General features: G+C 38.6%; 1 protein-coding gene and 1 long non-coding RNA gene across 2 annotated transcripts; both read left to right on the top strand.

Annotated features, from left to right (window-relative positions):
• Positions 1-5248: 5248 nt before the first annotated feature.
• On the top strand, positions 5249-26209 carry LOC120755461 (uncharacterized). Its single transcript, XM_040070408.2, has 5 exons — positions 5249-5561; positions 9173-9276; positions 15928-16040; positions 23355-23415; positions 24010-26209. The coding sequence occupies exons 1-5, from the start codon at positions 5249-5251 to the stop codon at positions 24100-24102; spliced, it is 684 nt and encodes a 227-aa protein (XP_039926342.1). The 3' UTR covers positions 24103-26209.
• Positions 26210-28115: 1906 nt separating this feature from the next.
• On the top strand, positions 28116-31812 carry LOC120755118 (uncharacterized). Its single transcript, XR_005701635.2, has 3 exons — positions 28116-28139; positions 30347-30424; positions 31698-31812. It is a non-coding gene; the product is annotated as an uncharacterized LOC120755118 (long non-coding RNA).
• Positions 31813-72089: the final 40277 nt, after the last annotated feature.

The following is a 72089-nucleotide window of genomic DNA, read 5'->3' on the forward strand; positions in this document are numbered from 1 at the left end:
CCATAAACATGTTTGAATTCATTAATAAGCACTCAATTTTTTAGAAGATAAAATTTTAATTAAAAATATTAATTTGCTTGGCAGCATGCTTGGATGATTTTCTTCTCTCTTTGCCTGATAAAATGGTTGCAGAGAGAAGACTAAGCTTAAGGTTTTCACAATTAAACTGTAGTTAGTTTTAAAAATATAAATTCCAATTTTTCTAACAAAATATATCATTTTTCCAGGCTAGGATGTTTTAGGGGTAGGATTTGTATGAATAAGTTTTTGTAGAATCGATTAGAAAGAGGAGTGGTTTTCAAAAAAAATATTCACGTGGAAGATTTAATGAGGAGCCTGTTTTTATTAGAGTGTTTGTTTGCCAAGAAGTTTAATATTTAAAGCTAGGCAAAAATTAAAGAAACAGACCCCAGATGCTTGCAAGCCCTGTCCTCTCTGCTGCATTGTTTATTCTCTGTATTCAGTCCAGATAATTTTCAAATTCCAAATTATCCCAATTGGAAATGGTCACAACAGAAGTGGGGTAGGTTTCTGATAGTTTGGTTTTGCCTAAGATTTGTTGATGCTGTTTCTCGACATTTCTGGGGTGGCTGAAGGCCTGTATTTGTACAAAGGCCCCCATTAAGCAGATCACTTATTACTAATTGTAGTAATTGCTTACACAACTCTATTGTTCTTTTTTTGTGACGAGTGTTGTAGTTTGACAAACTCATGGCTGTATCCTTTCTCACTTCCCTGACTCATGGATTGCTCTGGAATGCCTGGATGTTGGTTAGTTTGGAGTTGTGATGTATGGGTGTTTAGGTCTGATTTTGGTTTCGTTTTCATGGGGATTTTTTTGTTTGCTTTGTTTGGTTTGGTTTTTTTTTTTTTTCTGTTTGTTGTTTTTTGAGCTTTTTGTTGTCTTTACTTTTTGACAGTCTGTTAGAGAGTAGAATACAAAAAAAAAAACCAAACCCAAAACCTGGAATGGACAGCAATTTTCTGCAGCAGGAGGAAAGCGAGTAGGTGCATGACTCTGCTTAGACAAAATAGGAAATTTGGATTCCCCTTTCTCTTCCTCACTCCAGCACTGATAGTACTTTTTAAATTACACGTGAGGTTTTGTTCAACACATTGTAGAGCTGCTTAATTGCCAAAACTTGATTCTGCTCTAAGACAAACCCTTGAGTCACTGCTGAGATACTTATCAGGACTAGAACCTTATTGTTTTAGGGTCTGCATACCAAAGTATTTCTCAATAAAGCATTTATGTATATATCTGTGTGCCTGCTCGAGCTTTTCCCTTCAGTTTAGAGAGAGCTGTATCTGAGCATCTACAGGCAGAATGTCTGTGTTGATATATTTCTGTAAGTGATTACAGAATATAGGAAATTTTAGATGTTCTTTTATTTATAAGCATTACAAATGTGAGTTTCATAACTGGACACACAGCCATTTGATCACATCTAATAGCAACTCAGTAAGAGCAATATAACCTTATTTAGTGCCAGCACCATTTTCTTCAGGCACTTTGCCCTTGGGTGATGAGGAAATCTGGCACCTAAACTGTGCACTCTTGTCTCAGGTTCAGGTGCTGTTATTTTGGGTTTGTACAATTAGTATACATACTGTGCACTTACTTTACAAATGTGCTGTCTGTAAATGCATTTTCCTCTACTTGAGTAGAAGCCAGATCTGGGCATCTGTGCCTGTGCTGATTCACACCCTCACAGACAATTTGAATTCGTTAGCCAGCATGTGAGATAGAAGTTGAGATTCCTGTTTTCCTGACCTCTGAATACTCATCTTTTAGTGGATTCTGGCCTCCTGTTAAGTGATTGACTCCGAGTCTTATGTGGCCATTAATCCAGTTGTGATGAATTCCATTGCAAAAAGGTGAATCAATGTTAGGTTGGTTTAATTGTTGTTATTCCCAAAGTAGCTTTGCAATCTCTTCCTCTTGGCTGGCTGGATGTGAGTTCTGCATTAGAAGTTAGACTGTTACATGTAATTTTCTACCACTTTTTAATGAGAGAGGATATGCATGTCTTCAGAGGGTAATGAGAAAGCTGGAGTGGATAGAGTAAGGAACACAGAGAGTGCCCCTTGATGAATTCATGGTGTCTCACTGCATCTGCCTTTGGGGAAAATGCTCTTGTCTTTGTATATAAATTAATTTAAAAACTTCTAAGTTGCTAGTTTCATCAAAGTGCACTTCACAGCCTAGCAAAGAAAAGCTGAATGCAAATCTGTGCTTGATCAACAGGTTATTTTTAGTCAGCGCCTCTCTGGAGAATGAAGCTATGTCTTAAAGAGTAAAACTTTGTGTTCTGGCATTACTTTCCATTGATGGTGAGAGACCAGAGACCATATTTATTCACAGTACTGTGTGACACTAAAAGGAAAAAATCCCTAAAACATCTTTATTAATAAACATACTAATATGTTTATTAACATATTTATGTTTCAAAGTTTTCACTTTTGCTCCATTTAAAAATTAGATGGTCTTTCTAGCAAAGCTCAACAGTGTAAGATGGAATTTTAACTTTATTTGATGATGTATCATCCCCAGTAGTGGTGTTACGGGTTACAGGTGTTACAGCTGCCAACAGACATCAACAGCTTCTCTTATTTTTTTCTAGCCCTCTCATGGAGGCTGTCCATGCACATCCTTTCTCTCTGATAATTCAGTTTTCTATTGTTTTGTGTATGCTAATTACAAGCCTTTTGATAAAATTATTTTTATAGCTGTATTCAAGATGTATTTTTAAAAACAGATCTAAGAAAATTTTATAGAACAGAATTTGGGCTGAGGTTCCACCTTGCCTCTGTTAGACTGGAAAACCATCAGCATTCCTGCTGTTCACCTCATTGTCCAATAGTGACCCACTACTGCTTTAACAAATTCAGCCTCGGGATCTGGATGTTTAATTAGCATGATTGGTGCCTGGTTTTGAAACCTGTGTTTGCTTTAAGGATGTGCACCCTTTCTGTAAGAACCTGCCAGTGAAATTCCTGGCAGCTGTGTGAATCTGGGTTTCAAATGTGCAAAAATCTTGGCATCAGGGATGCATGTGTTGCATGAAGTCATGGGTACACACAGAAATGGAAAGTGCTGCCGGTCTTAGCTAAAGCTTCCCTGTCCTCTTGGTGACCTCAAACTAGCAGTAAGGAAATCCCCCAGTATGGACATGAGAAAGCAAATTATTGCAGTAGTTTTTTCAATTGGGTTTTTCAAAGAAGCGTGCCTCTTTTGTCAGGGAACCACGTGTCTGTGGGGAGCTACAGAGATGGAACTTTTCTAGACAACAGCTTTAAACAAAGTAAGGTGCACATTATTTCACTGACATTTCAGCCTTGCTCCATAACTGAAAATGTTAACTGCTCTTTTGTGTGCACCATTTCCGAACCATAACATGTCCCTCTGCAGCTAAACTCTTTTCAAAAAGCTTTGTTTCTCCTGCTTTCCGTGTGTCGAAGTTCTTGTGCTCCAAACAACTGATATTTTGTTTCTCTGTTGGCTGGATTAATTACTTTCGGAATGGACTATGCTCTTCTGATTGCCACAACATCAGCGAGCTCTTGCCAAATTAATTTTCTGTTTGTAGATGGTCCATTGACTACAGTAGAAAGCCTCAGTCCCCCAGGCAGAAATGCAAGCAGCACATCAACTCCTGTTTTGCTGTGTTGGAACAAGCAAACAGAGAATAAATACATCTGCCATCAGGTTGAATCCAGGCAGTTTTCCAGTTTGTCTCAAAATGATCAACAGACTGAAAACACTTCACTTGCTTCTGTTGGCCTTTTGAATTCACCTATTTAAAGCAGAAAATGGCAAATGCATTTTACATAGCATCAAATGAAACAACACTACTGCTGTCCTTGCCCCAAATAAAAAAATAAATCTTTATTCCTAAGAATAAAGGGAGGCCAGGTGAAGGGATATAATTACCTACTAAAGCACCTTCTGTGCAAAAACTGCCACTCCCTGGAGCTGAGCTCTCATTACCATCCAGCGGAGACAGTCACGTTTGGTTGAAATCATGTAAAATGTTTTGAAGACTTAAATAAATTTCACTTCCCATGGCAGGTAGTTTACATGACTCCCTCATCTTCTGCCTGCTTATGGGCCAACACAATAGCTGTGGTCTATGCTAATCTATTCAAATACTGGAATAAATTCGTGAGTGGAAAAAGTAATATAACCTCTTCATATTTCTAAACCTGTTTTACCATCTACTTTACCTTCTTTTACAATCTTTAATCTCTGCCAAAGTTAGATGTGGCAACAGCTAATGCTGGAGCAGCTCAGCAGCTGCTGCATGTTTTAAGCTTTGCAAGATATCTTTCTCAGAGAGGCTGCTGCTGCTTTTTTACATACATTAGTGCAATTTATTCGATTTGATCATGTGAAGAAAGGTGGTTCCAAACAGCACGGAGCAGCATTTTCTTACAGCCCAGGAAGTGCAAAGAGTTTCCTAAAAATGTTTTTGCGTCGTGACCTAGCTCGAGCTAGAGAAGTTAAAATAGAGAAAATCTGTAGCTGGCAACACCTTCACGAAAACTTGGAATATAACTTTTTTCCCCACCAAAGCTAAAATCTCGCTCACCTTTTAAACGAAAATACCTCTAATACAGTGTAACAGGACTACAACAACTCTGTGGTACTAGCAAGAGAAGAGAGGCCAGAATAGAGCCTGAGCTGCTGCACAGGTTTGCCAGGAAGTTGCCCCACTGCTGAGAAGCAGAGATTTTGCTGGGCTTTATTTTCCTGACTATGCATACACAAAGTCCTGGGAAAGGGACTATGAAATTGAAAATGAAATTTTCCAGTTTCCACACCTGTGAGATGTAAGAGAGATAAAACAGAAATCAAAATCTCCTGGCGTTTCCTCAGCTATGTGGTTTCCTCCAGGCACGTTAAGTGGTGAGATCAGTAAGTGGAACACACAACACAGCTGGTGTCACAGGCACGGGCACCAGTTGGCTTCTGACATGCCCATTCCTGCCCTACATCCATTTCCTTGGTCATCCATATGGGCTATTTCTCCGGTTAGAGCCTAGCTGAAAAGATCACTTGGAAGCAAAGTTGTAGCATCATCAATTACTGTTCATATATTTAAATGCTAGATGAATTAAAATTACTTTGACACTGGAGAGGAGGAAGAGAAAACAATTGAGGTCTCAATTAGGTAGGGAGGCAAAGCCTTTCAAATGCTGTGGGTATTTTTGAGTGGTTTTGATGCTGTCTTCAAGCATGTTCAAAATGGGGGATAAATGGGACAGTCAGGGAGAATTACCGAAGTGTAACTTGCTGTTTGCTTGGTCTGAAGTGCCTGAGCAGGGCAGGGCTGGGCTGCTGTGCCGGTACAGTGGTTCCTTAGTGCTTCAGACAGAGTACACACGTCTGGCACCGCCCATTGTGTGTGTAGCACATCTGGCCAGCTGTTCCAGGTGTGCAAATTGCATCTCCTACTGCAGCTGGGGTTCTGGATGTGTGGAAACTCTTTACAAGTTTCTAGAGCTAGAGAGTCATTTAATGAGTAAAAATGTGGCGAGTGGAAAAGGACGATATAAAGGTAATTCTTGGTGTAGTTCTTTTGTACCTACTGGTTTGGGCACGGATTTGGGTTGGCTTTGCAGTTAGTGGAAAGGACGTACTTCCACTGTCCTGGCCTTGTTTGTGGTTGAGACTGTGATGGAATACTTTTTTAATGTTTACTGGGATTGGAGCACCCTCTGGTAAGACTTCAAATCTGGGGCTGCAAGCGAGTGTGCCTGGCAAGTCCACAGGGAGCAATGTTCTCTTAGCAGGATGAATATTAATGCTGAAAATTTGCAAGCAGGGCAAGATGATAAACTTGTTATTTTGCCTCTTTAAACATCTGCAATTTCAGGAAAATATCGCTGGAAAAAGGCAGACTTAGTGATATAACTTGGTATAAGATTTTAATTCATTAGCTTTATGTTAATGAAAGTCTAATTGAACTTCTGTTGGATTGTTCCATGAGGAAGTAGGTGGTTTTTTTTGGTTTTTTTTGTATAGCAGAGGCTCAAGACAGTGAAATCTCTGATTTAACAGAATCATTGACAAATTACAATTTGAACAGAAATTCAGCCTTTCAGTTGGCTGCCCATGGCCTTGAGGAGAACACTGAGTCGTTGATCTGGAGGAAGGTGCAGTACAGAAGGGTTGTAGTACAGAAGACTTGTTAAATACAGAACAGTGAAGTGGGTGAAGAGCATGGCTGAATTCTAAAACAGTGTCAGAAAGGAATATAAGAGAGAGTGAGAATGTTACTGCTGGATTTCCTCAGTGAGCTCTTTTACAACCAGTTTTATCTGGTTTTCATTACTGACCTTAAACCATAAAACCAGTTTATGCTAATCAAAATGTCCATTTAAAGTCCAGAGAGAATAATCACTGTAGAACTGGATTCAGATATGTGTAGGGAAAATCTGAATGATCTGGATGGGAAGAGCATGAAGAAGAGAAACTCAGAAGTACCGAGTGTTGGGTCGTAAACCCAGTCAGGGGTAACATGGGGCGTGTCTAAGGTTCTCATCAGCTGGAGGTGGCTGAGGAGGGCAGAGTAAAGATAATTTGTGTAGGAGCTGTGGCAAATAGTAGCTGGAATGGGATGTAAAAGTCCCTGTGTTTTCCATGAAGGAGATCAGACTTTCAGTACAGAGAAAACCATATCATTGCCCTGTGACTATTAGTGGTCATTAAGAATTAATTTTCAAAACACAGGAATATTCAGTTCAACTTTGTTTATCAGCAAGTAACAAAGTTAATGCATCCAATATATTTATATATTGCTTAAGCTGTTTGTCTTAATTATTCATTAAAAGATTTTAGGCTTTCTGAGTATGTTTTTCCTGCAGGTGCAATGTTGCTATAATGAATTACCATTTGAATGAATATTTATAATACAACTGTGCCCTCAGTGCTGCAACATATTATATTAGTCATGCTGATTCTCAGAGCTTCTATGTGTATTTTACTAATATACAATGGCGTTATACTTTGTCTTACATTAACAGTTCAAGATAAATGAAGCTGTTTATTCTTTGATGGGAAAACAATCCTCCCCTCTTGTGATTCAGAGGTATTAAGGGTGCAGTCTTCTAGACTAATAAATGGAAATAACCCTTTTTTATGCTGTTCTGAATTGATAGTCAATATTTCAGTATTTCACTTTGTATTGCACGTGCTGCTTGCAGCAGGATCCAGTGCACAGTGGATTAAGTGGTGCTTCCAGGATTGCCCTCAGCTGCCTTCCAGCCTGTTGCACATGCTGGAAATATTCAGGTAGATTTCTGCCCCATTTTTGGTAGGCTTAAGGGCTTAATTATCTGAGGAACTGTAGAGGCCCAACTTTTCTCTGTGTGGCACAACTAATGCCCATATTTGTAAATGTGTGCACAGAAATTAGGACATGATGGAGAAGAGCCATTGTGACCAAAAAAAAAATACCCCAAGAGGATGAGAGCACTTGGATGAGGGACATTGCTTTTGTTTCATCTTAAAGGGCTCTTTTCAGGTGACAGTGGTTGCCTGTGACACACTGTGCTGTCAGAACCAGCCTGTGGCTGAGCTTTATAACCAAAACCTTGAGTATCTCTCTGTGAGAGCACAATTTATGTCTAAGGAGTCAGGCAGGAAGGTTTCTTTTTAAAATGCATTTGTTATATTTTATCTCTACTTGCTTTATTTTTCTTGTACTTTGTTACCTGTGTTCAAGACTGAGCTGCATGATTCCAAAATTCTGCATTCCCTTCTGTGGGGGGCCCACAGAATGCCCTGAGTCATTTAAGAATTTATATTTTTCTTAATTCTGCAATAAGATTTCTTAGATTCAAAAAATAATAATAAATAATAATAAAAAGAAAATAAAAATGCTACCAAGGAAAGAACTGAAAGCTAATCAATGGTGTGTTTACCTGTGTAATCTACAAGATTCAGTGTATTTGAAATGCTTCACTGTCATAGGTAGAACCACAGATAAACCATTTCAGATGCTGGAAGGATAATTTCCCAGCTGCATTTTGTACTCCTTTAAAAAATAAAAGTATCACAATCACCATGTGGTCTAGGTAATGTGATGCCTCCAAAAATAAAAGCTCACAGTTAGTAATTTCCTGTATTGAAATTTGAAACTAAAGATGAAAAACAGAATAAATATACTGCATGTAACTACCTGTCTCTGTCCGAAGGTAAATTATTAGAAAAGATAAAATAAAGCAGTTAAATTTTATAAAAGCAGATGGCTTGAGATTAGGGCACAAATGATAATCTCGAGTCAAGGAAGATGTAGTCTGTAGCAACATTTAGAAAGATCATCTTTATATTTGGATTCTCAGCATTAAAGGTACCCACATACTTTTGGATCAAAATCATAATCCCGTCAATAGACTGGTTCTAAAACATTTATTTTTGTGTTCTGTCCTTGTAAGCAAAGAGTATGAGGATGAGAAACACGAGGGTATCAGTGTGGGTGCCCAAGTGTCTGTCTGCATTTTATCTCATTACTTGGTGATCCCATGTAGCTGCACTGAATGATGGCTCTAAATGTTCACAATTAGCAACACAGGTGGAAGGAAATCTGCCATAAATAATCCCCTAACAATATCAGAGACTGTAATTTTCCAGCTATAAACAGAATTACTCCCATTTGCTGTGTGCTGTGATGAAGAGGAGCAGGAGACAAGCATTTAGTGGTTCAGATGTTGCCTCCCACTCACAGAGCACAGTGGGGATGATGGATCACCTCTGATGCCATTAGCTCTGCCTGAAGTAACAAGCTAATGCAAGGTAAATAAGAAGACCTGGGTTTGATCCAGAAATGCACCAAAAGGCATAAGGTAGCACTTAGGAATCTCTGCTGAAGGCTGCACTCCACAGAATGCGGGGATGGAGCGCCACATCCCCGAACATGCCTGTCAGACGTTCAGGTCTCTTTCTTTAAATAACCCAGAAATATCCTTACGTAATCAACAAAGCCCTCAAATGGAGTTGTAGCTTCCCAGAGAAGTGAAATCTTCATTTCTTCTTTGCTTCATTGTTGCTTCCCAGTGCTCCTGGCATTTCAGAAGCCATGGGGTCAGTAATCAGCGTGTATTATATCTAAATGGGATCTTTAGGGCCACCAGCTATTAACTCTGAAATACTTTCTTATTTTCTCAGCCTTTTGTATGAGCTTGGCACTACAGACCCCAGATCCTTCAAAGGCATCCTGTAAAATGCCTGTCTGCAATTGCTCCACTGAAGCTGGGGGCACTGATTATCCAGTAAGGGTGAATTCTTCCCCAGTGCTCAGAAGCCTTTAAGATTAAGTGGGTGACGTGTAAAAAGAAGTGTGGACTTGGGTCTACCTTCAGATTAATTTCTGGTAGAAGTTCAAGTATCCAGTTCAGAAACATGCCCTGGTCTAGATGCTTTTAAAACACAAAAGAAACTTGATTCCTCATGAGACACATTTTTACATTTTGTTGGTTTTTGACACATCTGTGTCAAAACTACATCTTTTGAAATATCTGTGTTTTATTTCAGACTGTTCTCATGTTCTTCCTTGTTTTGTGTCTTAGCTGCTTTGCTTCATTGTGGGTTTTTCCCATTACATTTAAGCTGGAATATTTTTACTGTACAACTTCCCCATGTCATTTTTTACCAAATTATTGTTACATTTATTTCTTCTTTCATTCTTTTTTCTTGACTGGTATTTTTTTTCCTCTGCTTTTTTCCTTGTGCTTTGACACTGATCTTTTTTTTCTTGCCCTCTCCTCCTCCTTTCCCTCACATCGATTTCTGTCTTCCTTCTTCTATTGCCCTTTGTGCAATGTATCAGATACACATGGGTGCATGTGCTCCTGTTGCTTGTCCCATTTTATCTGCTAGATAATCAGAGAGTAATTAACAAGATGCCAAAGAGCCTGGCAATTCAAAGAACAAAAGCATGAACAGACCATTAAACAAAACCTCTTGCAATAATTTGCAAGATAAATAAGATGTCTTTGTTTATTTGAGTCTAAAAATTTCAAAAAAACACTTGCCAAAGAAGAGTATTTGTGATAGTAAAATATTTCTGAAATGAAACTTACTTCTCCTCCGTAACTTCTACTGTAGACACCTCCCAAGGAAAACCAGCAATTCCATTGATTAAGCATTGCCATCTAATTAATTTTTCTCCTTTCCTGTGCTCAGTTTTGTCCTCTTCAGAGTGGCACTTCTTTCTTCATAATGCTGCTCTAAGCATTTCTGAAAGATGCAGAAGAGTTATAAATAACAATCCATAAACCTTTCACCAGGGAGTCTAAGCATACATCATAAACAGCATGGTAATTCAGCTTTCAGGGAAGATACTAAATTGTGTAATCATTATTAAAGACTGTGCACTCAATAAGTAAATGGCTTCAAGTTTATGGGAGGAAATATCTCATGAAGATGTGGGTAGAGCTCTCCTCTCGGTAGGGAACTCAAGCATATGCACAAAGCACATGCTTTTATTTTTTATCTCTATATCTTTCCTAACTAAATGTCAAATCACAGAGGTACGGCTTGCTTTTAAGATTAGGACTAAAATAGGCTACAGTGTGTACTTTTATGCTGTTATAACAAGGAGATTCAAAATCAGTTGTAAAGTTAATTTTAATGCTGTAGTATTCAAACACAGCTGGTGTTCCTGTACTCAGCCATTTCGATGAATGGATTTCACTCTTCTTCAGTAATAAGCCTTTTAATGTGCTGGGATTTTAGAGTTGGGGAAGCAAATAGAAAGAAAATCAATTTATATTAGCATTTCAGGCTTTTCTGAAGTCTCTTTTGGCACACCAGACAACTCCTACCGATCCTGTACTAACAGCAATCCTGTGGAATGGGATTTCCTGAGTCTCCCTCAAGGTCCCCGAGTCCCCGGCGTGGCTGGTGAGGAAGTGACTGTATGGATTTACACACAGCAAGGGGCTGCTGCTCCACATTGCTCCTTCCATTTGTGCAGCTGCACTCTCCTCCTTTCTCTCCCTTTGTTTTCCAGCTCTCGGGCATGTTGCTTTTGGTTTTCATGCTGCTGCTTTCAGTTCTTTGTGTTGGCTCACATGGAACGTGTGGGCAGCCTTCTGAAGTCCATCTGAGCTGGGGCCAAGCTCCCTGATATCCCGCTGGAGTTTGTATCACCCCATACAGCACTTTCTTTGCGTGCTGCTTTCATTCAGACTAACAAACTGCCTTCGTGGAGTGAGAGGAAGGGAAAAGTCCTGAGCAAAAGCAAAAGAAAATTAATAAGAAAATTAATAAACAAAACAAATTAATTAATGGGAATTAGTCATCAAACATGACTATGATGTTTCTCAAATAGTTAGAGGAAGGTGACAAAGGTTAAACATATGATCCAGACTTTTACATCACTATATTTAGATTGTGCCTTCTGTCACGGTGCTTTTTGTCCATCAGTCATTCCAGGTATTTTGGCTGCTTTGTTGGGGTTTTATTTTTGTGAGTTTGTTGTTTTGTTTTTGTTGGTTATTAGTACGATGCATGTAAAATTACCAATTCCTGCAAAAGGGGACACACAGAGAAATTAAAAACTGTGACTCTTAATCAGCTGGATATGAGAGAACAGGTCTCGGAGGCCAGGATGCTTTGGGCCTTTTTCACAGCTTTCCTGCTTGTGGGAAGGTGGGAGCAGTGGTTTGCATGATACAGCTTTTTTCTCCTTCCCCACCACTTCTGTGATGCTCACTTATCACTGGAATGAGCCTTTCTCTTCCAGCCCTCTGCCCTCCCTTGCTGACACAACCAGCTGTCTGTAATTCCCATGCCAATAGCATATGCTGGTTTTTTTTGTGGTTAAGTGTGCCCTAGAATTAAGGTGATAAAGTCCAACTCACTTTCCTGGGGTAGTGATGGGCAGGGGCATTCTTGAACCTGCTTTGACCACCTCAGTAAACAACACCACAGCACATTTTGGGGCATTATTAAATTTAGTGCTGCCAGGCTGAAACAACTGCCAGAGATAAGTGAAATGAGCAGGAGTGGGTTTGGGTTGATAAGGACTGAGATACCTTGAAAAAGTTGGGATGGAGTTAAAAATACTAACTGCAACAGGCACGACTAAATGAATAGAATAGAATAGAATAGAATAGAATAGAATAGAATAGAATAGAATAGAATAGAATAGAATAGAATAGAATAGAATAGAATAGAATAGGATGAAAAGGAGCATACAAATCAGAACTGGAAATGTGGCTGTAGTCAAGCATAAAGCAATCTTCTCTTGAAGATTGTGGTTGTGTTTATCACAAGGTATGGCTAAAGACCTGGTTGCTTTTCTGATAATGTAAAATCATTTCAGTGTTTTCAGTATACTTAAAATGTTAGGCAATTCACTGTCTTTGTTTAAGAATGTAAGAGAATAATTTGCTGTAAGCAGTATTAATTTTTGCTCAGTTCATCTGTCTTCAGGTAGCTGCTTTCCATGATCAATCTGCCACCTTGCTCAGTGTTTCAACAGACAGGTTTGTTTGTCAGGTGTTACAGCCAAAGCAAATCTGTGCTTTAGAACATATACCACTGTCGGGCTTGCTGTGGGTAACTTTGTGTTAACACTGTGCTTTCCACATGCTGTCCTTTTCCAGCTCTGGCGTGTTCTCTGTGTCTGCAGCCCTCACAGCAACAGGACAGGTACAGTGCTGCCTGTCCTGCCGATCCAGTCGCTGTGCTTGGTGCAGCACTTCTGCGCTGTGGATCTGGTGTATCTCCATTTTTATGGTAGCATTGGCTGCACCTGACAGAAAGGAGAGAGAATGCTGATGCTTGCTATCTCTCCAGTTTGTCTGTTCACACTGCACTGCAGTATTTTAAGTGATTGATCCATGCAGAACACGGTTGATAGGCTGCAGCCAGTTCACTTATGTTTCCTCATGGGTTTGATTGGCAAGGTAGGGAAGTCCTGGCTGCCCAGGGGCTAATAGAAAGATGCAAATGAATAAATTCAAATGTCCCTCTTCCTATGCTCTGTTACATTTTTCTCTTGCCCTCCCACCTTTGGAGTCTCACTCAGTGCATTAAAAAAGCAAACAAACCCAAACTGAATGCCTGAAAGGCACTAGGTTTCTGTGTGTGTGATAGAACACGTGCATGGATATTTTCTTTAATAATGACTTTAGGAAGCTGCATGTGCCTTGGGCTGTGTTTATCTTTCCCACCACCTGTTTAGTGGCAGAACAGTAAACAGAACATCTTTTTGGATTTGGGGCACATGAGCTGTGCACTGTTGCCACAGGGCATCCTGGGCTCATGGAACCACATCGAGGAGAATATGACCCTTGCCATGAACAACCCAACAACTAGTAACACAAGTCTCTGTCCCTGCTGGCATTCAGAAGCCAAGTAACCAGTAGGACTCAAGGCAGGAATAAGGAAATCTATTCATTGAGGGCAGAATTGTGATCCTATATATTTTGGAATGCAGTCCATAAGCCTAATTTTGCAGTATTTTATCATAAACAGTCTTGGGTAAACTAATTAATCTCTGCAAGGATGATTGGGAGGGCTCCTGAGATATATATGTATATATTCTTGCCACATGCTGTTGCCTGGAGATAATGTTCAGGGTCTGCCTTGCTGAACAGATACAGATGGGCATTTTAGGACATCAGCTTATGCCTGGCTTTGACTTTCTGGGAATTATTTATCATTGAAAGTAGAATACTGATGCAAGAGATATAGGCCTGACTTTTCTGGCTCTACTTTGTTTTCAAAACTATAAAACAACTTGAGGGAAATACAGTAAATATGTCTTTTTTCAGAAGTTTACATTGAAAGATAATTCTGTGTTTTCTGAAGCTGCATTCAGTCTGTTGTTGTATCTTTATCAAAATGCAGTAAAATTGACATTTAGCCATCTATGGATTAATTAGCTAAATGAGTAAAACTATATGGGCAGTATTGATTATTTACCTTTGCTATTTATTTCTGTGGTATTTAATAAAATCTGCAGCATAACGGCCTGTGATGAAATGAGCAGTATTGTTTTAAAGCTTTTCATCTTTCTTCTGACCATTGAGAGTCTGAACCTTTTCATTACTGTGTGATAGGATGTGTGTTCACATCAAAGACTGCAAGTAATCACGAGAGCTATAATTATCCTTGGTTTTTTCTGGATTTTTGTGGTTTGGGGGATTCTTGAATCAATTTAAGGGGAAATTATTTCCACTGTGTTGGATACATAGATTTGCAGCTGAATATTGGTGAGAAAAAAAAAAAAAAATCAAGAAGAACTTACTGTTGTTTGCCATCATTTTTATGTTTTGGTAACAGTAAGTGTCAGGTTCAAAACTTCACCCAGAGCACAGAGAAGGAAAAGGCAGTGAGGGTGCTTGATCTAAAAGCTGTAGAAACAACAAACATTGAACCAAACCCAGCATGACAACCCTTGCATGTTTCTGTCATCTAAGGTAATAACCCTCGCTTGCCTGGATCATGTTTAGCAAGTGTCTGGGGAGATAAAACCTGGAGTAGTCTTGGGTGGATGGGAAGGAAGCTCCCAGAGATTGAACATCAGGACACTCATGCTGGAGACAGAGGGAAAGTTTACAGCTAAAAAACCCCTGAAATTAACTGTAGTCAATATGAGAGTTGTTGCTTGCATTTTGGGCTTGAAAGAATGGTTCTGTACCCAGCAATCTGTTGTTTTTAACTACTCTGTTGAGCCTAATAGATTTTAATGCTCCTTTTAAACCTTGCGTCCTTAAACCTCTGAAGTTAAGCAACTTTAATGCTTTGCTATTAAAGGCAGTTTTACATAAAATATTTTGTACTTCTGTAACACAGAATTAAGGAATGCCTTGCAACTGAAAGGATTTGGAGACATGCAGGAAAGTATTTTGAAATGTAAAAATATCAGTAATTTCTTGCACTCACAGTTTTTTACACAGCTGTAAAATTGGGAAGAAGTAGAAGTGCGAGGTCATGAGCTCTCTGTCACGCAGAGCTGGTGACCGTGACTTGGGGAAAAAAATGCAGAATAATAATAATAATTAGCTTGTCACCTAATATGCTATATTTGAATTGTTCAAGATGGTAAGATGATTCATATACTCATTAAAATACATTTTATAAGCAGGTGAAAGGGCAAATGATTTCTGTAAATGGGAATTAATGCACAGAAAAAAGACTGATGTAGAGGAGAATTTAACTGTCTCCTATTCCTTGGAAAATTACTCTATAACTTGTGATAGTTCTTTTAAATCACTAAACTTTTTAAATAGTAGTAAAATATGATATTTCAATCTATTTTTTCTTGTTTTATTATTTACTGATATATCACCATTTGTCTTTGGGTATTTAAACCTTGAGTGGGGGCTGGTAAGGAGCCATAAGTATCTTTATGTGCCTTTTCTCTAAAGGATGACATATATTCTAACATAACCTGAATTTCCATGGGCATTAATAGCTGTGGTGTTGGAAGACTTGTGCTAGTCCAGTACTGTCCTACCTAGCAGGACTTTCTCTGCAGTGAATCTGCATAATTAAATACATGAGATCTGCCCAATAAGGGTAAGTGTAATGAGTTATCAGTCCTGTTAGCACCTATCACTGTTATTGTTACAGGGTACCTTTAGTGTTTTGTTCAATGAATAGATGCGGTCTTAGATCCTGGAAAAGTTATTATGACTTAGAAAAAAAAAAAAGAATTCAAGATCAGTGACTGCACTATTATTCTTTCTCCAAGTACTTCACTTAATTAACTTTAACCTGAGTTTCCAACACATATATTGCTCTGAAATTAAGTCTTTGCATTATTTTTGTGTATTGCAGATCTGGCATGATCCACACACCCCTCTTCACAGATCTCTCCAGATGTTGCTTTTCACTGCTTTGGAGAAACCACTGAACAACTCTGCACTCTCTTTTTGTTCAAGTTGTCCTGTCCTACTTCACAGGGTGCTCTGGAAGCTTATTTATGTGTGATGGAGCAGCAGGACCACAAGCCCTGCGGTAAATGGAGGCAGGCTGACTGGGCAGGACTGAGCATGTGGGAAAGCATCTGCTGCAGGTCAGTTATCTCTGTGTAGCCAATAAATATGGAAGCTGACACTCCACTGTGGTGAAATCTGTTGGGAAACATAGGATGGGCCAGGAGGAACAGAGCCTGAAGGGGGAAAAAAAGAAAAAGTCTTTAATGGGAAGGTTTGAAGGCTAAAGCTGCTCAAACCAAGTCACCCTGTCAATACACAGAACGGCATTTTGTGATCTGGGAGAGGAGCATTCCTTCTGCACTAAGAAAAGGCACATGGCAAAATATATTCTCAACTTAAGACAGGAGGAATGGAAAGAAAACATTAGCATACCACTTGATTATTGAAAGCAGTTGAAGAAGGGCACTGAAAGAGAAACACTATGCATGCTCTCAAAAAATATAAATACCCACAGAGGGTAGAAATAGAGGCCAGTTTTACTTCCTGTGGGAGAATGACTTTATTGGAGAATATCAGTATTATTAGAGAAGGTTATGTGGAGGATATTGATTAGGTGATTCAAGAGTAGCCAAAAATAAACTCTTGTCCCACGCCTTGAGGACAGAACTATGGTTTGCTTCAGAATATAGCACAAGGAGAATTAAAAAAGATAATGGACATATTTTAGTTTCTGTATTGCTGGAAAATAATAGAAAAAGAGACAGTTATTTATACTGAAGAAGCTTCCAAGACAAAACCAAAAATAACACCATAAATAAGAGCTACTAAAGGTTAGAACTGTAGCAATTCCTAGAACTGCTGTGTGGAAAATCCATATCAGGTCAGGTGAAATGGACACGTGACTCTACACCCCAAACCAACCCAGAAAGTCTTCAGCTGTACCCACAGATATATCACAATTTGCTGTGGTGCACTGAGAGAAATAGAAAGATATATTACATCCTGTAGCACTCATTTCAGAAAAAAGCATCCCTTTCTATATCCAGTAAAGAAGAAATGTGGCAATTGTGCAATCTCTTGAGAAACTGCTGCCTTGTTTGTAAGGCAAGCCTTCTATTATAGATACATGTCTAAAATAAGAAGGTACTGTGAAGAAAAAGAATGCAAAATGTATGAGGTTAAATTTGTTCTTGTCAAACACATGGCATGTAAGTAGAAACACGACAAGCAAGAGTACTGATGCTTCTGACTGTCCAGGAACTTCCCCTTAGGGCACAAACACAGCCCTGTGTCATATCTGGAGGGAATCCCTCTCGGGTTCCTGCAGGGAGCAGTGGTGAATGCCAGACTGTAGAACCTGACCATTTGTTTGCTCTCAGCCCTGTGTGTGCTGTGTTGACACCCTGTCCCAGGAGAAGGACAAAGGGGACAGCTGCTCCCCTGCCATGGTCTGGCTGTGCCACGTCTGGGCTTCACGGAGCCTTGGGCTGGGAGAGGGCAGAAATGTTAACTTGGAGAGAGCTGGACACAGCAGGAAGAAGATCAAGGCAGGAGAGCAGGAGACTTCAGAGAGGGTCAGAGGATGATGTTATGCTAGCCAGCCTCAGAAGTGAAGACACTCTGTCCCGTACATCCAGAGAAATGATTTCTCGGTCTGCTAAACTCAGGCAGTGTGAAAGTTACTGAAGTACAACAGAAAACCTGGGAAAAAGTCCTACCCTTCATAGGCACAGTGGGTGTAAGATCTTTGGTTTTGAACCGTGCTCTGTTTTCCCCGAGAGAAATAATTTTTCTCTGTGTGCAGTTACATGCTGTAGTTGGCTGTTTTTGTGCTCAATAAAATCCTTACTGTAGCAACTGCAAGCAGGAGTTGCCTCAAAGAGTGAGCTGGCAGGGAGTCACCCCCTTCCACAGCAAATGCATGGCTGAGGGTCAGCTACGGTCTTTCCCTCTGCTGCTGGGCTTGGAGTTTGCAAATACTAGCTTGGAAACCAACAGGGTTCATTACTTTGGATACTGTTGCAGAGTTCAAGTTTTACCTTACGTCTTTCTTTGGGAATCCAGAACTTTGCGAAATGGTGGCTTGAGGGTTATGTGCATGTCACTTCAGAAGATGGAATAGTTTAATATACGTATAATTTCCAGCTAGGATCTCAGCAAAAAGTCAAAACCTGACATGAGAAATGAAGACCTTGAATTCACTGATAACCTTTCTAATATTTGATGTCTAATTTGCTTTGTGAACCAAGATCATCAGAACCCTCAAAGCTGTCCAAGATTCACTTTTCCTCAGACAAATGATCTTGTTGCTCCAAATCATTAGCAGGCAGATGGCAGGTGATCAAGATTTCATTATCAAAACACCAGTTTTCTTTTGAGGTGAATAGATGACCATATGTTCCTAACACTGGACCTAGGGGAACCTACAACTCTGGCTTGGTTGATTACAAAATATAATAAGAACCTTCTCTTAATTAATATACATTAATTACATTTAATACATGTTAATAAAATTTTGCTAGCATTTTCAAAGATTTGAGGAAAAACTAAATATCAAGTGGATCTTATCTTAAAGGTGATAATTTTGGGATGTCTAAGGAAAACACTGTTGTTTCTGAGTTTTTCCTGTTAAACTTAGATTCCTCTTTTCTACAACAGAGGTAGGATACAAAATATGAAAAAGGTGCTGAATTTTTCATCTGTAAGAGCGCTGGATATTTCAGTTCTGAATTTTGAAACCTTTCCTTACTTTGTAAGAAACTTTAATTTCCTTGTCAGTAAGTTCTCTCTGATAGTGCAATGACTGATTCTAATTTAAATAGTCAAAGTACAAATTTCTGCAGCTTACAGGTGTGTGGCAGAGTTTGGTCTTTGGAAGTTTGGGAAATGGAAATGTGTTTCTTATTTGATTTCTTTTTTAAAGAACTGAAGAATAAGTAATTAAATCCACCTGTGGTAATTATGCCTTTGAAACAAACTGTGGGTAAATCTAACTAGGGAGGAAAAGAAGTCAGTGGTATTGCTTCCCATGAGTTTTGTGACCTTCAGCAGCTGTGCCGAGGAAATGAGCATTCCCTCTGCTGACCAGACAAGAAAGTCTCAGCCATTATAAATTCTGTTACGCAGCAACCACTTAGATAATCAATATGCATATGCAGATGGGTCATAATTTTGCATCTCTTGAGTGGTAGGAGTGTCACTGGGTGCCTGGCAGGGAGTTGGAGTTAAGGAATTAAGACAGAAAACGTCTGTAGAAAATTCATTATCTCTGATTCTCTCATACTAATGAAGTGAAGTTACCAGGCAATAATTGCTGAACAGAAGAAAATGGAAAGAAATTTCAATAGCATTTGTATTTTAAAATTGAAAATGTTATTGGGTTGATTAAAAAGTTGTTTAGTTTCCCTGTTATCTAATCCTTTAAATTTGTATTAGATTTTCTTGTGGTTTTGTGCTTCTCAATGTTTTTATTACTTCCAATGAAAGTTTTCACCTCTTTTAGTATATATAAATTAGGTTAAAAACCTCTCCAAATACTACACCAAATAACCAAATCCCCCAGATATTTCTGAACTAGTGACCAAAAGTCTATGCACAAGAGCAGTGCAATTTGTGCTACCCATCTATGAGCTGGACTAGTGAAAATGTAGTAATAACAACTTACATGGTTTAGCACAAGATGCATCTGCTGCTGGCTCTACAAATCAATGTAAGATGGAAACCTTGCATCAAGAATTACTTAGAAACCTGAAATAAAATCATGTTTCTGTAGTCAGCCATTTAACTGACTTTATAATGGCTTCCATATGTGCAGGAGGTTAGGACTTGACAGCAAGTAATAGTTTTATGATTGTCTTGGTGATGGAACCAGGGTTTGTGTACCAAAATTCATTACAGCTACGGTATTTTAAAAACTTGATGGTATGAAAAGCTTTCTCTTATGGAACATTTGAAATTCCCATGTATGCCTTCTGAAAAAAAAAACCCAACTACTTTATGGATCAAATAAATATTATTGGCAAAATAACAAGTTCTTTATTTTGATCAATGTTCTTTGACATAAATCCTAAATCAATGGTTCAGAGCAAAATGAGAAAATAACGTAAGTCAGGTTTGCTAAGTCACCTTGCTTAGTCCATCTGTGTGATGCTGATAAAGTGGATGTGACTGTTAATTTTTCATTTGTGATTTTCTCATTTTCAACGTTCGCAGAGCTTTATTGGTGATTTCTGCCTCGGGCAGTGCCTGGGAAATGGAACTTCAGTGGGATGCAGAAAACATGCCAGGCTGGTTTTGCCTTCCTTCTGCAGAGTTATTCTCTACCATGTGACACATGTAGAACAACTGGGTTCATTTTACATTGTGCGCAGCAGTTAGATTCCAAACACAGTGTGCTTTCTGTAAGAAAAGAATAGTATTTATTAATCTTTTGCTAAGGTTGGCTGTAGCTTGCAGACAGAGGACCATGGATGTCTCCCAATCTACCTTGTTGGTAGGTATTTTGCAGCGTTTAGCAGTGAATCTTTGCTCACCAAAATTTGCCTGCACTGCCAGTGTTGCAATGAAGAGGAGCGGTGTCTGTGTTTCCTCGAGGTTGATTTCAAGTAACTCACACCTGATATGGGAGATGTGTTGGTTTCAAGCACTGTTTGCAGCCCTGTGTCACATCAATCCATGGTGCATCCCCAGCTGGAGGTGATCCTGGTTCTCCCTACAATGGCTTGTTGCACTCTCTGGCTCTGTCTTCTGTGCACTGTAAAAGGAACAGAACTGGCTGAGCTCAGCAGAGAGAGAGAAACAAGGGACAATTTTCTTTTCAAATGATTCATTAGTAGTTGTTTCCCCGTGTAAATGTCTCAGAGTGTCTTGACAGCAGAACTGACAAGCAGCTTACATGCAAAAGTGAGATTGTCATCGGCTTTGCCAGGTGGAGTGAGCAAAAAATGACAGCCCCCTCAGCTGCGAGCACCAGATATTGGTATTCAGTAGAAAATTAGTTTAAAAATGCAGATGAAATTCTGCCTTTGCCAGCTTTAAAATAAATCATATTCAGTATTAACTCACAAGAGACAGAAATAATTCATTTGAAATCTATTTTGAATTTCTGTGTAGAACTTCATACGTTTTCTTATCAAAGGTTGCCTTGCTGTCTAATAAGTCAGCTAATTTTGAAATAAAGGCTGAGCTTCAGGTGAATTACAATGATCAAGGGCTTTAGAGTGCTTTAAGGCTTTAGTGAGCAATAAGATTGTAGCAGAAAGCTTGGGTAATACTCTGGAATTCAGGAAGCTGGCAATTTCAGTGACACATTAGATAGTGCTAGCACAGCATGTGAAGTACACGATGTGTGTTAGGAGCGCTGTCCTCGTACTTGAGACCGTGGCAATCTGGGGGCAGTTCTGTTTGGATTTCTACAAATGAAAATCTTATATCTCTGTCTGATAAGCATAGTAATGTTTTGTTGACGATCCTAGTTTGCTAGTTTTTCTAGATTAAATCTAAATTTTATTCTGATCAGTTTTACCCAAGTTGTGGTAGAGCTCTAAATATTTTTCTTAGGTCCTGTTTTTATAAGAGGTTCAAATTTTCCAGTTTTTCTAAATATGTGAAATGGAAGCATGAAGCAATTGTATTGAGGCAACCTGGCTTAGAGATTGTAATAATTTCTCAAAAGACTGATGAACTAGAAAAGCCAAATGCTCCCTGTGAGTGGAGTCGTCACTAGGTGTCACTGGGAATTTGACACAGAGCAACAGGAAGTGCCAGAGAGAACAGAGACAGACATTTTTCCGTTTACTGGAACAATAGTCTAATTATATGGAAATCATAGAGGAAAAACTGTTGTTTGGGTTTCCCTGAAATTTTTGGAGCAAGAGATAGGGATCAAGCTAAGTAATTTTCTATAAGTTCCTTAAACCCCACACAAAATAAATATAACAAATCAGGCACATGGTTCATATCTGTCAAGATTCCTTTGCGTCCTTTTGGTCATGCATTGAGCATAAAGATTTCTCAGTATTTCTTCACTTACTAGGCAAAAAAATGGGCTGCTTCTTTTCAAAAAAACACCTTAATTTCAGGCAGGCGTCTGTACTTTCAAATACAAAGTTTTCAATTCCTTTAAATCAGATACTACTGATAAACTGCACTGACGAGTGTTTCTTTGCTTCTGGTATCTCACAGTTTGGCCACCAGAGAATCTGTTTATTCTGGGAGTTTTTTTAATGTAATTTGGCATTTCCTACATAAATATAGAAAATATTTAGATCAAAACCCATACTTTCTTTTTTACTATAATGCTGATGTAGAATTTGATTTTTTAGATTGTCATATTCTGTATGTTAGGGATACTTCTAAATATGACTTTATAATTAAGGAATAGATTACCAGCTGGGATAAATCTACCTATGAAGCTACTAGGGATGTGAATATTATATACTGGAAGAGTTTGCAACTTTACTTGATTAAACAAGTGCTCATCACATCTGCATGGGCTCAAATTATGAGATAATGCTCCCTAAAGGAATTACTCAAATTGGGAGACTTAGCACAATTTCAAATCATCCTAGAACTGAAGAACTTAGGGACTAATACCCTGGATGTAATTAGTATGATCATAAATTAAAATAGTCTAGCTCTTCAGATGTAAAATTTGGGCAAAAGTATTAGTGAAAATGCATATTCAAGGGGTGCAATAATCCTTATCCTTGTGTACAGCCTGGATGTAACATGACCAAAAGAAATGAATGGGCATCACTCCTTAAGGTCTCCTCGTGAGTTCTAATTTTATGGTCTAGGGACTTGGAGGAAGAAGTGGAAGAAGATTTTTAGTGGACTATTGGAGAAATTTTAAGTTATGTTTTGGTTTTGAAAGTTTCTTTTGGCAATGATATTTTCAAATACTCTGTTAAATATTTGAAACAAGTAAATAATTTAAATGATCAGCAACTCAGAAGAAACTAAATTTTCTTGCAGAATTTGGTTGTGGTTTTCTTGCAGAGAATCTTTACTTTTTGGAAAGCGAAAGGGTTAAAAGGGGCTCAAGTGTTTTAGTCATTTCAATATCCTTGACAGCTTTTAAATATGCCTTTTTTTCTTTTTAATAGTACGGATTTTTTTTCTTCTTGCTGTAAAATCAATAACATAAATCTGAAATACATTAACAGTATCAATTTAATGATGAAATTAATAAAGCATTCTAAATTGAAATGCAAATATGTAAAAAATGTGAAGGAAATGCAGTTTTTTTGTGTTCTCGGTAAAAAAACCCAAACAAACAACAAAATGCATTGTTGGGTTGGTAAGAGTGCTTGGCTGCAGCCATGGATTTTAGAGTCTAAAATTGCTGAAAACTGACCAAATAGATTTGAATTCTTTATTAATATTAAACTTCTTATTTTAGCTGGATTTTCTGCTCCCTGAAGTGTATGTTTTCTTTGTGTTTTCCATAGCTTTCATATGGCACACTTTGTGAAAATTATCTTGAAACTGGGTATCTTCTGTGTGGATAAGGTAAAATTGCTATAGGTAGGAGTGTATTTTGATTGCTGGTGTCCATTAGCACCTCCAAAAATATCATGTAATGGATCCTGCAAGAACACAGGACCAACAAAGAAAATAAAACCCAGTGCAATGTTTATAATCTAATTTCTGAAAAGCAACCCTAAACTTTTCAACCCATGTACTGCAGCTTTCCTTGTATTATATATAAGGTGGTGAAATCTGCTTTCTAGGGTTTCCCAGCTGATGATTGTTATTCACACACACCACTTTCATTTCTTTAATTCAAAACTGACACTGATCAGATATCGAAATGTTGGAAATGAGTCTTTTTATGTAATACTTCAGTATGAAGGATTTAAATATACCTTAGCAAAGATTCCTGAAGTGTAACACTACCTGTTAGGTCTTTTTTGCAGCCATTTTTTAGTATCTTAAATGGTGTTTTGTACCTCTGATTTTATTAATTTTTTAATTATTATTTTCAAGAAACCTTTGCTGCTGTAAAGGAAATGACAGCTGCTTCTGCCCATGTCCTGCAGAAATTGGGGTGTACTTGGTGAGATGTACTCCAAGTGCTTAATGCAGAATATCTGTGTCTTTCAGATGCAGGGCGCTCCAGTGCCACAGCTGAGTGGCTGCAAGGGGAACCTTTCCATGGCCGTGGGATACCTGGGATGTGGGAGTGAGTTCACCTGAGCGTGGGTCATCTTCCCACTGTGGCAGTGCCTGTGATGCCTTGGGAAGGCTGACCTGAAACAGACTGGACAGAGCTAAGAGAATAAAGTAGATATTTACTGAAAGGCCTTTAGGGTACACCTTGGACAGGACAAGAGCCTGGCCAGGGCCACACCCAAGGTGGACTCAAAATAGTCACAAAATGGAAGACTGGTCACAAGATCTTACACTTTTATATGTTTTGGTCCATTTGCATATTGTGGTTTAATTGTTCAATTACAGCTTCAGGTTGTGCGGGCTCATCTTTTTTGTTTCTCTCTTCAGTCCACCGTTGTTTGTGGTTTGGGGCCTAAAAACTTGTAACAATTGTCCTTGGTGTTCAGCAGGAAAAGGATTTGTTTTGTCTACCTGCTCTGGGAAGAAAGCTCACTAATACTTAATATGAGGCTCAGAACTACACACTTAGGCAGCACAGAATCTGAAAAACATGAAACTAAAACTTAAGGCAACACCTGCTGCCAAGGACAGGGCTGGAACCCTCTTCAGGGACAGCTGCCATGGCTGTGCTCCTCCTGCTCTGCTGCGGCTTCAAGAGAGAGGGGTTATGAAAGCAAACCCCAGTAGGAAAAGAGACAGCAGAGCTGCTGTTGTGCATTTCCTCCCTTCTGTCTCTTGTTTTGCTCATTCTCTGTTGCTTTATTTGGCACATGCAGCGCTGAAGCACATGGAGTACATTATCAGGCCAGGCATGATTGCACCAGGTACTGGTGTGGGAATAGCAGTTGCTGTTGCAAACGTCGAACATCTGTTCCTGGCCCTTCCAGGGATGGAGCATCCCAGATGTGTACCACGATAATTTGCTCTGCTGCTATTGTTTCTTACCATCTGAACACAGGGGTAGGGTTCTATTTTCCTTTTACAGTTTCAAAGACAGTCAATATTTTAGAACATTATCGAGAGCTACTGTGATCTTTTTTGCAAGTGGCAATATTTTTTCCATTGGGTTTCTGAGAATCAGTTGGCATAGTTGTAACAGAGTTGGTTACTTTTGGATGAACTGAAGCACTACAATCAATAGTGTCTTCTCACTATGAACCATTGAGGCTGCATTTTCCAAGCCACATGTGAGACTTGGGTGCATGTATATAATTCCAGGTTACGGGCGGTGCTGTGGCAGAAATTGCGCTCGAGAGTGCTTTGCCTACTCCTTCATGTAAAAATTGTGTTAATTTGTGCACATTGTTTAAAACTGACACTCTTTTCTCCAGCTATGCTCTCACACCCAAGGTCGTTACCTCAAAAAATTACTAGATGGAGCCTTTAGGTGCTGTGCATAGCTGTTGAAGTCAGTCAAGCTACCCAGGAGTGGAATTTTATCCTAAACATGAAAGTGGACGCATCTTCCTCCTTGCGTTTTACATTTTCTTCCTCCCCAGAGCGTTGTTGTCAGGTACTCACAGGGACAGTAACAGCACCAGGTAGCAACATCTGCACTGAATTTGGGAAAACAGGTTTTAGCAATGACCCTTGTGGCTATGAACCAATGTTTCAGGGCAATTCAAGAGGGAATTTGGCCTGGGTAGAAGGAGACCCAGAGAGCGCAGCGTCCAGCCTGAATTTGGAATCTCTTGGTGATTTCTTTCAGGAACCCTGTGTGTCTCTGATAGTGGCACTGGAATTTGCTGGGAAATTGGGTGCTCTTCACCCTCTTCCATAGTGCTCTTCTAAGGTGATCTTCCAGGGCAAGCAGTCTAGGCCAAATCCAGTGGTTTATGTTAATATAAGTGGAATAAATATATTCTTTAAGTGAATGAGAAAAAGAACCTGGTTTATCATTCTAAGTTCTGTTTCCATCTCTTTCTTATGGGATCCACATGTCTGCCTGAAACAAACATGAATAATGAGAGATCATCTTCTGGTCTCATTTTGGACTGTCAAAGGTCATCCATAGTGAAAAACACAAAAGTCTTGCTGAGCATGAAGTAAAAACTGAGTATCTAGAGAAAGAATTTAGGTTCATACATTTGTTATTAAAAGTTGGATTTAGTTTTCCTTTTCTTCTGTTTGTTTTGTTTTCTGTAAGGTGTTTGGAAAGTGTTATCCATGATAAATAAAATATTAACATTCTCTTTTTATCCTCTTTGTTGAAATATTTATAGGTAATCTTACCCTTAGTGAATTTCAATTAAAATTTAATTATCTTTGTGCAACCAAGGCAACCATATTGATTAACATAGCAGGCTGGCATCTTAGTGTTTCGCTGTAATAAAATCAGTATCTTTACAGCAATCCACTTAGTATTGTATGTATTTTGCTATTTATTAAATTGCAAATTTGAGCCTTGTTTAAGTGACAGTGCAGAGCTGTTAAAATGAGCAGCAATCTGATGGTAACACTGCTGCTCTCTGACAATTCCAGAAGAAATCTGAAGCAATTTAGCCACTGTAATTCTCTTGGCCTTGGAGCCTTGGACCCTGGGGTTCTTTGTGGTATGCCTGTAGATTGTGGAGTATGAGACATTAAAATAATTGCAGTGGTTGTTGAAACAAGCTCTAAATTGGATCCAAGAAATGTGCCATAAGCCTGCTCCATGTGAAGCAATGCTGGCTCAGCTTTTGGTGCTGTAGCTGGTAACTGTGGCCATTCCTTGGGAATGTGGAAACTCGGAGCCTTAAGGATTCCAGTAACTGACCCAGATCTCATGTGCAGAAATGTTTTCATTAACTCAGTGCATTTATTGACTACAAATTATTTCCCTTCTTCATGACTGCAGAGATGCACACACACACACACATTATAACCTTTGTCAGATGTGCCCTGGCGCAGTGTGACCTTTGGACAAAGCATTTCAGTACACAGGAGTTATCCTCATTAACATCAGTGGCTCTGCTAATAAAAATGAAGTTAGACAAGGGGTTATGTACTTCTCAAGGCTGAGTCTTAGCTTTGTGTAGTGTTACCTAGTCCAAGTCTCGTAGTCTGCTGTAACTTCATTTGTAGGAGATAATGTGCTGAAAGAATTACAGTAGCTGTATTTGCTGTTGGTGCAAGGGACATTCCTAGAGCATAGGAAGATGTTGCATTGTTCCATGCCAACAGTAAATAGTTCTGTCTGTTTTAAATGGAGAAATGGCTCTACTCTGTGACTACTTGCATATGCATAATTGCTTCTAATTTCCAGTTGGTAAAATGGCATTTAATGAATACTTTAACTACAGAAATCAAAGATAATCCATTTTAATTTGAAAGTATTACTGGAATGCTAATTTACCATCTACACTACGTGAACAAATAATCACTTCTTATCTTATGAAGCCTTTATGAGAAAGTACTGGAGGATTTAAACAAGAGGGGAAAAATTTCTTGTGCCTCACTGAGAGGAGACTTCAGTATTTTGTCTTGAGCAGTTAAAACTTCAGTTTCATAGCTTTGTGCATGGCTGGGTTGGTGCAGTGGATTGGGTGGTTTACTGTAATAGAAGCTGGAATTTTTCACTTTATTGGGACATAAGTTTTTAGAGCCTAAGTCTGCTAAGCAGCAACATTCTTTATTAAAGAACTTCTCCCCTACATTGGCTGTTAGAGGAGTTGTGAGCAGTGAGCACAGTGTAAACTTTGGGCACTAGGCCCACTTTTGGGCATTTGGTTTTTGAGGATGAGGGGAAGAAGGGAGATTTCTTAAATCCCCTCTTTTTTTCTGGACTTCATCCACTGGGCAGGGAGGCAGGTGGTGCAAACAGCTGGATCAAGCTCTGCTGCACTCCATGAGATCCAGAGGTAGGTTCAGATCCCGGGCTCTGGCACCTGGAGACTTTTTTCTTTGCTTTTTATCATTGGGGCAATCAGTGAGACACAATCATCAATGATCTTTAATTTCTGATATGAACCCATAAACAATGGAAAATCCAGTCAGCAAAAATAACACTGAGTTCTTGAATAAGGTGGTAACTGTAAGGAAGTAGAACAATGTTTGCTGGAAAACTTTTTCTCTAATCTCCACTGCACTAATTATCAATCACTGTGCTTGATTTCAGATCCCATTCTGCAGTCCTGATTTTGGTAAGAATCCCATCAGAACCAAAGCACAAGCTAAAATAACATTTGACGGACAAGTCTGAGGCTTAATTGTCTTAATCTTGAATTTCCCTGCCCCAACTTTCTGGTGTTTTTCCATCATGTAGGTAGGAGAGGTAAGAAAGGTTGATGTATGAGGGCATGAGAAAAAGTAAAGTGATTATGGTTTTGTGATCTTCACTGTAAATGGAATTTCATTTTCTTTGAAAGGAAGTTCTTAGCATCTTTTCAAAATCAGTGCTAGTTGTTTTAAAATCAGTTTGTGTTTCTATTTGATAGTATCCTTTAAATCAGCTTTGAATGTGAAGAGCTTCTGTATCCTAGTATAAAAGAAGCATTTTTAAAAATTTAACAGTTTTCAAAGAGAAAGGGGTAGATTCTGAGGGAAGTTATCGTGTGGACTCTTGTTTTCCTGACCGCAGTTTCCCTTATGGGAGGAGGAAAGAGGTTTGCAGTGGTCAGGAGGTGAGTGATCAGTGTGAAACTGACTTTGAGGGCCATCACACATGGATTTTTGTTGTTCTCCAACATCCTGATTCTCTCTGAATCCACAGTGAAGCTGCAAAAATAGAAGCAGTAAGAGGGGCCATAAGCTTTGCAACAGGTGGAGGGAAAAACAAGACAGAAATGGCAGAAAATCCTGTTGTGTCAGGCATGTCTGTAAATTTCTGTCATGAATAACTCAAAGGTGGCCAGACTGTTGAAAGAATTTGAGGTCCAAGATGAACAGATTTACCAAGTGTGTGCACAAAACCTTTGGCTGAGGGAGACACTGAGATAGGACTGAGTGAGAATCCATGTGTAATTCTGTGGAAAATAATGTTCTGGGATGAGCACTCTGTGTTCAGCACTGTCCTCATTGAGCTCCAGACACAAACAGGAGCTTTGGATGTACTGAGACATAATTCAGTAACTAGAAGATATTCTTAATAGAGAGCAAGTAAGCAGCATTTTCTTTCACATTACCCAGAAAATGTGGAGTTGAATTATTTTCCATCACTTGGAAAGTCTTAACCAGAACTTAACAGAGGCAAAAGCTAAGCAGCTTTCATCCATCCTTTCTCACAAAAATAATAAAAAAAAAAAAAAACCCCAACCAACAACAACAACAAAACCCACCAAAACCAAACAAAGAAACCCAAGTGCATCTCTAAAAAAAGGTAACATTTTTATAGAATTGGATATATTTCTAACTGTTTTCCTCAGGAAAAAAGAGAAATAATTTTACATTTTATTTCTTTAATAATGTATCATCAGAACCCTTATTTCATCTTTCAAATAGACCAGGTTTACTATTTGATTTCATTGATGCATATGTGAGTGCATATAACTGAAGGATGTTGCCACACCTGGGACGCGAAAGCTTGTCCTAGAAACAAAATGTTCAATAGGTTTCTAAAGATTATAGGCCAAATACAGCAACATTAAAAAGTATAGCATTGTCTAGTAACTTGGAAATGAACCTTTGGAAATAGCATTTGGCACAGGAAAAAAAAATAGGATTTTAAATAAAAACTCTCACCAAAATATGCCTGTCGTTCATCAGGTTTGGGGTGGCTGGAATCCAGTGTAATGGGGAACAGGATTCTCTGGAGTAAATAAACAATAATCCGATTGCAGTAACTGCAATAATTTTAAGTGGAAGTGAGAGTCAAACCCAGTAAATTGCATGTGTATCTTGAACTTGATTTCCTTGCTGTTTTATTCATACGTATTTAATACCTTGAAATTAATTTTAATTTAACATCACTTCAGCTCAAATGTATACACAGAGTTTTAGGTTACTGGCTGCGCAGGACAATGATCATAGCGAAGATCTTTTAGGTGTCTGTTCAAAAGCTGCTTTTCTCAGCCGGGTGAGACTTGGTTGGTTTTGGAGTTGTCAGATGTGCTGTGGAGAAGTGTCATGTTTTATTTTAAGATATCACCATTAATAATTTTTGAGTTCCACTCAGAAATGAATGTATGGGAAGCAGAGATCTGCTATTTATCCAGAAAAAGATCTGTGCCAGGTTTGGATGGAAGTCTGGAGTTCTTGCAACAGACCTTGCTGGGCTTTACCAATTCCAGAGGCATGCCACCCCATGCCTTTTCAGGGAGATTTTTCTCTAGCAACATGAGAGGGGGCAAAAAGACCATTATTTCTTAAAAAAGTGCTCCTCAATTCACGTAGTTTTTCTTTCTCCTCTCAGTATTGTGTCTCTTAATGCCTTACTGCTCCTGTCTCCTTTGGGCCACCCTCTTAAAGCACTTCCAGAAGAGCCAGCTGAGTGAGTAACCATATGTTTAATTTCTCAGATCAAATGTTTAATTTGCCATCAGTGTTTAGTTTCTCAGATCAAATGCAGTATGCAATCAAGCAGTTCTGTAACAGTAATACTGCTTGCTCAGAGGAGGGGCACTCAGCAATTCCATGGATAACCGTGCAATTCTGAATGTGCCGTCTGTACCGGTCCCACTGCGTTGAGCTGAAGTAGGTGCTCCTGTGGAAGAGGAAGAGCTAAGGAAACCCTTCAGCCATGCTAATGGGAAGTCATTGCTTATCAGGCAAGTGTCTGATTCTTCCACAGCTGCCACCTTTGCCAGCAGGGAGGGCAGAGGGGACGGCGTTCCCGGCAGAGACATGGCGCTTGTTCTACGTCACTGAGTTAAAGTGGTTTGGCCTTTGTGCCTGCCATGACTTCTGTGGGAAACAAATAATTGTTATAGGACTGGGCTTAGTATTAATAATACTGTAATGATGTGCTTATGCCTCCATATGGGATGCATTGTGCTTAAAGACTGGGAAACAGAAAATATTTCATTATACTCAGCTCGTGGCTACAGAGGATGGATCTAGTAGTTCCTCCTTGAAAGAAATATATGCAAAATAATTTCATTTTGCCTTGTAGTGGATGACAGGTCTGCTCAGAATGGGCTGTCAAGGGCAGTAACTTCATAAAGTGCTCTGAATTGCTTGCAATTACTTGACCATATTCTACCATTAATTACATTCTCAGGTCAGTGTAGCACAGAAAGAAATGAAAATATAAAAAACCAGAATGAAATATTAAGCTTTCTTTGTGTAACTTTTTTTTTTTTCTGATGAAATCTATACTTCTGCAGAAATAACATTGGAATTAAAGAAGTGGTTATTGGGACCTCCACTTACTTCCTACAAATAAACACACAATTTGTGTTGCAGCTCTACACAGGCTCAAGCTGTAAAATGTAAAACATGGAGACTTAGCAAAAACCCCCAAAAAGTTTTTCATGTACCTTTCCCTGGCCTTTTGTAAAATAATTGCCATGGTATGCACTGAACATGTGGCCATATCAGTGGGGTTTCTCAGAGGTGTGTTTTATTTCAACAGTGCTTCACTTGTTTTTTTCCACTGACTCTCTACATCAAACAATTAAGCACTTAAAGATGCAGTGTTTACAACAGCGGAGCAAACCTTTTTGGAGTAATTGAAAATAGAAATAAAGTGAAAATAGGCTGGTTTGTGGAAAAGAGAAATTAAAAAATGTACTCTGAGTGCTGCTTTTCCTTTCCTGATGCAGAGCCTGAAATCACCCAGGGCCTTCACAGTTCCTTCCATCTTGATGGACCACTTCAGATCATTTTCACTGATGACTTTTTTTGCACTGTCCTCTGAAATCATACGATTGAACGAGCACTAAACTGTGGATTTTGTGGAGCCACCTATTTATTTACTTCAGAGTTAAAATGATCCTGAGACCCTTTTTGAAGTCTTGGAAAGTTAACTGAATGTATCACAAAGAATAATATTTCCATTCTGGTGGGTTTTGTTTGTTTCTTTCTTTGTGTGAAATCTATCAAAAATAACAAGTGGAATGTACCTGAAGGGGCTTGTAGCAGAAACATGAATAAAATGCTGTGGCCTCTTTGACTTCCCTCCAGATGTTTGGGTCTCTAGATATTTTGCCACTTTTTTAAGGAAGATCAAAGGAGATTCAGATGATGAGGAGATCATCCCCTGCTGATTTTAATTAACAATCCTTTTGCCCTTCTTTATTCTTGAAAGCCTCTTGAAATTTTCATAACTTTTGCTTTGTATAGAACAGATGGTGGAATAAATAATCTGGTGTTTTGGTTTGGTTTTTATAATGGTGTTAAGTCCAGTCCAACATTTCTGTGTATTTCCTTAGCAACCTCTGTAACAAATACATGTAATATTTGGAGGTTTTGCTGCCATTCTTGTTGGTTTAGATAACTTCTCTGCTGCCTAATGCATGAAATCACATTTCTGCCCACTTCCATCTAAAAACAGATTTAATAAAACACATCAGATTTACTGATCTGACCTCCTCATTTGCTCATTTGTATTTATTTTTCTTAGGGTGTGAATCCTTCAGTGCCGTCTTTTCTGATCCATGTGCAATACCTCTGAAATTTAGCCCTTAGCAATGGTTGATTAATTTTAAAATTCTGCCTTTCTCTTGACACGATAACTACCAAAAAAAAAAAAAAAAAAAAAAAAAAAAAAAAAAAAAAAAATTATTGTTCTTTAGATCCTTTTAGTCCCATCAATAACATTTCTTTTCCTATCCCTTTTTTTCCCCTAGGAAATCTACAATATATAGTCTTGTACGCTCTTGTGTGCCAAATGCATACCTTTGTTTTAGGTTTGTAACTTCTCACAGGGCATTGTTTGGTTTTGTTTTCCCTACCTTAACACTAAAGGAATGCACAACTTGTTTTTGAATATTGTTTGTGATGTTTTTCAGTGTTTCCACTATTTTTCTTTATTCTATTACTTCATTATAGTCACAAACTAGTACTTTGCTTCAGTAACTTGGGTTTTTTGCACCCCAGTCCTTGCATTTCTCCAGTTCTGAAGGGGAGCATGGCTATAATTTCAGTTGTAAGTAGCTTCTCCTTAATTTACATTTGCAGACACCAGTTCTAAGGAACAAATAAGTTTTTTTGTTTTGTTTTGTTTTGTTTTCTCCTCAAATGTGTTCTCTGTGCCTTCTTTGCATGTTATCTTTTTCTCACTATTTTTTTCCTCCCCAAATTATTTAAGATATCCCACCTTTGAATATCATCTACATAGTCATTATGTTTTTCAGATGTCCTGCTCTTTTCTTCCAGTTGTAGAAACAGGCACAGCACATTTCTTAAATTGTACAGATTCAACTCTACTTTGATTGCCTTACCAAAAAACCTATTAGTAGGTCTGTGGTTCTCTGTGCAAATTATTTTTGTCATTTTATCCTGGAGATTGAGTCTTTTCCCCACTTGATCATTTATAGGCATATTTCTGATATGAACATATAATAGAAAAATAAATAGGAAATAACTGCTTCATCCTCCAAGGTTGACTACTGCTTATTATTCCTTTGAGAGCCTTTAAATTGCCTTGTTCAATTTCCTTTGAAAATAAATCCCCATAATAAAATTACTGTATATGAAAGAGACATGAGAGTACATGTTGCTTTCAGGTAAACACAATGTTTGAGCTTTGTAGACAATGTGAAGGTGATTTAGGTTTTCAAGTGGTGGAAGGTTTAAGAAAATAACCATGATTTATTTTCTGTAGGAGGTGTCTTGATATCAAACTTACACTCCTCAGTGCAAAGAAATCTTGATGTGCTTCTTTTTAGGCCAAATGGCAAGAAAAATATTTTAATCCTCTGAGAATTCTGCATTAAATGGAACCATCTTTCATATTAAAAAAATGGATACATAAGTCCTTGAATAATATTTTCTAGTAGGAAACGTTTTGGGACTATGTTCTGCACTGTGCGTTAAGTCAAACTATTTTCGTTGTTGTTAAGGAAATATTTATATTTATTTTGTCACTAATTTTATATAAAGGCAATTAGCCCAAAAATCCCAAAACACGAGCAAATAAGAGAGAGGAAACAGTGGTGGAAGGACTTGCATTAGTTCAGATGGTTTTTTGTGTTCTCCAAATAATTGCACTCTGATAAGAAGCTGTCAATCTGAACACAGGATGAATATAGGGCTTTTCAATTAGAAATGTGTACCTGTTTCCTCCCTGTTCTTGATTTCTGTGCTCAGACTGAAGAATAATCATTCTGTTTGGGAGAAAAAAAAGCTTCATAGCACAAAGAGAATTACTTGCCTGTGAATCTGTGGAAACAATGACTCATCAGGAGAATCACCTTGGCTGGACTCATCTGCTGGTAAGCAATCCTGGTGGTGGATTTGGGGATAGACTAAAGAGAGGTCAGGCCAATGTCTGGTGGAAAAAGAAGGGACTTTAAATCCAGAGAGGTATTAAAGTGAAATTTTAATTAACAATAAAGGATTCTGGTAAAGATGTTTAAATTAATTTCTCAGCCCTTGTTAGGTTGTTGATTTTGCAGCCAAAAAGCCGGGAGGAAGACATTTATTAAACACCTTTTTAAATAAGAACATGGCTAAGACAGAGGATGGTTCCTGGAGAAAGGTAAGATTTTAAGATGGGTTTTATTATTAGAAATCTTTATTGGCTTTTATATTCAGTGTTATTTCTTCTGAAAATGGTTTTCCCCTTCTCTTCTATGTGGGGAGATCCCAGACCCAGCCACTGAGATCAATAGGCATGCAAATCTGAATGGCTCTAAGGAAACCAGGTAATAAATAAGCTGCAAGTTTACTTTGGAAGTGATCCTGCAATATTTATTTAAATCTGTGAACACCAGACTGCATCACGAGCATTTGTCCAAAGCCCTGTGTTTGTGCAGACCTTGCAAAAGGGACATGAACCAGCTCTGTCACAATTTGTGACTTCATTTAGTACGAGGGGATGGTGCATCACAGCTTTGAGTATCTAAAATCTAATTAGCATATGCAGTTTCTGCAGGTGTAGTGGTGCTAGTACCTCGTGTCAGCTAGGCAAGTTTTAAATTACCCTAATTGAGGGACATTTCAGTGACTTTAAGAAAAAAACCAAATTATTAAGTACTGGCCAAAAGAGTGAAAAAGAACGTTGTATCTTTTCTCGTTGAAGGCAGAATCACTGCATGTGTGGAAACTGCCAGCTCAAAAGGAGGCTGGAGCTCTCAGCTGCCTTTTCTGTCATATCCAGCAAAGAAGCACATGGAACTCTTCCCCCTGTGTTAAAAAATACTACTCTGTATTACTCCTAAAACAAATTGCATGCTGAATTTGAGAGCATATAAAAAGACTTGAGAAAAAATTAAAAAATAAATGAAACACCCTTTGTCTGAGGGTTTTTTTTCCCCCTGTAATATCCCTAGTAATGCAAGATCTCCAGTTTCCCCTGTCTTTCCTCTTTTGAAAAATGTAGTTTTGGAATGCAGCTTTCTATCCAGTAAAAACAGCTTTATTATATTTAAACCCTTCTGTGCTGTCAGCAATTTCCCATCATGCCATCTCCCTATTACCTGGAATTAGAGAACAAGTACAGCATTGCTTTTTGTAATAGCTTTTCTCTGCTGTATTTGGTCACTGAAGAGTGTTGAACAATGATCAATAACCTATTTCATGTTTAGAAAATTTACATGGAAACATCAAATATTTTAATATAAATGTCTTCAGCCTTATAAATAATTTAAAACTGTAGCAGTCTAGGGAAAGTAATCACCATTTAAACCTGAGCTGAGCTACCTCTGATTGATAAAAATGGTGATCAATTATTTGAGAAAGGTAGCTATATCTAATGCACTCTTCGGAAGTAAGAGCCAATAAATGTACATACTGCATAAAGAAAATATATTGAATTATTTCATTAGGTATTTGTCAAGATCATTCAGGTCTCAAAAAAGACTTCAGAAATCAAGAAAAAATTGTGGTTGCTTCAGTTATAGCAATGACCCCCAAATCTCCTGCTAAACTACAAGTTTGCTTTTATTTTTTTCTGGTTTTGATGACAGATTATTTATTCAGGTTTGTGAACATTTTAAGTGTTAGGGGGAGACAGTACAACTGTTTAGGATTGCCAGGTGGATAATGCACCATATGTCTCAGGTCAGGAGGACCTCTGTGCATGTTCAGTAATCCCTCAGACATTCCAGCTGGTTACTGTCACGTGCTCCAACAGAGGCAGTTCCAGACATTGTTCTCCCCAAGGGAAGCTGAGAATTAAATACCAGTATGAGGAAAAGACATCTTATTGCAGTGCTTCAAACCACCTCAGTCACAGGGGAGCGCTGACAGCCACCACAACTGTTGGGCAACACTTGATTTCAGACTCGGAGTCACTCACATGAGTTCCTACTCACATCTGTTATTCAGATTCCCACTGAACGTCTGTGCCAGCAGCAGCTCCAGGATGCTGCTTCACTTTGATGTGTTAAGAATATTTTCAATTTAAAACAAAAAAATTACAGACCCGTTACGCCATGCTGGGGACAGCTGTGTTGACAATGTTCCTCTTACAATGACCAGCTAAAAATGGTTTTCTGCTGGAAAGTAGTGAAATGCATTTTTAGAAATCAATTAAATCTGCACCTTGTGATATGTTCCAGTCCTGTGACAGCCATAAAATTCATGCAGTGGAAAAGCAAATTTAAGTTTGTTTTTGCTTCTGTTTGCACTTTGTGTTTGCGAGTTTTATCCAAATATTTGGTTTTTCTAGTAATATTCAGTGAGGTTGGTAGTGTTGCCCGAGTGACAGGAAAGAAGGAATGAGATGTTCTTGTTCACCACTGTAAAGGGGTGCATGTTTTTTGATGGGTTTTTAGTCAAGCACTTTTAATATTTCCCTGTGAAATGGAATTAAATCAACGTACAGACAAACTGGTCTTTTAGTGGACAGTTGAGAAGTGGATTGAGGATTTCCATCTTGCCAAAGATAACCCAGATACCCCCACCCCTGTGACTCTGGAGATGAAACTGGCTGAGCACTTGTGTCAGAAGTTGCAGGTGTTGCTGGGACACAAAGAGAGGTGACATTTGTTACCATCACGTTAATATCTCTGGGATGCTCAATTTTTATATCACTTATTAACACTCTCAAGGGGTTAAAAAAAATCTGTTGTCAATTCAGGATGAAGAACCACTTTAGAAGTGCAGGTTTGAAGCCTGAATCACTACAGTGGTGTTTAATTATTGTGGTCAGGATTGAGTGAGGGAAGGAATTCCTGGTGTAGTCAGACATGTCCTATTCCCTTTCATGTGTATCCTATATTTTTAATGCAACTTTGTGCATTGAATTGGGATAGAAATATATGACATTTTCTACAGCTTTGTGTTCTCTCTCAGTGACAGGGATTATTGTGTGGAAAGTCTCTTTTAAAAAAGAGGGAAAGCGTATTTTTTAGAAAGTACAGTGCATCTAATCAGAAAGTCTCCTAATCCCTTTCAGGCTTGGAGATCTTCATGCTCCATTGTCTCTCCCATATGGCTTAGTGGGAGATGGATGTGCCACGGCTGAGGGAGGGCACGGTGAGTGCTGCTCGCAGCCTTGACAGCAAGCACTAATGACGAGCTGCAGATGATGCTCACCCAACGTTGAAATCAGAGATCCTCTCTTCCTTGCTGATGGCGCTTGGAAGAATGTTTGCCTCAAGGCTTTTTTCAAGCACAGAGGCCTGATCTTAAATTGTTCCTCATGTCAATTTTTGCCCCTTATTACAAGCACAAGATGCAGTGGCTCCATTAGTCATACTGAGCGGGGCAGTGAATTTTTTTTTGTATGAGTTTTATGGTTCAAGTTGCAGCGGTACTATAAAGGTCCTTGTTGTTGGTTATTTCAGCTTTAGTGGCAATTTTGAGGCAAAGATGGGCTCGGGATTGAGTAGCAGGCTGCAATCAGAGAGTTCTGTTAGAGCTCCCTTCTGCTGAGTTTGCTTCTCTTGATGTCTCTGGGAACTGCTTGTTTCAAACTTGCTGATTCTGTTGCCTCATAAAACCACCTTGTGAAATCCAGTGGTTCCTTGTTTGGCCTTGCAGGAGGATTTTGTGCCATACAGGACTAGAGCAGCGATTTATAACCTGACACCCGTTCACATTCTTCCTGCAATCCCAGCAGTGCACCATGTCCAGGATCCTGGTCCCAGCTTGAAAAATTGCTGCCAGGCAGCTGACAGGGCAAATAAGTAGGAGTGATGGATAGCTCTTATATTTATAGCCAAGATTATTTATTCTTGTATAAGTTCAGGGTATCATATTCTTCCTTATCCTCGCTTGTGAGGGAATGCAAATATATTGATTACGTGTCACATTTAGGTAGGGTTTGGATTCTGGATTTGTCACTGTAATTTCCATTAATCAGTGAAGATGACGAGCCATGCGTGCTCTCAAGAACAGCCAGCACATGGTCTGTGTAGCTGTGGGGCAGATTGAGGACAAAAAATTTGGCAATGACTCCTTCTATAAATATGTGATCAATTCTTTTGTGTTAGATGATATATTTTTCTATTTGGTATTATTCCTTATGATATGATTTTAATTGATGTGTACTAAAAATATACTCAAGGTAGGAAAATCTCTGTCATTCCATATTCAGTACATTTCTTTATAACCATCTGCATTTTTTCACTTTGCAATACTTCTTCAGTTCAGAATAGTTCACTGTTAAAAATTTCTCATTTTCTGGTCTCGTAAGTCAGTATCTTCCTGCAAAACATTAGTTCATGTTTCCCTAGATATTTCAGGTTTATAAAAGGTGCCTTGCATTATACTGATATATTAGATTGGTTATTCTATCCCTATTCTGACATGATTTAGTGTCTTGTTTGCCTTTTTTTTTGGTTACTCTACGCTCAAGTGATCATTTCAATATTTTCAAGTTTACCCCCAAATCAATTTCCTGATAATTGTATTTAATTTGAAATGACCACCAGTGGCTTGCTTCATCTCAGAGTTTTTTCCACCTCTTTTAACTTTTACCCAATCTTTAGTGCTCTATTTATTCAACCTCTGCTGTGATTTAGCCAGGCAATTTAAAGGCATTTACATTGATGCAAATGGGACTTAAATGTTTCCATTTATTGAATTGAAGTAGTATGGAATAGTTCAGCAGGTGAGCAGTAGTGGTGCAAGGGTGGAGATTCAGCCCAGATGGATGGTTCCAATAAGGCCAGGCACATTGGAGTCACTTTGGACTGCTTCGAGGTCAACACAGCAGAGATGCCATCTCTCACTTTGGTTGTTATTTTCTTCTCTCTTATTTTGCCAGTTTTCTCATCCAGCTTCTCCTGCTTTCATCTAAGAAAACATATTTGTATAGCACTCTTTCTGGCAGAAGAGTTATAGCTATGTGCTTCTTGTGTTGGGATAAACATTTTTCTGCAAATTGTTAAGAAACAATATTGTTTCTTGACAAGTCAAACTGCAGTACCTTCACAGGGCTTCAAATCAAAGGAGGCAGTCTTTAAAATAAATTGTTATGTGTGTCTTTAAAGGCATCTGAAAGACATTACCCTGGTAAAAAAATAAAAGATGAATACAGGTAAAATGTACTGTATGATAGTTGATATTACGAAAGGAATAGTAATGACATTGGAAGCAGAACAGGCAAATCACTCACCACTTTAGTGAAGCAGCTCTGCTTGAAGTTTCCTTTTTTCATAAGTGTGTGTATATATATATATATATATTTAGAAACTAGTGCTTTGAGAGGAAAAAAGGAAACCACTGCTAGTATTTATCCTTCTGGAAGATGCTACCTTCAATGAATGTGTGAATGAGTATGTAGGAAAAAAGGTGTACAGCTGGAGTTACACAATGTAATGTATATGCAGATTCCTACATCTGGCCCAATAGATACACTGCTTTGTACTTTAGAAGAAAAGTAAATTTTCTCAAGCATTCTTACAGTTTTATTGATAGTAGAAAAGGATGTCTCTGTCCTGCTTTAGACAAGGAGTTTGTTTTGTGAAATTAAACTTCCATTATCTCACATTTATAATGGGTCTGCTGCTTCTTCACAGAAAAAAAGAGAAACAAGGGGTTGTCCCTCTCTTACATAATCCAGTTCATCTCTCCTGACTTGTTGGCATATTTCCTCCTTACAGCTCATCTATTTCTTTAGCATTTTAGTCGTGTTCAAGAGCTTATTGAATGTGTCAAAATGTTTTGATATATGTCTTCTCAAGTAGCGAAGCCACATCCTCCTGTGTTATTTATGCTGTATAGCAGGGATGGAAAGCTTGACATACATTTAAATGTCCACATTTCTATTTCTCCAGCATTTATCACTTTGTTCAAACATTTGTTCTTGCTTTGTGCTTTCTTATCATTGAATTTCATTTTCTGTCAATTTGAAACATGGTGTAAAACACTGGAATGGAAGATGTAAAAGGGCATGGGGTAAGCAAACAAGAGCTTCTCTTCCTTCATGATTTGCAAGTATCTCAATATGCAAAGAAAGATGAGATAAGGATATGATTTTTTTCTTTTTTTTCTTTTTTAATGGCCTGGGTTTTGGTAGCAGGGGGGCCTCAGAGGTGGCTCCTGTGAGAAGCTGCTGGAAGCTTCCACCATGTCTGGCAGAGCCAATCCCTGACAGCTCTGAGGATGGACACGCTGCTGGCCAAAACTGTGCCAGTGAGAGAGGTTCTAACACCTCTGTGGTAACATATTTAAGAAGAAAATCAAAACAAAGTGGGGCACAGTTTTTTTTGTCTAGTCCGAGAAGAGGAGGAGGTGAGAACACATGAGGGGAACAACATGGAGACACCAAGGTCAGTGGAGAAGGAGAGGGAAGAGGTGCTCCAGGTGTTGGAGCCAAGATTCCTCTGCAGGCCATGGTGAGAGCATGGTGAAGGAGCTGTGCCCCTGCAGCCCATGGGGATCCATGGGGGATGCAGAGATCCACCCACAGCCTGTGGGGATCCACGGGGGATGCAGAGATCCACCCACAGCCTGTGGGGATCCACGGGGGATGCAGAGATCCACCCACAGCCTGTGGGGATCCATGGGGGATGCAGAGATCCACCCACAGCCTGTGGGGATCCACGGGGGATGCAGAGATCCTCCCACAGCCTGTGGGGATCCACGGGAATGCAGAGATCCACCCACAGCCCGTGGGGATCCATGGGGGATGCAGAGATCCACCCACAGCCCGTGGGGATCCATGGGGGATGCAGAGATCCACCCACAGCCTGTGGGGATCCATGGGGGATGCAGAGATCCACCCACAGCCTGTGGGGATCCACGGGGGATGCAGAGATCCACCCACAGCCCGTGGGGATCCACAGGGGATGCAGGGATCCACCCACAGCCTGTGGGGATCCATGGGGGATGCAGAGATCCACCCACAGCCTGTGGGGATCCATGGGGGATGCAGAGATCCACCCACAGCCCATGGGGATCCACGGGGGATGCAGAGATCCACCCACAGCCCGTGGGGATCCATGGGGGATGCAGAGATCCACCCACAGCCCGTGGGGATCCATGGGGGATGCAGAGATCCACCCACAGCCTGTGGGGATCCACGGGGGATGCAGAGATCCACCCACAGCCTGTGGGGATCCATGGGGAATGCAGAGATCCACCCACAGCCCATGGGGGAGGTGCCCATGCCAGAGCAGGAGGATCCTCTCTCATGGACCAGGCTGTGCTCCAGTGGGAGACCCGGTGGAGAGAGAGGGCCCTGCTTCCAGACTGGAGCAGCCTGGCCTTGGAGGGCTGCACCCCGTGGAAGAGTGACCCACGCCACAGCAGTTTGGGGAGGACTGTTTGCCTTAGGGAGGGACTCACATTGCAGCAGTTTTGGCAGGACTGCTTGTGAGAGTGGATCCATGCTGGAGAAGTTCACAGAGAACTGTCTCCCATGGGAAGGGACCCTCTCCCAGAGCAGCAGAAAACCTCAGGTGACAAACTGACCAAAACCCTCATGCCCTGTCTCCCTGCACTGTCAGTGGGAAGGAGGGAGAGGTTGGGGGAAAAAGGGTGTTTTTAAGGGCTTATTTTACTTCTCATTGTCCTCCTCTGACTCAGTTAGTAGCAAATTCACATTGTACCTCTAAGCTGAGCCTGTTTTGCCCTTGAAGTGTTTTCTCCTGGTCCTTATATCAGCTATCAGCTCATGAACCCTTTGTTAATTGTTTTTCTCTCCTCTGCCCAGCTGTGGCAGGGAGGGCGAGTGAGTGGCTTCCGAATTCCTTGGGCACCTGGCCAGTGTCAAACCACAACACTATGAAATAAAAAATAAGAATTAAAATTAAAAAAAAAAAAAAACAACAAAAAAAAAAAACCAAACAAACAAAAAAAAAAAAAAAAAAAAAAAAAAAAAAAAAAAAAAAAAAAAAAAACCACCACCACAGAAATCTGCTGGCCAAACTAACAGATAAGACTTTGTTTTAGTTCCAAAAGCTCTGTGGTGGGAACCATAAGCATTTTCCTAATGCCCTTTATAAGGGCAGGGATTTTCTGTACTTCCTTCCCAGGCAGGATCCTGAGCTGCTTTCATCTCTCCTTGCTCTACTGCCTTCAAATGAAACATGACAGTTTAACAAGTTAGAATTTAGCAAGTGCTGTGCATTAATTTGATGCTCATGCTGTTGTTTCCTGTCACAAGTAAGGTTGCTGTGTCCCATTCACATTTACAAAGAATTTCTCTTTTGTAGGAAATTAATTTTGAAAATGTTAGCTCTCAGCTCCAAATAAATAACTTAGGTTAATTTATTATGTATACACTAGTGTTATATTTATAAATCAAAGTTTAATTTTCTTGAGGTCTAAGTAATGGGTTGAGAGACTGGTTGGAAAAAAACCACAAAGCTTGTATGACCATGTATGTTACCTAGTTTGTTTATGTGTTTTTTTTCTACTGAGTACATTTCTTAATTGAATAAATATTAGTAACAGTTTAAACATACTATAATGGTGAAGATAGACAATATAAATAACATATACATTTTATTATATAGGAAGTATCCTTAAATAATTCTATACTTCTATGAAGATTTTTCACATAACTTACCAGGAGGAAAATCCCAAGTGCTATGAAAGATAAATCCAAAGGCAGTAAAATGCCATGTAACTCACAGGATTCACTGTAAAAGCAAGACTAGCACAGTAGAATTTATTTTTAAAAATAGAGAAAATAATACATAACTAATAAAAAAGGAACCCAAATAAATCCAACCATTCATAATAAATAAAACAGCTTAGACCTATCAGTCCTCGACTTAGAAACACTGATTAATTTTTTCTTTATGGTGAAAATGATGGAGCTGTGAATCTGGCAGAAGTGTAGTGACACGTGGGAGCAGCAGCATGTCTTTAAAAAGAGAGTTGTTTGGTACGAGGGCTCTTGAGTAGGGCCATCTGTGTACATCTGCAGAACAGAGCCCATTTGGGCTGGGGCCTGAGGTCGCATTCCCTCCTGGATGACAGGAGTACGAAACCACTGAAATTCTCAGCCAAGGAACTCAGGGCCACTTCCCACATGTGGCAATTTAATTTAGGATCAACTTAGAAAATTAAATCGTAGGAAATCTATAAACCCAGTTTGTGCTTGTCCTTGCTTCCCTCTTCCCTTATTTTTATTTGTTCAGACTGAGAACTGTGCATGCTTTAATACAGCACCTACATTTTCACTAGTATCTGGGATGGTTTTTGAAAGGAAAAAAGCTCAAAATAGAAAGTGGACATTTCATTACTCTGCCAATTTCAGCTCAATTTTCAATGCTTGCCTCCTTGGAGGCTCAGCTTAATTGTGTATATTTGCTAAAGACCTACATGTATACAATTACATGACAAAGGTCAGAACACCTTCACTTTCTGTATGCACACACTTTATGTATATGCATATATGTATAATGTAAAAGGTATTGAATAGTATGTGAGAATTCTTCCTGAGTTATTTATGTGTAGGCTGATAAATTCAGTGCCTGTATACATGTAAAATTTGACATCTCAAAGTTCTCCCAGTGATATTTGACTCTCTTCTAAATGAAGGCCTCATGAAAATGCTTTAAAGCTCTGTCTTGGGGCGATTTTATGATGATTAGTCTGTTTCCTGATCATCTGTTTTAGGCCCAAAAATGGATTCCGTAGTTTTAAGGCAGGGAGGAGAGAGGGGGGAGCCTTGGAGCTCTCTAACAAGCTCTGCTTTCTCTACATCCCTATTTTATTCCTCAAGTATTAGGAAGTAAGAATTTGCACATATTACTAAAATATTTTGGTCTGGATTGCTTGTTTTATATTACACTGCTTGAGTGTACTTCTATCAATTTAGAAACAGCAAATGTCCGTGAATTAATTTCTCCATTAAGAGGGAATGTTTTTGAAATATATAGCAAGCTATACTACACAGTGTCAAAAATCAACCATCCTTGTGTGATTCCCACTTCTGATTATTGCCATACACTAAAATACCTCATTCTTCCCCATTTTGTAGAGAGAATTTCTTTTTTGCTCTCAGCAAAATTCCTTAATTAATCCAGATTTTCATTAATCTATGACTTTGGGTTTTTTAATTAGTTAGGAAAAGTAGACTAAAAAAATGAAAGAAAATATTATTGTTGCATTATCATATCAACATAAACATTATAAACAATAATTTATGAGGAAAAATTACTAATTTAGGTGTATAATAAACTGGTATAGTATTTAAATATATTATCACACATTTAGCAATATATTTATGAAACCTTTAAAATGTAGACTATTAAAAATCCCTTAGAAATTGTAAAACAATAAATGACAGTTATGAAAATACCTTAAAAAGTAACTGTATTTTGCACTTAACACAAAACCTAAGATTTCTTTCTCAGTTAAAATACATTTCTAAGGTAGCTCATTCTGCTGGGACGAACCCTATTTGCACCATTAAATGATATGTTTTCTTTATTTTCTTGGTACGTCAGCCATAGTTTAGAATGTGTGAGAAATCATTATTGTTTATAACTAGCATCTGGAAGTTAACCACTTTGAGCATTTTGGCCTGGTTGTTTTTTTTTTTTTTTTTTTTTTTTTTTTTTTTTTTTTTTTTTTTAGTGTGAAAAGAAAGGGGAAGTCACCTTTAATGCAAACGAGATCATTGTCTTATTAAAAAATTAATCTGTACTGAATTCAAATGGAAGAATTCATCATGAGCAAGTGTCTGCTCTTGGTGAGCATTTATAAATTTTGCTATTAAGATGACTAGTACTTATTCAAATTGCTCTTAAATATTTAAAATATTGTATCATTAAATTCTTGTCCAAGTTTCTCTGGCTTGTTTTTTTCAGGGCTCAGGTCAGGTGTTGTGGCAGGCGAGGTGAGAATTTGGGAGTTGAAGTCTGCTGAAATGATGGAATGTCATGTTCTGAGTGAGTCCAAACTTCACAAAGTCCTTACAGTTGTATACAACATGAGATTAAGCGATAATTTGGTTTGTTTTTCATTATCTAAATAATAATTGATGGAGTTCACCACATAGGAGCGTATTAAAAATGCATTGTGAGTGGCAGAAATAATTATTGGCTCATTTTCTTGTCATTATTGTTCAAGATTTATTAGCATTTTAATATTTATTCCTGTGTTCTGTGGGGTTTGCAGCTTGGGTGTGAAAAGTTACTTGATGGTAACTTTTGCAGCACAGCTCAAAAATAACTTTTCCTCACAGCTGTTCTTGTGTTGTCTCTCTGCAGAGAGTTGTGTGTCAGTTACACAAGGATTCACTCAGCTGATCCTGGAATTTTGGGTTAGATTACAGTATTTCTATTGTTCTTTCCAAAAAAAAAAAAAAAAAAAAAAAAAGCCACTGAATGGAGGAGGAGATGTAAAAGATTATTTTCCTGTTTTCAAGTCTTAAGTTTCATTTTCCTGCTCAACTTTGCTGAGTAACAATAAACAGCATGCATTTCAGGGCTCTTGGGTTCTCATTCAGGGTGGCCTCTCTAAGGATATTTTCATACCTCTTGTCTAATAAAGGATGTGCATAATAGAAGTAAAATAATTCTGATAGTGTTAACAGGACTTTGGAGAAGTAGAAACTAATGAAAAAAAGTATAGCTTGAGTAAATAAAAACCCTTCCAAGTGTAGGAGAGTTGTCTCTGTAAGAACTGAAATCTGGACCACAGTAAATTGTTGAAATTCTTATGGATTTCAAGGTCCAGGATCTCACCCCAAGACTTCAGCAGGAGTACCAGCTGCGTTACAGCAATGCTGTGAGGAGATGCTATGGAGATGACAGGGAAAAGTGACTTTGTAGGGATTTGTATGGAAAAAACAACTGTAGACAAGCAACTCCTGGAGGGGAACAGGAGAATAATGACAACCTAAAAATTAGCAAAATATTTCTTCCTTCGTTGTAGTCTATATTTCCTATTATTGTATTTGTTATTTAAATATGCTTTATTCATGTCTTCATGACACAGTAGCTCTAATGTGGTTTTTAGATCAGTGTGTATTTTTTCCTTGTTTCACTTCACTAGAGAAACACTTTGAGGGTTTTTAAAACTTTTTTTAACTTTTGAGTTATTTACCGACCAAAAAATCCCATACAGATCTAACAGAGCAGAAATATTTTTGAAAAATTTCAGAATCTTTATTTGAGCGGCCTTGATTGTCCCAAAGATTTGTGTCTCTTCAGTTTGTTCCAAGGTTCATGTATTACTATTACTATTACTCTCCTTTTCAGGTGGACTTATGCTGGACTTATGGCACCACTAGTGGTGGTTCTAAGATGTTTGTAAGTTCACAGATATAATTTTCTATTAAAGTGCAATGCAAAATGGTTTTCTTTCATTTGAACACGGATGAGTAGCTGATAGGAACAAGTCAAGTATCAACATAATTTCAAACTCTTTTTTTGTAGGAACATAAGCTTTACATTGTAGCAGACTCCTGGTTTATATACTCTTACAATTTGCCCAGTGTCAGACAACTCAGATAAAAAGATCTATAAAACTGTGTAATGGATTGAATCCAGTTACTGCCTCCTGGGTCTACTTTCTCCCTAATCACAGCAATTAGTACAAGTCTTATGCCCATGAAGCGTGAAAATTTAAATTCCTTATATTTTATATTTAACCTGAAGTATCTTTGGATCCTTCAAACACACAATGCTGTACGTATGTGTAAATGTAGGGTAATTTTTAAAGCTGTTGTATGCTTGGCCTTCTCACTGTCTATTAAACTCCAGGGATTGTATAGTGTACTTTGAATTGGAAATTATTTTTTGCTTATATTTGCATTTTTACCTTTTTTGTACTTTTGTAAAAAAAGGTAAGGAACGTGGGGTTGACCTCTGGGTACAGTGTAATCATTTGGTTTACTGTAAAGATCTACCCATCAAAACCGATAAACCTTTTCCTTTTCCATGTCCCTTTTCTAAGTGTTTTTCCCTTTAAATCCCCATTTCTCTTCTGAGTTGGAGAGAGAAAAACTATAAATCATATGCTTACATTTCCAGCTCTCTTTACCTACATAAATTTCTAGGGTTTACTGTAAACCAAATAATTTTCTCTATAAAGTGTAATGCAATTTCTATTATGATGCTGATAGTGAGGGCATTGTTTTCTAAATGCTTATTTAGTTGAAAATATCCAAGGATCCTAATCAATTGTGTATTTAAAGTACAGTGCCACATTTACCAACAATGTCTTTTGTTTCATATTGCCTGCTAACACAGATTTCTGTTGGACCTCCCAGCTGTATAGACTTCTTTGACTTTGTTTTATGTTTCTACTGGCGGGGAAGAAAAACAGTGAGACAGTACCAATTTTTTTTACTTTGGTACAGAATATGTAAATATTTTGTACTGCCCATTCTTCTCCAAAGAGCTGCTACACTGAGAGATTTACATTTAGTTTGTGGTCTGAAATCTGACAGCAGGTTGAAAGAAGGGGAATATTGAGGCTCAAATGCACAGTACTTATTTCTGAGACAGCCAAGTCTGCTGTCGGCCTGCCTGGGAATGTGGAGACCCACAGCAAAGGGAGAGGAAAGAATTCCACTGATTCCAATTGGCTGATTGTGTTGAAAACATTACTGTGCTTCAGATTATATTTTTTTATATGGAGAGTTTTGTGTTTGTGTTTCTGTTTTGGATTCAATATGGAAGTGTGTTTTCTCTTCCTAATTAATCTCGAGATACCTGACTGTTAAAGAATTCCAGACTAGCTAGATCCCGGAGGAGTAAAATGAAGAGTGAAAAGTTCATTTTCTTGCCAGACTATAAATATGAACTGAATGAGAGTACAAAAAATAATTTTCAAAGTGCACATGCAGACAGAATTGTATGTATGATCATGACTCAAGACATGCAAAATTTTTCTGTATCCCAACAGGGAGCTGACTAAGCTGTCTTTCATGTATTTGCATGAAGCCTACAAAATTTTCAGGCTTCAAAATCAGGATAAAGTCTGTCTTTTGACCATGTTTCTTTATTTCAAACTGGTCTCGAGGATTAAGAAGATTAACATTTGCACTAGAAGTGTCTTTAGGTAGTCTTAACCTCTCCTGAAAATTGATCTTGGTTCTTGAAGTAGCTTTTAGTTGGGAAAATTCACAGGTGTTCACTTTCAGATTTTTGATTATTTTAGTTTTGCCATTAAAGCATGTGAAAGATGTGGAAGTATTATGGACCGATGCGATGAGAAAGAGCACGCAATAAATGTGCTTCCTTTCTCTCAAATACTCATGGGAGACAAGAAATCCCCTCCCTCCAGCTCACCAGAAGGCGCTCTGGGGAAGGTTGCAGTCCGCTCCTCCTGGGCTCACACACTGCACAAAGACAAGGAACATGGCATTTTTTCATTGCTGTTCTCAGTGATAAACAGTGGGGAAAATTGGGAACAGAAGGCGTAGGCAGGGTGGAATATTTACTTCCCCAGACACAGACAGAACTCCCAAGTGAAACACAGAATGCTGTAAAATTATTTTAGAAAGCTCTCTTGTCTTCTGTCATTGTATTCACAGCACTGACAGCTTTGATAATTCTGGACAAACCTTATCTGGTACCATATCTTGTACCTGGCTGACAGCCAAAGTGGGCTTCTTTGGGTTCAGTGTCGAACGTAAAAGGGTTTGGCTTGTAACTACTAACCATCTTCTTTGGAGTAACCAAACAAGTCCACGTGTCTTTGTTCCCCGTTGCTATGAATACTGTTCTTCCACAGAAACCTGTGCGTCCCAAAAAGGGAAGCTCTTCACAGAAATGTGTAAGTTTTCCAGTGGAAAGTTCTACCAAGTAGCACTTCTGAGGTCTGGCGTGGGATTTCTGGAGAGAAGAAGTTAAACAGCATGGTCAGCCTCAACAGTTAAGGCAGGTTAAATGGCCTCTCCCCAAGAATGCATGCTAGAGCACTCTTTACACGCCTTACAGCATTGCCAGACCTCTCTAAAAGCTAAAATTGTTAAACTGCTGGGTACTGAACCAGCCTCAAGCAGAGTCCTTCAGCAGACACTCCAAAGCCCAAGCTGCTTAGTGAAGTGGTCATCACAAACACTTGCATGATTTAATGAAGTTTTAATAATAAAAGTTCACCAGAACTTGCCTGTCCGCTCTTCAGGGAGCACAAGGGAAAAGGAGTGTGTACGAAAAGATAAGGTTTGCCCAAAATTATTAAAGCTGTCAGTGCTTTCAATACAATGACAGAGGACAAGAGATAAGAGAGCTTTCTAAAATAATTTTAGGTCCTTCTATGTTTCACTTGGGAGTTCTGTCTGTGTCTGGGAAAGTAAATATTCCACTCTGCCTTTGCCTTCTGTCCCCACATTTTACTGCTTATCACTGGGAACAGGCAATGAAAAAATGTCACGTTCCTTGTCCTTTGCAGTGTGTGAGCCCAGGAGGAGTGGACTGCAAATCTCTCCCAGATCATTGGGGCAGTGTTAGTTAATATTTTCCTGGGGAAAAAAAGAAAAAAAAGAAAAAAGGAAAAAAAAAACCACAACAACAAAACAACCACCACCAAACACAACACCAACAAACAAAACCAACAACAAAAACAAAACAAAAAAACACCAAGAAACAAAATGGCAGTACAACATTCCCTCCAGTGATCAAGATACTTACTTTTGGACATGCCCATCCCTCTGCTGGTAATTCTGTTAGATTTTCAGCAGAACCTGGAAATGACAGGACAGGATTAAGGATCAAGGGCTACACTCTTCATGGAAATACAGATGATTTTTCAGTTCACAAAAGCTGCAAAAATTTCCCACGTGGATGGGGCAGTGTGTAAAGGCACCATAGCAGGGGAGTAAAGTTTGTGGCACTGGGGAATCACCCACTGACAGCACAGAGAGCAGAGAAAGCAGAGCAAGAACAGTCCTGTCGGACTGAGTGGGTGTGCAAGAGAGGGGAAAGGCTCTTTGCCACCAAAAGCATTTTGGAATCGCCCTTCTCAACCCTCACGGTCTCCTAGCAGCCTACTGATCCAGGTATTCTATTATTCTGTAGGATCAGTTCTACAGATTTGCAGTATCTACAAAACTGAATGTTCGTCTTCTTCAAAGCACGGACAACATCTCAACAGAAAACAAACAAATTAAATTTTGCTTATGTTGCTGAGAAACCCCGAGCTTAAGTCTACAAAGATTTCCCCCCCACTCACAGATATGAGGAGCAGAAAAACAGGCTTTTACTAGATCAGCCATGGCCCTTTCTGTGTTTCCCTCTTTCTGGTTTATTGAGGGAAATAAGGAACCCACTGGAGCAAAGCCTCTAAGGTGTCTTTAAGCTTTGTTTTAATGGGAAACAGGATCCTCCCTAAAAACCTACTAAAGGTTTGTGTGGTTACTGTATCAGTGCAGGCTGTAAAGATCTGTTCTCCTACTGATGCATAGGGATCTCTTTCCTAGGTTAAGAAATACACTCGCTGAAGATTTTATATATTTTCTTGCTAGCCATCATTAAAGTACTTTACTCATTCTGTTAAATCCCATTTGAACTTCTGCTGACTGGACTTTTCACAAGGGGACAAATCAAACTGTGCTTGACATAAAATTTATCTGGATGAAGTGTTTTAAATTATGTCAGTGAGTCTAATGAACAAAATTTAATGGTTCACTTGAGGCTCTGTTGAGTACATCCAAATAAATTTGCTTTTCAGGGTTCAGATGCCCTTTATAAAACTGTTGACTTAAATTCACTAGGAAGTTTGGTAAATCCTTCAAAAGAGAGCTCAGTTTTTCAACTGGAGTAGAAAACCTTGGCAGATCTGTTCAAAACCAAGTGAGTTTTCAGCAGAACAACAGTAACTTGCAGGACTTGGCATTCACCCAAAGGGCATAGTGGTATCTCTACTTTTTGGACAGACTTTTTTGACAGACCTTATCTCCTTGTTGCATCATCTTGCAGATGATAAACCTGAAAAAATATGGAAATGTAATGCTTAATGATTTGTGTAGGTTCTAAAAATTCAGGAAGCATGTTGCTAAGTCTTTATGTTACCAACTTTTTGTTTTGGTTTTAGTGACAACAGATGGTGGGTGACCTGTTCATCTTGGGCTGAGTTTTTGTGCTGGTGCTGCCCACTGAGTTGTCATGCTATATTTCAAGACTTATAAGCTCTTTTTACTTCTCTAAGTAGTGGAAGCTTGTCTTTCTGAACAGATCTTTGTTTCCATCAAAAATTGTAAAAAGCTGTGGGCCGGCTCTAATATCATTGTCATTTAGACTGCATCTCAGTTTCTTATCATCATTTTGTTGTGGCAGCGTGACATCTGCCATAGTGTGAGGAGTAAGAAGATAATAAGATTTTTTGTTGTTGTTGTTGTTCATAATAACAACAATAATATTAATTATATGAAAAAGTTGATTTCCATGGCAACATTTTGCTGATTTTTACAAAATACTAAGTGACTGCCATATAAAGCCATAGAGATGGGGTTACTGCATCTTCTGTCCCTGCTTGTCCTGCTTGTCACAGCCAGGTTCTGGTGAGGTTTGCACACAGCAACCCAGTTAGGCTAATGCTCCCCTTCATTCAGCCTGAGATGTGCCAGTGCTGCACACTGCACCTTTGACAGAGAGAGGCTTATCTGGCTCCAAGGACAGATAAAAATCAATCCACAGCCAAATCCAGCACTCCAGCACAGGGGACGGCACTCAGCCCGGTGCTCGTGCTTTGTCCAGTCTCCCCTGCCGCAAACTGTGGCCCTGGCTGACTTCAGAGTAGGTTTACCTCATCAAGTAAAATAGTTTACATAGCTGTCGCATAGTTATGTATGTTATAGTGAATAATTAATATTAAAACCAAAAACAAACAAAAATAAAAACCCAACCAAAACCCAACAAATATCCCAGTGAAGCGGTCTCAGCAGTCTCTGTACTGTGGCATAGCTTTCAGCCAGGGCATGACAGTCAGTAACCACTCCACAGGAAAAAAATGGGAATGACTGATTCCTACAGCATTACTACGAGGAGTATCTTGCAGTGTTTAACTTAAAACATCAAGTATGAAGCACTTTCAAATGTGTTGTGGGCTGTTGTAAATTATCAAGGTGCAGCATCTTGCCTATGGCTGTGGAGTAAAGAAAGGTTTATGGAGAATTAGGGGAAAAAAAATGTAAAGGCATGCCTAGCAGACAAACTGATCAGAGAAGTGTGATCAGTTTCTCATGAGAGGCCACTGAGCAGTGTCTGGACTGACTGGAATATCTGCAAAAGCAGACAAGCATTTCCCCGGGGGCAGGGAGACACAACTTCTTCCTTTCTATTCCTATGATCCACATTATTCTCTAATTATTAATAATCAGCATTTATAAAATGTATAAATCAATGCCAGGAACTCAAATTACTAACAAATATTGGCCAATGAAAGCAAGAATCAATGTTTTATTCTTGAGGTGCTGTGTCATTAGGCATAATTGCCAATTAACTTACAACAGCATCAATTATCCAGCGCAAAAGTGGTGAAAAGGTTGGATGCATAAGGTTACTTGGAGGTAACACAAAGTGGTTCATTTCCAAGACCCACTGTCAGTGCTGTGATGAAAACAAATCATTTTAGAGGCTGTCTTCTCTGAGTTGGTATATTGGAAATTTATTCCGAAGTACAGCCTGTTGTGAACATATCTGTGTAGAGATGCTCCTAGTTAATGTGTTGGACAATTCCTACACACATCTGATGTTCTTGAGAGTTATTAGCAATTGCACAGGTGTGTTATGCAATGCACCAAAGTGTAGCCAAATCACTGATTGTGAGGGAGGGAGAGGCCAGCTGTTCAAAAAAGCAGTGTATTTTCCTGTGACATGTAAGATGGGACTCTTTTCAAAACTCATCTATGAATCCACTTTGAGATGAGTAAAAAAACCTGGGAACTATTACAGAGGCAGAAGATTAAGGGACACTAAAGTAGTCTGTAAAGTGCCTATGACTTTTTTTTATCCCTTACACCAGCTGTACATGGCTATACCAAGTGTAGTACTTGTGTTGTACTCTATGCAACATACAATACACAGATTTGTAACAAATCATGATTATATTGTATCACAGTCTTAATGCTGAGTATTTGCAATATGAGCGTGTTGTTCTATTTAAATATATTTGAATGCAAGTTCATTTTTCAAATATACTTTTATGACAAGTATGTTTTATCAAGACTTAACAAGATTAGGGAGACAGAGTGTAGATGATGCAGAGTCATGGACGAGAGAATGCTCTCAGGAAGGAATTGTATCAAGGACCTGTATCATTACAAACTCTCTTGTTTCCTTTTGGTTTTAAAGAGGGACAGGTGGGTTTGTTTTTTTGGGTTTGTGGTTTTTTTTTGTTGTTGTGGTTTTTTGTGGGTTTTGTTTGTTTGTTTGTTTGTTTTTTGTGGGTTTTTGTGTGTGTGTGTGTGTGTATTTATTTTTTTTTTTCCATGCAAAAAGATCAATACTATATTAAAACAAAAGTCATCTTCCTTCCAGCAGATACATTAAGAGCAAAAGTTGATGGGGTGTATTGAGTAGGGTATTTTACTCTCCCTGAGTTTGGTAAATGGTCACAGCCCCAAGGCTGCTAGAGCTCAAGGACTGCTTGGACAACGCTCTCAGGCACAGGGTGGGATTGTTGGGATGTCTATGCAGGGCCAGGAGTTGGACTGGATGATCCCTGTGGGTCCCTTCCAGCTCGGGAGATTCTATTGTTTATATTTATGCCTTTGCCCAGTATGTTCTCTCTGGGAATAGAAAGAGAATTATGAATTAGGCACCTTGAAGCCCATCATTACTTACAGTTCTCCACCAAAAGGCTGCTGTCTATTCATTGTCATTTGCCCAAGAAGTAGAGGAGCTTGGCAGCTTGAAATTTGCTTGGTCTTGATTCATATTTTTGGGCTTTGTCCAGTAACTAAACCCCACTGAAGATGTGCCAGTTTCAGCTTTTTCACAAGTTAGCAGTTTAAGACAAACACTTGATGAGGCTGTTGTGTTCTGCTCCCACCCAACATCCCCTGTGCAACTTGCTACCAGAGCACAGAGCTGCAGTGCCATTTGTCTGGGTCCTGGCGTCCTCCCCTCTCTCTGTCCTATGAATCTCCATGATCTCTGTGAGTTTGACCCTGCTGCGCTCCTACAAAATGAAGTTCTTGTCTCCTGTGGTGCTTAAAAGCTGAGGCCTGCCTTTCATGTGGTAGTGAGAAAATGCTTTCAGAGGACAGCAAAGCAGACTTTGTGCTGGTCCTTGTCAGACACAATCTATGTCTAGGAAAATTCTTACTTCTATGCAGTGAGTAATGGAATATTTCATCATTTTATTGTTTCCTGTGTTTTGCTTGCATATAGTTTGAACATTGCATGAAATAAGTGAGATTGGATAAACAACCTCTCATCATCTATCTCTTGGCACTATCAAGCTCTTAAAAATACAGAGTTACTGTGAATCACTGACCTTTTTTTTTTTTTTTTTTTTTTTTTTCTTTTTTTTTTGACTTGGGCAAATAACAAAGTCCTTGCTCTCAGCCAACTCTTTCTCTCTCTCTGCCTCACTGAAAATTATTCTCTGGAGGAAAATCACGTTTTCCATGTGAATATACCTTTAAGTTAAAGAAAATAAATCAACTTTCTTTTCGCTAAGAGATGTCATCACCACTCCACAAAGGTAGTAGTTATAGTAATTTTTTAAAAGTTATGCTGAAAGCAAGGAGAAACAAAACCATGCCTGGTCTGGTATCACAATTGTGACCTGGTTTCATTTAACCCTGTACAATTCTAGAATATTATTCTGGTATATTCTTGATACTTTGATCAACATACAGCTGATCCAATAGTTACAGCTAATTGTAAACACAAAAATAAACTATGAAAAGGAGGTGGTAAATAGAAAAAGTACCTTTCACCTACCCTGGGGAGGTGCTGTCAAAGACCTGTATTTTTTTCATTTAGTAGGCATTGATTTAAATTATTTTTACTGTATAATAATACTGCTTTCTAGAGTCATTAGAATCTATGCTGAGTTTACTCTAGGCTAGTCATGGATAAATAATATTTTAGATGATAATACTGCTGAGGAAAGGAATGATCTTTTTCTGAAGAAATTGCTTTCTGTAGTAATTATAACTCCTTAGATTTTGATTACTTGCATATCTTTCTAGTACTTCAGTGACTTTTGCTGGCAAAACGTGTGGAACATAACTTGTTCAGACACCAAATTGTTCATGCAACATATGAACCAAGTGGGTTTTTCAATCAGATTTTTTGGGATGGTATGTGTACAGCGTGATGTCTGGGAGGATTTTGATTTTCTGTTTTATTTTGATCAAAGCAGGTTGAAAAGCTCACCCATTAAGTGATGCTGTGCCAGATGGTAAGGCACTAAAAGTGAGCTTAATCTGCTGTCTCTAAAGGTGAGTGCTAACAGTTCTGGAAGGCTGGAAACTCATGCAATTGGACACAGGCTTGAAGCATTTTCCTTTTCGGTCACCGACTCCCAGCTGATGCAGCTGAGTAGGATCTGAGGGGTGTCACGGTGGTGTGGAAGGGTTCTGTGCCAGTGCTGAACCAGACAACATCATAACCAGATCACAATCTAGAGTTCAGGTATCAGTGTCAGCATCCCCTGTGCAAGGCTCGGGTCAGCAGCGTGTGCGGTGACCTTTGCTTCTCAAAGGTTCTCCCAGCAGGGATGGTTAAATTCTGGAAGCAAAGCAGCTGCAGGCAAAAATCAGTTAAAGGAAAGTAAACTGATTCATCTGTAGGCTCGGCTACAAATCGAGAGGTTTTTTCTTCTCCTGAGAACGTTTATTTTCCCATAAGGTCTGAATGGTTTCCATTTACCTTGAATCACAGTTAAGCAGCTTCATTTACAAAGTTGCCAATAAAATATTTGTAAAATAACTAAAAACAAAAAGACCCAATTATAGTCATGCCACAAGCATTTATTGAAAGTCTTAATTCCAGGTGACAGACAGGAACCATTAATCTGAACACCAGTCCTGTAACTTCACAAAACTCATCTATGTGCCCTTGACAGAAATCTATATTTAGGGTGGCAAGAAGGGATTATTAACCCAACTACTCTACAGCTTTGTATGGAAAATGTGATTTTAATATTAAAAAAAACCCCTAACACAAAATTAAAATAAAAAACAAACAAAACCCCCCAACTATGTTCTACATATTTTAGTACTTTAAATATCTCTCATAAATTAAATGAGGATGGCCTGAGCAGCTTTTGGGTTTTCTTATGGTTTTGATTCCTGTGCTTTTTCTGTGGTGTGACAGTCCTGGGAAGAGTCTTGATCCAAGAAAATGGCTCCAAGTGGGTTTTGGTTTTAGGGTTTTATTTGTTTAACCTTTGTATAATTACCATGCCTTACTGTTATAATTAGGAATGATTGCATGTTTATTCTTTGTCTTTAACAGTTCTTTGGTAGATGTTATCTAGACAGTGAAAATTACATGATAGAGCCAGGAAACATGGTTTATGGTCAGAATAAACTATTCAGAATCAAAGTCAAAAGCAAAATATCTTTGTTTCACAAACATGCGTTTTTTTAGGAGGTACATAGTTTTTGTTTTCTTTCATTGCAAGTAAATATTGATGGTTTGTGTTCTGCCTGGGCAGAAAAAATGAAGCTGAATATCTTGCCTGTTTACACTAGAATTAGATAATTGGCTTAAGGCTCAGATTAAATTGTATAGCTAAACTGTAGGGAAAAACTAAATGTACTATTGGAATTGATACTGAAATATTCTAATTCCAGGAGAAATGAGGGTCCAAGATTTTTTTTGCGTAAAAAAGTAGTTTCCTGCTCTGAATGCAAACACTTTGCAAACATATTTGGGAATTTTCTTTTAATTATTATTTTTTTGAAAATTTACATTTAAAATGGCCGTTGTGGCAGAAATTGACCTGTCTCTGGGAAAAAAAAAAATGAAGCTATGGGATAGCACTGAGCTGTAGTACAGAAATAACTTAGAGTAGAAGTTGAGTAGCAGCCACAGAGAGCAGGAGATAGCCACAGAGAAGGAGATAGCATGTGAAGATGAAGGCTTTGACTGACTTGTGCCAGCCAAAGGCATTAAAAACCCTGCACAATTTCTAGAATGCCGCCAGATGGGTCTAACCCCTCACATGGTTTATGAGCTGGTAGAGTCAACCTCCCTGACACTGGTTTCTAACAGTGAACAGCACTGAACTCCGAGTAGTTCCAAAGCTTGAAAAAATCTTGTTCAATCCAAACCAGTTTTCTTCATTTCAAAAACCATGTAATTGCTCATTCCAGTGTTGTTAAGCCTGAATTACCGACAGATTTTACCAAGTTAAGGTGGAGAGGGGAAAAATGGATGCTGGGACCACTTCTGGTTGGTTTAAACCAAAGTTCTTGAGCTATTGATGCTTTTTTGTTTGTTTGTTTGTTTTAATGGTGATAGTTACAAATGGAGCCTTCAACATGAATTCCAAATGAAATTAAAATTTAGTTCTGAGTTTTTCTGGGAGACACTGCACTAATCAATAGAATGGAATGTTTTATATTTGAAAATAGTTTAAAATGTCAGGTATTTGACCTCATAAAGAAACTGCTACTAAATACTGATGATAAGTGGGAGTAAGGATTATTTATAAAATATTAATTGCAAACAAGGATTAACCGGCTAAGTAGTACTTGCTGAAGGATTAACTATTAAAATGATTAATAACAATTAAGCATTATATTAAGAATTAAAAATTATAATTAATAATTAAAAGGAGATCTTCTGGGCTGGAAGTACTTGCATATAAGCTGTATACAAAGGAACAGCAGTCTAATATGATTTTCCTGGTTTTATTTTGCCCTAAATCCATTTGAACTGTGCTGAAAACAGAGCAGTGGGACAGATGGACTATTTACCAGTATCGCAGGTAGACTCATATAGCTTGAGCCTCTGTTTTGAATCATGTTTTTTAGCATTCTGCTGCATTAATATCAGTAATCATCAGGAAAGATGGCTGGGAGGCACATGTCAGAAAGGCATGAAAGCTCATTCAAATGAGAAGGGAACTGTAGTCAAATAGCCAAATGATGCATATGTACCAGAAAATATTGTACTGTATATCAACATTTGACTCTAAAGATTCATTTTAGTCAAATGGAGTTTGATTTGACAGCTTAAAAATGAAAAAAAGATACTCAGATTGACTGATGGATAATAAGTGACAAAGAAAATTGCCTTTTTTCAGATGGATTTATAAGCATTTGATGAATTTGCCTTTACTTTTTCATCTTTTCCTTTTGAACTGCATTAGAAGAGTAAATGTAACAAAATCAAATTCCTGATTCCTGATGTCTGCGGGGACATGTCCCACTGAAGAGCTGCCACCGGTTTGATTTGCTGTGTGAAAACCAAAACATTGAATTTTCTAACCTTTAGCATCTACTGAGCAAAATAAGCACTAACTAATATCAAAAAGCAATCTTTTTAATACCAAAATCTTCACAATTTTCTTAAAAGCAGATAAATAAATGATTACTCCTTCTCTAGTGGGTGAAACTTATTTCTGAGTTCATTTAACACAAGAACAATTTGAGATTTAATTGGGAAGGGATGAGTATGGGCTGTTTCCTCCATGATCTAGAACTGAACCCAAAATGCATACTTTGAAGCCTCTTTTCAGAAAGCTGTCAGGGAGAAGGACTTGGGACTTAAGAATTTATAGCTTGCTATGGTGAAAGCTGCCCCCTACTCCTATTACAGACTTTTTCAAACTCAGTAGCAGCAAAGATAAAAAGGATGCTCGATTTGAAATGTGTTTGGTCTGCCTCTGTATAGGATGATACACAGAAACAAATAGATTTTCCTGCTTTTACCTTTAGACAGTTATGCTGACTCTCACTTCTCTTCACCGGTATTAAAGTGTTCCCTTACAATCAGCTGATCTCCATGCAATAGAAAAATAATGCCTGTCCAGGGAGCCCTAAGTTCCTTTCCTGTGGGAAAAACAAAACAAACAAACAACAACAACAAAAACCCAAAACATTTATTTCTGGTAGTGGTTTACCTATTCCATGATTTCTCATGTGAACTTCCAAGTGCTGAGGTCCTCTCAGCAAAGCTGGCAGAACATTGGTGCAGTTTGTGCAGCCCCTGCCATTGCTCAGAGCGTGTTCCTGTTGCAGTGTGATCCTTGTGTTCCATGTTCCGCCTTGCTGGGTCCGTCTGCCTGCACCTCCCTGCTCTGGAATCACACCTTTGCTTTTGGTTAACCTTCAGACCGCATCCAAACTGGGAAATGTTCCCATGGAGTATTCACCCCTGTGATTAATTGGGATGAAAGGTACATTTCTGACAGATCTGGCTACAGGGCTATTGAAGTATGGATGGTCATTTTCCATTTGAATATTAAAATGTTCTGCTCATATAGGTTACATTTATAGACCACTAAAAATTTAGAACTGCTCTAAAAAGTAATTTTGTTGTTGCTGGCTTGGAATATTTACAGCTGTGCTAGAGCTATATGTGATTAAATTATTTGTTACAAATGAATACTTTTAAGCAGTTAGATATGCAAACCTAGTACCAGGTTCTCAGTTTTAAGTAAGAATACTGGTTTTTCTACTTTGTACTAAGCTGTGCTTCTTCCTTCACACTCTTGCTAACCATCACATATTTGCATTGTCATTTTCATTATTATTTTATAAAAAAATGTTTTAAACCAGTCATTCCTTGATCTTCTTGTCATGATTTCTCTTGCAGAAGCCCAAGAGCCAGGTTAAGCAGCTGGCTTAACATGGCTCTTACAGATTGTTGCATCCGCCTTTCCTGCCTCCGTGAAATAAGCAGTCTTGCCAAGTGTGCTGCATTCAGGAGAGCAGAAAATGTCTGAGTTGTTAGGAGTTCTGGACTCTGGTATTTCATTAGCAGAACTTTTTCACTTGTGAGTTTAACCATGTAGGAGTGAAATCCTTGAATATGTTACTGTGAATGCAAGTTTTTCTAGAAACTCCTGATACTGAGACAAACTTTCCCTAATCTCAGAATCTAAGTGGAGTACCTGTTACATTTGATTTGCCTGCTGTTTGGACCACAACATTTAGGCAACAATCAGAGCCTCCATCTGCGTATCACAATGTCCTCTGTCACTCTGCATGGCTGCAGCTTTTGCTGGAGAGGGAATGAATGAGGGAAGAAAGAAGGAGGTGAGATCTCAGTGGCAGCAGTGGCAACCTGACACCGGAGAAGTAAAAAGAATGTGTTCCCAGTTTCAGCCTGGCTCTTCTGAGGGCATTATAGGTATTTCAGGCGGTGTTTGGGGTAGTTTCAGTATGTGTGCCTTTTACCTCATGTTCTTTAATCATCAGGGTGCTGAAACTTTAGATGATGCTTCAAAAAATATATCTTCCTGTGGCAGGGAGAGAAGTTGATGTGAACTGGAGTGCAATGCCACATTTGTTTGAAGCAGCAGTAAAAAATACGATAGCAATTATGTCAAAAATGATGGAAAAGGCAGAGTGAAAAATTACAAGAACTATTTTATTGCTTCGCTATTTTATTACTCCGGGGAGTAATTAAGTGTTCTCTCCTGCTTCCTGCCCCTCTCAGCCTATCATGAATTCAGTGGTACTTTGTGGGATTTCTGTCAGCTGGTAGCATGGAGCAGCAACCCCTGCAACCAAGGCAGGAGTGTCTGCGGAGGTGTTGAGACATCCTGCCCCCCTGTAGCAACATTCTCCTCTGTTTGCTCTGCTATTAGGTGGGGCAGAGGAATTTAAACTTGAGTATTCTCTTCCTGTCCCAAGATCCTGTAGCCAGCTGAGCTTTGAAGGTTTCAGAATTTCCCAGTGCTTTGTAAGTGTTCTTAGATAGATGTGTGAAACAAAAGTATTATGATATTCAAGTCAAGAGTGTGACGGAAATTTATTTTCCCTGTAAATTGTAAGTATTTTAATTTTTCCTCATGTCTTAAGATACCTTCTTCTTTTCAGAGTTACCTGAATATGATGTTGATAAATGAGGAGTTGGACTTATCTAATGATTGTTCTATTATCTGCCTAGAAAATACAATCAGTTTAAAACGATAGTATAATTCACTGGTGAAGTACTGCAATTCAGTGAAATAAATCCAATGACTCTCTCTGTCAGAAAATTGGAATGAAGGCAGATTAACATTGCACTGAGGCTGAAGGTTTTTAAGGGGAAAAAAACCATTTTCTGCTCCAATTAAGTGGGCTTGTCTCAGTAATGTTTCAATGAGGAGAGACAGAGCAGAATGCTTTCTGTGCTATTATAAGCTTTAGGTGAAGATGAGAGTCAAATTGGGCTTATACTTTCTGCTCATTTTATGGAGCTCTATATTTGCCAATGAATTGTCTTTCTACAGGAAAGATAATATTGCATTTGTTTTCTCTTCAGACCTCAAATGCTAAAAAGGTGTCTCTGTTAAAACAAATTTATTTGAATGCATCTATCTAATATCATTCATCCAGCAGAAAACAAAGCCAAATGTCACATATGTTTTATGTAGTGATGTTGTTGGAGCTGTGGTGGTTTGAGGACAATAACCTGGCCAGAGGAGTTTGAAAAGTTATGGCTTTCAAAACATATAGACTGGCGGCAGTGAGTAAATGCTGGGATACCAAATGTGGCACAGAGTTTTCAGTACTCTGAGGGTGAGGGCTCTGCAGGGTGAGTTTGGGTTTCCCAGACAATTCACATACTCCGTTCAAAGTAATGCCAACCCCAAGTGTGTGAGATCTGTCATCCACTACAACAATTACAGAGCTCGTTTGTTCTCAAGGATCCAAACAAAGTCTCTGTCCACACACCAGGGAATTGAACATGGAAATGATTACTGCACACTGAGTTTGGCTGTGGGATCGGTGGTGTTCACGCAATGCTGCTGGTTCCCCCCTCTTCAAACTCGTTTAGGTTTCACTGCACAGAGAGAGTGTGTAAATAGGCACCAGTGATTAATAATGAAGAGAGAAACAGTCATAATGGAAAAGAAAATTTCTTCAGGCTCTGGTGAATTGTCTCTTTCCAGTCAGCTTTCCTTAAATTATTATATTGTGTTATAAGGGGAAGAGCTTTGTTAGTCCTGCTAGGCACTGTCCAAAAAGATGCAGGAAGACAATTTTTAAATATAGCAATTCGTATTTTCTTGTCTGTTGAAATAGAACTTCCTGTGCAATGGCTCCGTTGGAATAAGGAATTGTTGGAAGCAGATAGAAAAGACAGGCATGAATTGAATTTTGTGATGAATAAATGATCCCTTTCTCTTTTCTAGGTACAGCAGAATTTTGTTGTATGCTAGCATGTTAAAGATTTAGAAATTATAACAATGTAGTTGACAGAGGAATGTGAATAGAAAAAGCAATGGTACTGTGTGAATAAGCTCTATAAATACTGTTTTATGAGAAAGTCAGAGGACATAAAATGTTTCTATTACAACTAGAATTCTCATTGAATGTGATGATGAAAGGTAATAGCTGTTTTCACCTAATGTTTTTGCAAGAATTTGGAGGGAAGAAATGTTTTAAATTTAACATTTCTTTCAAAAAAAAAAAAAAAAAAGAGTTTTAAGAATAGTTTCTGAGAGGTAGGTGCAAAACAAGTGTTTTTAAAAGTTAACTGCCTACTCAGATCTTGGCCTTATGTGCTGCTGTTCCAAATAGTATAATCAGTCAATGAAGGTTTGGAAACCAGCATGTTGAATGGGTGTCAAAACAGTAAGGTGATGTCAAGGACCTAGAAAATACAAATGGAGTCAGAGACTTTCAAAGACTTTATTCTTAACAACGCCTTTTCTTTCTTGGTAATTATATTTAGACTGGGTTTTTTGGGTCTTTTCTTTCTTGTGGAGAAGTGCCCAAAATCATCCCTTTGTTGCTTCTTATGGTGGTTCTGGTGGAATCTCCAATTAACAATCAGTCAAGGCCACTACTGACAACAAAGCCCAGGAGTCCCAAGGAAAAAAACTCAGCATATTAAATCAAATGTGGGAAATAGCACTCAAAAAGAAGTATGTAGACTCCATTTTTCAAAGAGTATTAGGGAAGCTGAGCTCTTGGGGAAAAAATGACTGTTTCTGTGACATTGGAGCTCTTGGCTGCGTGGAAAATAGCACCTCATTGGAGCATCTGAGTAACTGCAGGCAAAGCCTGGCTTACTTTAAATCTGTAAGGACTAACAAATTATTTGTCTTCATTCTGCTTGGATCAATTTAGGGTAGTTACTACTTATAACAAAAAAATTCCAATAAGCAAATATATTTACAGAAGGGTTACATTATGAAGTAATTGTGCATAAATTAATTTCTAGTAAAAGCCACATTTTGGCTAAGTCTCTTATGTGTATAACAACTGGAATTTTGCTGCCACAGTGGATCATGTTTCCAGCAGCAAATGTGTCAAGGGCTCGCAAGATGGAGTCTAAATAGGGATGAATTCTTAAAAACAGTTTGAAAGAGGTTTTTGAGGTATCACACACACCGAGCTGCTGGTGTATCAAACAGCTTAGAGAGAACAGTGGTAATCAGCTCTGTCTCTTATCCTGTTTTCTTTGATCCAATCTCATTGGAGTGAGTGTCTATTGCCATTTTTACAGCCAAGGCTTGCATTTGAGCTCAGTGTGAATCAGGGCCGAGGGAGGTGTGTGGAATGGAATGCTGTCCATTTGGGACTTGCCAGGAAACCTGGCAGCCTGCCCTGCTTTTGATCACGTTAAAGCCTCCCTTTAAGGAGTGGTCGGTACCTGATTGCTCTTCACTGCTGTGTCAGTCAGAATTCCCCTTTGGGACTCTGAGAGGATCACAGGTGCTTTTCATGAAAGACAGAAACGATAAGAATGTAAAAAGCTATTTTCTTTGATTACGGTATTTGGCTTGTTATAACGTTTCACCTAACTGGTGTTGAGCTGAAGTATGAAGAGTGAAATTGCTAACTTGTTGAGAATTGATTCTAGTTTTGTTTCTGACCTTGACTGTGTTTGATATACATCTGCTTCATGCTAGAGAGATGCTAGGTTAAAAGAGAGCAATGAATTTTTTAAACTGTAAGGATATAATACTTTTATGAATGTTTTATATGCACTTTTGTTTTCATAAATGTAAGACTTTGCAAGTCCCAAGAGAAGAAAATTTAAAAGCTTAAAAGTGAATTCCAGGCCACTAGAGAATCCAGCATCTTTCTCAGAGGTTCTCTATGTTCCCAAACAAAGGCATTTTAAATTAATTAATTGTTTATTTAGGGCATATCTGTTAGTGATACCAGACAGAATCCTTTCTCCTAACTCAGCAGCCTTTAGGTTTTCTTGAATTTCATGAATTACTTTTTTTTTTTTTTTTTTTTTTTTTTTTTTTTTTTTTTTCCCTCCCCATCTTGGAAGAGAGCAACAAACGTTCAACTACTGTGAAAGGAAAATGTAAAATTTATCTCTGGCTTGCTGATTTTAGAAAATGGGGCACCACTTGAAGTTGCACCTGGCATGTTACAATGACTTCTAGGGCCCCTGTTTTAACAGGTGTTGGAGAAAAATGTGAGTGATAAGTTTGTTTTAGAGAGGACTGTGCAATTTATGGCTCAGCCACAGGCTTTAAAAGAAGCACATTTCTGCATGACAGAGCATAAACTGGTCCCCAGTACAAATTGCATTAATATTGAGCACATAAAGTGCTGTATTTGGAATTATCATTTAAAATAAATTTGGGTGCTGTGAAGCACTAAAGCAGTGCATTTGGAATCCTGGCTGGCTTCTTGCTCTTTTTCTCCCCTAAAATTGCTAATTGTTGAAGATAAGTGTTCTGCAAATATTATCAGAATATAGAAGAGGCAGTTTCAAGAGGTCAGCAAATAGTTTCAGTCAGTTGGAACTGAAAAAATCAGTCAGATTTACAGACTAGAATGCAGTAGAAAAATTTACTGCACAGATTGGTAATGCACTTATACTTACTGTAGTACAGTGTGCTGAACTTTGCAGTAGAATGTAAAGTTTGCTGTCCATCATTGCCTTATACAGTTTCCAAATAGGCTTTTTTTTCCAACTGCATAATTTTTAATTTTCATGCCTTTTTTTTTTTTTTTTTTTCTGTGTTAGCTAATCCCTAGAAAATTGGGTTGTGGATCTATTCTAATGTCTCTGACTTTGGTGGGATACACAGTGAATGCATAAGGGTTTGGGGTTGGTGTGAGGGGTTTTTTGGCATAACAATACAGATACACATACACACACCGCACCCCCACTTATTGGGACAAAAACAATTGAAAGTTCTGTTCAGGCAATGGTATAGATTCAAACCAAGACACTCAAAATTCATGCCATAAACATAATGGCAAATTTTGTGGAGATTTCTTAGCAAAGGAAATATTTGGAAAAAAAAATCTTAGGACTGATTTTTTTTTTTTTTTTTTTTTTTTGGGGGGGGGGTGGGTGTTGGGGAGACAATAGATTAGAATAATATTCCCTTCGCTGGTAGTTTACTAATTTTTAAATAATTTTATTGGTTTGATTAGTGAGTGTCCCAGGTATTTTTTTTTATTTTATCCTATGTCTCCTTATATCTCACTGCTGTAGATGGGATTTTAAAAATGATGATTATAATACTGATATATGCTTCTACATATTTATTAATTTTAGTATGGGTTGTGTCATTCTAATTTTCCAGGGTAGAAATACCATTGAACAATCACACTGGACCGTTTGTTTCTGAAATACAATGTGTTCGGTGTCCTTGGCTGCCATTGAAATTGCTGTCTTGAAACGGTGGAATGGAGAGAATAACAGAGTGGTTTCATCTCTAGTAAAAGAGATGCCACATTTGGGATGTTCACTGGTGCAGGAAACAAGGGCATTTCATTTCAGTTCACCTTAATAATCTGTCTCAGCTGTCAATAGGTATCCAGTTCTCCTTGTAAGGCTCTCTATGAACTGTTGGAGTACAAAGGAATCCGAGTCGATGAGGAGGGAGAGGTTTGAAAGCTCCTTTCATCTGGCACATTACTTGGACACTGAACTGTGTAAGCTAATTACTTTGCCTTTCTATCACCTCCAAACCTGGACACCCCTTACTAATGCAGAGTCATGACTGGGACTCCTGGCCTCCTTTAGTCTTCACACTCTCCAAACTTAAAGTTGGCTCAAAACTTAGAGTATCACATATGTAGGGTCAGAAGGGACCTCAAAAGGGTTCATTTTTTGAGCATTTGCTCTTCAAAACCAGAATCTTGTACCATCCTGATATATCTGATATTTAGACCTCAGATCTGTGTTGCTCCTCTGTTTAATTTGAAAGAGACTAAATGACTCCTCTAGTTAAATGACTGTTTCATGGTGCAGCTTTCAAGAAGTGCTTTCATTTTCATTTTTTATTTCATACAGCTCAGGTCACTTAATTTATATGTCTCATAGGCCCATCTCCCTTTTGAAATAAGAACAATGGCCTTTTTTGTAGCGAGCTGGGCCACAAAATCCTTAAATTCTTCCACTTTTTCACAGATTTATGGGGAGTAGCTGTGAACAGAACTTGATTATTATTTGGACTGGAAGGTGGTGGGTTCAGTACTGTGAGCTGAAAACATTCAAAAGCCTGGTTGATTTTCCAAATTAAGTTCTCAATATATTTAAAAAAAAAAAAGGGGAGGGGGGATTTAGTATACTCTTATATTATTACTGATATTATGCAGTGAAGAGGACACAGTTTTTTCCTCCCCAAAATCAAACAGCACCATAAGGACCTATGAGGCTGTGACTGATCCCAGCTTTGAGAGTGCCAGAAAAAAACCAAAATACAGGTCTTCTTTCATAGTCCCACTCTCCTATCTTGAGTGTCTGTCTAGTTCTTCTCAGATTTCCTATAAACCATGATCAGATTTGTAGTAAGAAGATTTTATGGCACTAGAAATGTCAATAGAGCTTTGCACATCTTTGAGTAGTGTATCCATGAGCTGACAGTAAATATTACATTGCAAAGTGGGTGGACAAAAAAGCAAGATATTTCTGGCAGAAAGAGAGGAACAAATGTTTGACTTTTGCTTTGACATAACAAAAACTGAAAATAATTTTAAAAAATCTAAGAACTGTAAATGGCTAAACGATGTATTAATTTAATGCAGCTGCAGAGATCATTAATTTCTCTCTAAGACAGTTTTTGGAAATAGGAGACTATTGCTGCCTTTTGTCTTTTCTTTGAGAGTGGGAAGGGTTAGAAAGAGAGAGGATGACAGTGCTGTAAAAAGAGGTCTTCCTCCACCCCTTAAGTCTATAACCTCCTGTATTTGTCTGGATTCTGAGTGCTTACCAAAACCTCTGCAGAAAATATCATCAATGTAGTTTTGCCATCTGACAAATTTCCTGCCAATTCCTGAACTGATAATTCATGCTATTATTTGAAATAATTTTTAAGAAAATAGTTGCTTAAAGATATGATTTCCAGCTTCCTATCCTGATCAGGACAGCTTTCTGAATCAATTAATCTTAATGAGCAGCATGCTTTCATTCCAGTCAAGTCCCACAGCCTTTTTCTCTTTCCCCATTTTTTTGACTTTGCCTTCCCCTCAAATGGATCCTGATTTTGATTTGACTTGACTGATGATAAAGAGCCACTGTTGGGACCAATACCAGCAAAAAACTTTCCTTAGTGTTAGACAAAATAGTTCTCTATGGTGAGGTGTCATTAATGGCCTGATATGATGCACTGTGTTCCTTATGGCCTTTAAACCCTTATCCACTCGGCACTATCGGCATCCATGTTTCACAGAAGAGCAATTCTTCTTTGGAAAATTGGATCACTATCTCAGGGTTGGACTACACCAAATTTTTCCACTGCTCATCGCATTTCAAAGGTTGAGGATTGTGTACTAAAACAAAGTTGCAGTTTCCCTTTGCGACTTAGTCTTAGGAGAACAAAATTAACTATCATTGTAATTTAGATAATTTATCAGATCTAAAAATTGTGCTTAAAATTCACTGTTCCCAATGTTCTACCCTTATAGTTTTGATTTTTAAAATTACATTCTTATTTGCAGTGTGTTTCTATGACAGAAAAGTTTATGCAGTAGTAACAAATAAATAGGATTTTTGGCAAATATTTTTGGAAGCTTCAAGTAAGTTATTATATTATAGAAGTCATTATAGAGATTTAAATCTGAGCAGCATTGGAGAAAAAAGAAATTTGCAAAGAAATGTGGATATTTAAGAGGTGTTTATAATTGCTCTTGTCAAAGCATGCTGTATTGTTACTAAGTTTTATGTTTCATAGCAACAAATTCAGGTGCTGCATGTAAAGAAAAGCTCGTTCATTTTAGTTCAGGTGGTAACATTGACATACAACCCCTCTCCATTTAAATAATCTGCACAGAAAATTGATCTCTAACATGAAGTACTGGATGATTTTTATACTTAAAAATTCACCTGAGTGACAGTTTTAATCAAAGTCTCTCTGTCACAAAGTAGAAATGTTATGGACACTTTCCTTTTGCTGTCCTTGTGTCAGAGAGGCAGAAGCTGTCTCCTTTAGCACCCAACTCCTGTTTTTAGCCAATTAACACGAGGAACAGAAAAATGAAGGTACTTAAGATGAGACAATCATAAGTTACACGTTCTTCTAGGCATACTAGACCATAGCTGGTACTTGGGGAAGGAAAAGCGTGTTGGAGCAAGGGTGGGAGTGGTATTTTAGCTGGTATGTGCTCTCATCTGGGGTTCCTTGCACCAGTTTGTGTATATGAACAGCCTAGCACCTGAGGGATTTTCTTTCATTTAAACTCCTGGTATCCAAAGCAACTTTGGGCAATGAATTCCACAAGTTAATAAACAAAATAGAGAGGAAAAAAATTAATTGTGATATAACTACTCGGTTGTTTATATAACGAGAGAAGGACTTTTGTATTTCAGAAACAAAGCCTGTATTTTCATACCTCATATACTTTGATATACTCTTCAGATATATTCATCATAAAAATGAAGCTGTAATTTCAAGAAATGGAGTTTTCAAGTAATAAACTGCATTATTTGTTGTTTTTACAGCCGTACAACAAATTGCAAAATGAGTTCTCCCCAGAGACTGAAATCTGATTCCAAGGTTGCCTCACCTGAATTTCCATTTCATTTGTCACAGACAATATTGTGATGTCTATGTAAATAGTCTCTCTAGGATTTTTAGTTTATTTTATGACAGCAACTATATTTGCAATCGGTGTTATAGCTCTGAAAAATACCATATGGCAAAAATGCCCATATTTAATTTAAGGTGATCAGGCTCTGTTTGTTCAATCTATTAAAGTAGCTGCCATATCAGCTAATCTGACAGCTGTATTACTCAACATCATTGCAAGCAATGACATATGGTGAAGCATAAGGACAAACATGCAAATATTCATTTCATCAGGACCAGGGCATTGTCTAAGCTTGAAAAAACCCTTTGTTAGCAAAGCTGTACTTAGGAGCAGAACATTAACCTCTGTATTTGTCTGCCAGGGTTTGTTCTTAAGTGAACAAATAAAAGTTCCCATCTTGAAGTGAGTAAAATGGTTGACAAATTGTGAAATATGATTGCTAAGAAGGAACAAAGGCTCCAGTGACCTCAGTAAAAATGGTGGTAGCTCAAAAATATATTGAACTGTTGCCCATGATCAAGTTTTGAGGGGAGGGAGAGAGGGAAGGAGGGAAAGAGCAAGAGGTTAAGCACATTGCATTTGTACAGTCTCTGAGTACAGCTTCCTTTTTATAAATAAGCCACAGCAGTGTTATTGTACCCTAGAGGAAAGATTAGCCTTCAACCGTGAGGTAGCATCAGGTATTGGCTGTGTAATACTTATGGGAAGACAGAGAGGGTGTCCTGGTTTAGGGACAAATTTGGGAGAAAACTCCTGAATGGATCATTCCGGGAAGCAAACCTGAATGACCCTCCCTTCAACCGGTCCAGTAAAAAAACTTTTTCGGAGAAAAGTGGAAAAAAAATTTTACTTAACAAACAAATTGTATACAAGTATAAAGTATGAGTAATATGAAACAATAAAACCTGTCGTTCTGGAGTGAGATGGCAAATTAGGAAAATTCTTGCCGTGGATGTAGCTCAGCTCTCTCTGAGTTTTTATCAGTCCCAGTCTCTCTGGCGCTGCTGGAAAATGCCGAGGTCCAGGCCCCGGTGGCTGCAGGTGCAGCCCCCAGTGCTCCCCTGGGTTTTCAGTCCAGAGCAGGTTTAAACAGTTCCAAGAAAAAAGGGAAAAAAAAAACAGTCCAGGGAACTTCTCTGCCCTAGCTAGCTGAAACTAACTAAAAGCAAAAATATCTCTGTCCTGCAGTCTCTTCAAGCCTCCGCCGAACACCCAGTCTGGAGAAGAATGTGGAGGAGTCGGGCAGTTTTCTCAAAACAAACTCTGCGCTTCTCCTTGCTCTTAGAACCAGTCTTAAAGGCACAGAACTGAATATACAGCACAAACAGAACAGACAATTGGGGATACAAGCATCATAAAGTCACCCTAGGACAGAGGGGGAAAATATCACAGTATTACAGAATATTGTTGTTAATCTCTTTTAAGGATAGGGGGAGGAGTTTTCAAAGTTGCTTCCATTTTGTCTTTGGAAATTAATGGGAATCAAATGTGGGATTTGAGACTTATTTACAAATGCAGAATAATTGTAGACATTTAAGTAACAACTGCAGCAAGAGAGATGAATATGTTTCTGAAATGTCATTTCGGAAAAGACCACATTTTAATTCAAACAGATTTGATGTTTGAAGTATCCTGGCAAACACTTTCAGCTATTAAAGGAGCGTACAATAAAGTATATTCTCTTTGATAGAATATATTTTATATCTTCGACTGAGAGTATTTATTCTCTTTTACTGAGAATGAGAGATCTTTTGGCTTTTATGGTCTTGCCAGTGTTTCTTCTCAAGAGCCACCAACAATAACCCATCTTGATGTCCTGCCTCAGCATCCCCAGCAAACCCTGTGCGGGGCTGGGGCTGCCCAGGCAGGACAAGCCCTTGGTGTTTAGCACCTGGAGGGTGCAGGGTCACCTCCACCTGAGTTCAGCTGGGTTCCTCACTCAGATGCCTCTTCCTGCTTTCTTGCTCACCCCTTCTCTTTCCTTCCTAAATGAGGCGCCCTCAGGGGCACAGTGCACATGCAAAAGGTTTCCTGTGCCTTTTGAGACACCAGTGTTATGTGAAAATCTGTATTTGATGGGTTGAGTGACTTGGGAGAAATTACAAAAGGGCAGGAATGTTCTCACCACAATCTTTACTCCAGGGGTTTTTTTTCTGAAGGAGAAAAAAGACCCACTGTTGTTGTTCTGAGTGTTTCTCTAGCCCTGAAAAAATGGCTTTTAGTCTGCTTTATGGAATCAGACTGATGTTAATCAGCTGAACAGGGACTGCAGCCTGGTCCCAAAACTACATCAAATTCACACTATGTGCTAATTGAGATAACATCAGAACCTTCCTAAGTATATCAGGAAAAAATTAGGGCTGTGTAGCTTCTTAAAAAACAACAAAAAAGATGACTTGAGCTTGTGCTCCATTCTTTTTCTTCCTCCTTTATGTAATAAAGATCATATGGTTTGAAAAATGGGGATTGCCTTCAGAGGGTTCCAGACCAATAAGGAAATAATTCAGTATTAGTACCCAAAATCCCTGTGGAAGCACAAGTCAAGCTGAAGTAGTATGCATGAGTTGGTAGATCTTCCATATGTTGTTTGTACTCACTCCCTGAGGCTTTG

Source organism: Hirundo rustica, chromosome 7, assembly GCF_015227805.2.
Source record: "Hirundo rustica isolate bHirRus1 chromosome 7, bHirRus1.pri.v3, whole genome shotgun sequence".
Classification (NCBI taxonomy): domain Eukaryota; kingdom Metazoa; phylum Chordata; class Aves; order Passeriformes; family Hirundinidae; genus Hirundo; species Hirundo rustica.

Bases quoted from the DNA above. Each gene is read 5' to 3' on its own strand.
- LOC120755461 (XM_040070408.2), top strand. From the start codon at position 5,249: ATGGGGGATAAATGGGACAGTCAGGGAGAATTACCGAAGTGTAACTTG. The intron at 9,277-15,927 runs GTAAGGGTGAAT...CCTACTTCACAG, and splicing joins CTGGGGGCACTGATTATCCA to GGTGCTCTGGAAGCTTATTT. The intron at 23,416-24,009 runs GTAAAATTGCTA...TGTGTCTTTCAG, and splicing joins GTATCTTCTGTGTGGATAAG to ATGCAGGGCGCTCCAGTGCC.